Source organism: Orcinus orca, chromosome 11, assembly GCF_937001465.1.
Source record: "Orcinus orca chromosome 11, mOrcOrc1.1, whole genome shotgun sequence".
NCBI lineage: Eukaryota > Metazoa > Chordata > Mammalia > Artiodactyla > Delphinidae > Orcinus > Orcinus orca.
The window spans coordinates 40,102,559-40,173,253 of NC_064569.1; the positions used below are offsets into that span (position 1 = coordinate 40,102,559).

At 49.6% G+C, this 70,695-nt stretch overlaps 2 protein-coding genes across 4 annotated transcripts; both read right to left on the bottom strand.

Annotated features, from left to right (window-relative positions):
* Positions 1 to 920: 920 nt before the first annotated feature.
* Positions 921 to 11,263, bottom strand: BCDIN3D (BCDIN3 domain containing RNA methyltransferase). Its single transcript, XM_004274354.3, has 2 exons — positions 10,813 to 11,263; positions 921 to 7,564 (listed from the first exon to the last, which is right to left on the bottom strand). The coding sequence occupies exons 1-2, from the start codon at positions 11,227 to 11,229 to the stop codon at positions 6,920 to 6,922; spliced, it is 1,062 nt and encodes a 353-aa protein (XP_004274402.2). The 5' UTR covers positions 11,230 to 11,263; the 3' UTR covers positions 921 to 6,919.
* Positions 11,264 to 12,313: 1,050 nt separating this feature from the next.
* Positions 12,314 to 58,986, bottom strand: FAIM2 (Fas apoptotic inhibitory molecule 2). Of its 3 annotated transcripts, XM_033436356.2 has the most exons (13): positions 58,723 to 58,986; positions 55,212 to 55,407; positions 52,435 to 52,538; positions 51,953 to 52,017; positions 51,415 to 51,468; positions 45,275 to 45,325; positions 44,903 to 44,942; positions 44,375 to 44,412; positions 43,747 to 43,834; positions 43,359 to 43,454; positions 41,641 to 41,694; positions 17,178 to 17,281; positions 12,314 to 13,754 (listed from the first exon to the last, which is right to left on the bottom strand). In XM_033436356.2, exons 1-12 carry the CDS (start codon positions 58,735 to 58,737, stop codon positions 17,213 to 17,215), a joined length of 870 nt encoding a protein of 289 aa, XP_033292247.1. In that variant the 5' UTR covers positions 58,738 to 58,986; the 3' UTR covers positions 12,314 to 13,754; positions 17,178 to 17,212. The 3 variants fall into 3 exon arrangements, with proteins under 3 accessions (XP_033292247.1, XP_049550834.1, XP_004274401.1); XM_049694877.1 differs by lacking the exon at positions 12,314 to 13,754 and having other exon boundaries at positions 15,409 to 17,281; XM_004274353.4 differs by lacking the exons at positions 12,314 to 13,754; positions 17,178 to 17,281 and adding an exon at positions 25,642 to 29,229 and having other exon boundaries at positions 58,723 to 58,966.
* Between the last annotated feature and the right edge of the window lie 11,709 nt (positions 58,987 to 70,695).

A 70,695-nucleotide genomic window follows, 5' to 3' on the forward strand; every position in this document is an offset into this window, starting at 1 on the left:
CACATGCTACCATGTATAAGCCTCTCCTTTTCTCCTCAACTTTAACATAGTTGCTAAAAGAATCAAGTCTAACCTTTAGAAGTCCCGGTTTGTTTAACTGATTTTTCTTTACCCTCCACAGCAGCTAAAAGCATGCTGGGTATATGGAAGGAACTTGATAAATTACTTTTTGATTTGCCATAAATGTGTAGCATTAGCCACATGTGGCTAATAAGCATCTGAAATGTGGCCAGTCCAGAGTGAGATGAGCTGTAAGTATAAAATACACACTAGTTTTTGAAGATGGTATTAAAAAAATAATATACCTCATTAATAATTTTTATATTGACTGCATGTTGAAATGCTAATTTTTTAATATACTGGATTACATATCTATATATTTAAAGTATATCCAGGACCATTCTTCATTCTTGTCCCTCAGTAAGTCTCTTGTCATGTTTGGTGTTGGTTCCCAAATTAGGCTGTTTTGAGGATAGATAAAGATGATCTTTTCTTGAAGCCAAAGATATTCTTACCATCTCCAACGGCTCTCCTAGGCCATTACACAATCATTACCTTCTTGGTACCGAGACCTCATCGTTATAAGCACTATTTACACATCTTTTTTGAAACTAACAGCAACAGACTTCAAATACAACAGTTCCTCCCAACACGTCAGGTAACTGCTCAGCCAACAGAAATGTTGGAGGGAAGAGGTCAGGTTCAGATGCTGAAGGATCTCCCAAAGCTTTTACTGATCGAAGATTCCTCAGTTACCCATGTAGATGGAGCCCAGCCTATTCCTTTGGTCACTGTGGCTGTTTTCTGCCATCAGGAGTTATTTGAGACTGGTGCTGCTTGGCTTGTAGCCTAGTCTCATTGTAGTCAGAGTCCCTGTGTTAGTTTCCTGTTCCTGCTGTAACAAATCATCACAAACTTAGTGGTTTAAAACAACACAAATTTATTCTCTTACAGATCAGAAGTCTAAAATCAAGGTATTGGCAGGGCTGCATTCCTTCTGGAGGCTTCTGGAGAGAATCCATTTCCTTGCCTTTTCTAACTGCATTTCTTGGCTTGTAGCCCTTCCTTACATTACTCCAACCTCTTGCTTCTGTCATGACACCTACTGTGGTCAAATCTCCCTTTGCCCTCCTCTTATAAGGACACTTGTGATTACATTTAGGGCCAGCCGTGATAATCCAGATTAATCTCTTGATCTCAAAATCTTTAATCCTTAATCAAGATCCTTAATCTACACAACTGTACACATCTACAAAGTCCGTTTTGCTATCTAAGGTAGCGTTCACAGGTTCCAGGGATTAGGATGTGGACACTTTGGAGGACCAGTATTCAGCCTGCCCCCGAACCATATATATTTCTTTGCACTGCCTTGGTGAAGGGAGAGAGCACCAGCAGGGTCACAAGGTTTCAAAGTGTTCTTAAATTAAGATCTACAGAGAAGTAGGTAAATTCACGTCTATAATCAGTTATCACTCTGCGACCATCATAAACCTCATTTCCATTAGCAATGATCACTCTCTCCCTCCCACCACTGCTTCCTTTAAAATGCTCTGTAGGCTGAAGTTGAACTACTTATTACTCCCTCATCTTAAAAAACAAATTATTTGAAATAGTAAGATGCATGTTTTCTACAGAGATGAGATGTTTTTCTCATAAGTCTTTGATCTAACAGGCATGGTTGTGGTCTGTAGCATGCTTAGAATGTAACAGCACTTTAACAATCCATATTCTGCAAATTACCATCATATCCTTTAGCACATTTGGGCATAGGAAAAGGAAGGTCTTGTTATTTCAGTCGTACAGATGAGTAAACTGAGGCTCAGAAAGGTTAAATGAATTGAATAGGGTGGTCATACAATGAGTTACTGGCAGATCCTGGTTCCAAACCTGATGTTCTTTTCACTGCTCTGTTCCCAGGCCAAACTCAATCTCAGAAGGCTGAGGAGGAGCTAACCGATCTTGGGATTTTAATACATCCTAGAGTTGGCCTTGAAATCCCTACCTCCTGAGGATGAAACCCACTTTTTTTTTTTTTTTTTGCGGTACATGGGCCTCTCACTGCTGTGGCCTCTCCTGTCGCGGAGCACAGGCTCCGGACGCGCAGGCTCAGCGGCCATGGCTCACGGGCACAGCCGCTCCGCGCCATGTGGGATCTTCCCGGACCGGGGCATGAATCCTTGTCTCCTGCACCGACAGGCGGACTCTCAACCACTGCGCCACCAGGGAAGCCCGAAATCCACTTTTTTGAGGTCCTACCCAGAAGTCAAAGCTAGGGGCAGATTGGGAATTCAGGGGAAGGTCAGGGTTGCTGGCAAGTCAAGGGTACAGTAAGAGGGTAGTTAGCACTTATGGAGACGTAAGAGTCTATGTTTGCTGTATGTGCCTATTTAACTGGTAGGCAGCAGCAGGGGTGCTACTGGGTACTCAACCTAGAATTAGGCCTGATTTCTGCGAGGGGAATTCTAAGAACATCAGGGATAGCTAAGAGTGGCCTGGCTGGGTCTCTTATTCCCAGGTCTGAACACATAATTTGAGGAAGCACAGTAACTCCAAAGCCCATGCTCTTTTACACTGGCTCTCTGGAGTCTCTTCTCGGTCTTGATTTCCATGACATTTCAAGGGATAGTAGCCAAGGCCCAGTCTCGGCAGCCACACTGCCTAGGTAAGCCCAGCTCTGCCACTTACAAGGTACGTGACCTTGGGAGAGTCACTTAAGCTGTGTGTGCTTCAGTTCCAACATCTGCAAAATGAGGATGATAATAGTATCTACCCCAATAGGGTTAAGGATTTTAAAAGTTATGTTGGGGCTTCCCTGGTGGGGGGCTGCATTGGGTCTTCGTTGTTGCACACGGGCTTTCTCTAGTTGTGGCGAGCGGGGGCTACTCTTTGTTGCGGTGCGCGGGCTTCTCAATGCAGTGGCTTCTCTTGTGGAGCATGGGCTCTAGGCACATGGGCTTCAGTAGTTGTGGCGCGGGGGCTCAGTAGTTGTGGCTCACGGGCTCTAGAGCGCAGGCTCAGTAGTTGTGTCACAAGGGCTTAGTTGCTCCACAGCATGTGGGATCTTCCTGGACCAGGGCTTGAACCCTTGTCCCCTGCATTGACAGGCAGATTCTTAACCACTGTGCCCAGTATCCTGGGCAGTCTTTTGCCCAATCATATATCTCCCTTTTCTTCTCAGTACTTGAATTCGGGTGCATTTCTTTTTTGTTCACTCATATACTCATTCAACCAGTAATTCTCAGCTACCTGCCATGTGTCAGACATTGAGCTAGGCTTAGGTATACAAAACTAAGTTGGGCTTGAGGAGCTCAGTCTCCTGGTGGTGGGGAAGAGGCACAGAAACAATTATAATATGATGAGGTAAACACTGTGATAGAGGTCTCTACACAAAATCCTCACTAGAATATAGTAACAAATGCAAACTGCTATAGGAGTTGGGGAAGATTTTTGAGAAAATGTAATATCTGAGCCATTTTTAGGACAAACAGTTGAACCACATTGCAAAGTGGGAGAGGTGGGGGAGAGAGAAGGGAAGCAGGAGTTTGTGCTAAGAAGTTCAGTGTGGCTGATGTGTAGAGGAAAGGCATGAAGACTAGCACTGTACTATACAACTTTCTGCAACAATGGACATTTTCTATATCTGTGCTGTCCAATAAGGTAGTCACTAGTCACATGGGGCTACTGAACACCTGAAATGTGGCTAGTAGGACTGAGGAGCTGAATTTTAAATTTTATTTCATTTTCCTTAATTTAAATTTAAATAGCAAGCGGCTACCTTATTGAACAATATTGGTTTAGGCACTGGATAAAGGACAGGACTCTAGGCACTAGGAAACCACTGAAGGTTTTTAAGCATAATACTAGCATAGCTAAATATTTGAGAAAGGGAACACTAGCAGCAAGACAATGGATCGGAGGGTAGAGGACTTAACATAGAAACCTTTGGTAGGCATCAGCCACATGGATGAAATAAGTGGAACTTACATGTTATTGGTAGAATTCACTGGACTTTGTGACTATTTCAATGTGGGAAGTAAAAATGAGGAGAATTAACTGAAGTTTGTAGCTTGAGCAATGGGTGGATGCCAACAATTGAGATAGGATTAGGTTTGGAATGAGGGTAATGAGTTTGCTTTTGGGGTACATTGAATTTGAGGTGCCAAAGAACTATCTAGGGGAATATGACTACAAAACAGGAAAAATATTAATCTGGAATTGTGAAGGTGGGGCTTATAACTATTGGGGGTTATTAGCATATAGGTAGTTGTTAAAGGTATGGGAGTGGAGGAACTCACCCCAGGAAAAAAATGTAGAAGAGGACTGGATGGACCCTAAGGAACTCTAAGCATCAAAGTGTGGTCTGTTTCAACTTGCATCATAATCATATGGCATGCCTGTTAAAAAGATTCCTCATTGTGAATGTATTTAATGCCACAGAATATACATTTAAAAACAGTTAAGGGCTTCCCTGGGGGCGCAGTGGTTGAGAGGCCGCCTGCCGATGCAGGGGACACGGGTTTGTGCCCCAGTCCGGGAAGATCCCACATGCTGCGGAGCAGCTGGGCCCGTGAGCCATGGCCGCTGAGCCTGCGCGTCCAGAGCCTGTGCTCCGCAACGGGAGAGGCCACAACAGTGAGAGGCCCGCGTACCACAAACAAACAAAAACAGTTAAAATTGTACATTTTATGTTACATATATTTTTCCTCAATAAAAATTGCAAAAAACCCCAAATCAAACCAAACCAGAATCCTGAGCCCCATTTCTGACCTGAATCACAGTTTCTAGAGATGAATCCAGGACTCCCCAGGTAATGCTTATGCAAATTAAAATGTGAACCAATTGCTTAAGGTGTAGAGAGAAACTAAAAGATTGGAAGAGAATAATGGCAGAGAATGGCAGAGAATTAAAGGGAGCGTGATTCAATAAGGAAGGAGTCAATAGTGTTGAATGGTTTCATGGCCCAGGAGGAAGACTGAAAATAGGCCTCAAAATATGGCATTCAGGTGGCTACTGATGAATGGGAGATGAGGAAGCAGAGGTGGTGGCATGTATTCTTTCAAGGGCTTTGCTCATGTACGGTGGTGAAGAGATGGAGATTGCATAAGGCTGAGAGGGAGATAGGACACAGGAAAAGTTGGTGGTTTTGAAGGTGAGAGAGAACTGAGCATGTTGGTAGGTGGACAGGAACGTTCAATGAGGCCAAGGAGACACCAAGGGGATCCTTAATAAAATACAATTTGGGAGAGGTAGTAGAGGTTGGGATCTGGAACTTAGGCAGAGGTTATTTGGGTAAAAGCTCACTGGGTAAGTTTAGAAGTGAAAACAAGGGAAGATGAAGGGGTTCAAGACTGAGGGCAAGAAAAGACTTCCTGACACAGTAAACAAAAATGGCACTAGTTGGTGGTTAGGTCACCTGCTTAGATGAATGGAGAATGGAGCAGGAATAGAGTCAAGAGCCTGCCTGCAGAAGGGTAAAAGTCTGGAAGAGTCACTAGGATAAAAGTGATCAGGAGCAGCAATATAAAAAGACTGAGAAGTAGTATTAGAGCCTAATTGAGACTGGAAATGGCACCAACCATACAATTATCCTGCACAAAATAGAAAAACTGGTTTTCCTAAATGAAGGTTTTGGTTCCATCCTCCTATTATTTAGGAACTGCTCTGGCTTCTGCTCTCTCTGCATAAAGTTCAAATTCCTTAGTAGGAACTTTTACTAACTTCTTCAAAAAGTCCAACCTCTCTTTGGTGGTTCAGACTCTCTTGTTCCCTGTTCCTCCTTCTACAGCATCAACTCAGAAAACAATAGGATCTTAGAGATTGTGAAGCTCATCAATCCAATCTCCCTTCTTAGCTAGGTATGTTTTGTTTTTCCATCTTCTCTCCACCAAATCTTCTCTATCTTTCACTTTCCCTTGAAGTGGACTCATGGGTGTTTTAAAAATCAACACCTGCCACACATCAGTGACACCTATCCCACAGCACTGACGCTGTAGCCATCCAATTGTAGGCTGCATTTTGTGTAGGCTTCTCTGCACGTATTCCCACCCCCCATACCGGTGTATGCCCCCCACCTCCATACTGGTGTGCTTTGACAGAGGACACTGACAAAAAAAGTCCTGAATTAACTTACTCGCTGGCATGTTTTCTGTTTTGAGCTTGGGTGAGGTTCCTTTTCTTGAGTTGAAACCTCCATGGGTAGAGTGGTTAAAGGCAGAAATTTCTTTCCTACTCCAGATTCACAGGGTATTCTCAACCATACTCAAGTCACTTTTATTATATATAAAATATAATTGTATGTATTCTACACAATCCCACTTCATTCATTTCATTTGTACCGGTTGGATTTTGAGTTCATAATTTAATCTTTTAAACATCTTTTAAATGCTAGTCGATGCATCTTGGTTAGTACTGTATCTGTAACTGCTGTGCTCAGCCTGGGCATGTTGGAAACTTGACCTGCTCTGGAAAGATGTTCTTCCTACCAAAGCTTCTCCTTTAGCCAGGCCAATGACTTTTCATTCCAGATTGTATTGTGAGGTTTTGTCTCATAGACAGGATGAGTAAGTCTAGAAGAAGCCTGAAGGCAGATCAGATTTAAGGAGCCCAGGGAAGGGACATTCTAAGGCTAACCTGGTCTAAGTCTTCCTAAATAACCACCAAAAGCAGCCCCTTGCATATCCCAGAACCAGGGTCACTTTCTCTAGGTCATTCCAGATAGGACAGATCATTGCCTCACAGGTATATTCTCCTCAGGGATCATCCCCCCAAATGAGGAAGATGATGATTCTTTTAATTGCATGTCCTGGACATTTAAAAAGCTTCTGCCAAGTTTTAAAGCTGCCTAACTATCAGGAGTTAAGGAGAATGAACTTAATTCTTTGTATAAACCCCTTTCAATATCTCTATCCTCCCTCCCATCTCATTGTCTCCAGAATCTTATTCTGTTCCTTTCTTTCCCTTCTTCTATCAGTGATTCAGGGATCGGATGAGTCTCTGTGGCTTGTTTTGCCCTGAAGAGCAGAAGGCTTCGGTCCCAACTGGTGTTGCCGAAGCAGCATACTAATTCCATGCCATGGTCCTGGGTCAAGATCTGCACAATCTGATTAGCCATATCACCTCGGATAGCTAGGGAGCGGAAGTGGTCAAAATCATGGAGGCCCAGCTTCCGGAGACGCCTTGCAGCTGCCCGATAACACTTCCAGGGCTGTGGTTCCACAAGGAGGTAGCAGCACAGGGAAGAAAGGTGGGCCAGGAACTCCCAAAGGCCTTGGTCCCCATGGTTCAGATGAATCCACATGGTTATTGACATGCAGAAGCCAATATCAAAAACTGAGCATCCAAACTGGCTTAAGAAAGAGCTCAAGAGAACTTTCCGGGTCCTGTGATTCATGAAGTCCAGGGTGATAAAGGTCAAGCCATCAGGAAAAGGGCATTCTTTTTCAGCTCGTTCCACCAGGACTGGATCTATGTCGCAGCAGAGGAGATGGAGCTCTCTTGAGGCATCTGAGCAGGTCTCCCCATCATGTAGGGAAAGGAAATGTTTGTATAGAGCCACACTCAGATCCTAGAGGAATCCAAAAGAGCTTTGTCATTGCAGCTCTCAACCAGGGAATGGAAGAGAAACCTATATCTCTTATCCTCCCATTGAGACTGCCACTTATTCCTGGCTTTATAGGATGTAAGGTTGTTAAACTATAGCCTAAGCAGGTTGCCCCCCAAAAGTTTTCCACAAAGCAGGCTCTCAGTGCCCTCCAGGAGTCTCAGGCTGTAATGCATTATCTCCATACTTTCCTGACACTGATGGGCTGTGTGGTTGAAAGTTACAGCCCAATGGATGCAGCAAAGGAGTCCAGAGCAGTATTTTCCAGCTTAAGTAATACGCTGGTAAGCTCACTATCTTTTTCTTTTTTTGAGTATCTCAGACCCCAGGGAGGAGGAAAAGATTTCAGGGGCATAACCAGTGCTCCTTGCCAGGAAGGTGAGGAACAGAGCAAGCACCACCTTATAAAAATCTACTTCTCAGACCTGTGGTTGGGAAAGTCTGCATTCCAAAGTCTTCATTCAGCCTTCACTCTACAGCTTCAATTTTGCTACATGTGTTATGTTTCACCATCCCCTTCTGAGACTTATTCTGCTTTTGCATCCATTACCTGCTGACCTCCTTCTAGCCAAATCCAATGATTTGTGATTTTCACCATCTTAGCACATTTTTGACTATTAAACAAGTCACTATTTCCTTTCTCTAACTTTGACTTCTATAACCATTATAACTAACTCAAATTCATGTTCTGTTTTCTTAAGGCATTTTTCTATTCACTACCTCATTTGCTCTGCGCAACAATCCTGTGAGGAAAATATTTATGCCCTTTGTGCAGGTGAAGAAAGTGTGGCTGGAAACAATCCAGATGTCCAATAATAGTAGCATGGATTAAGACGGAATACCAGATAGCAATTAAAAAGGAAGGAATTCAGCTCAGTGCAGCAACATGGATGACTCACACAAATACATAATGCAGAGTAAAACAGCAAGACACAAAAGAAAATACATGGCAAGCATCCATTTATATGAAGTTAGAAAATGGACAAAATTAAACTACACTGTTTACGGATACAAAAATAGCAAGCTATAAAGAAAAGAAAGAAACAATAATAGTAAAAGTTGGGCTCTCTGGGTGGAGAGGGGCGTTTATGAGCAGGGAAAGGCATATGGGAGACTTCTTGGGGTGCTGACAATGTTTTATTCTTGATATAGACAGTAGTCATAAAGATGTCTGCTTTATAATAATTCATAAAGTGTGAATTTATGTTTTGTGCACTTTTCTCTATGTGTGGCATAGTTCACAAAAAACCTGTATTTTAAAAATTATGGTTCAGAGGCTAGTGACTTGTCCAATGTCACATGGTTACTACATGGCAGGATTTAGGCAACATTAAGTTCTTTCCTCCACACCAGGCTTCTCATACTTCAATAGGCATACACATCACCTAGGGATCTTATTAAAATAAAGATGTTGATTTAGTAGATCTGGGTTGGGGGCGGAGATCTGTATTTCTAATAAACTTCCAAGTCATGCTGATGCTGTAGCTCAAGGACCACATTTTGAGTAGGAAGATTATGCTGCTTAAAAATTTCTCCCCATCTTTCTATTTATTTCTCTGCTGTCTTCCTCCTCCTATCTGATCTTGGGTGTGCCCCATGTTTGACCAGTCATTTCATCACATCAGTCCCTCCTCTACCACATCTCTTAATCCTCTCCATCCTCAATTCCCCAATCCTAGAGACCCCTGGAAGCTTAAAAAAGAAAACACAGACTCAAGGGCTCAATCCCCAAGATCCTGATTCAGTAGGTCTAGAGTACAGCCTAGGAGTTCCTAAAATCTAAAATTCTAAAAACAATGCACCCCCCAAATTATCACACATCTATATTATGAAGCTGCTAAAAAAGACTGTAGTGACATGAGTGATCTCCAAATTATTAAATGAAAAGCAAGGTGCAAAAGAGTGTGCTATTATTTGTAAGGTGTATACTCAAGAAATTATAAACAGCAGTTCCCATTGTGTAGGAGAAGAGGATTTAGGGTCAGGAGTAGAGACTTGCTTTTTACTATATGCCCCTTTGTATTTTGAATTTTTTTTTTTTTTTGGTCTTATCAAGTGCAAGCATCTTTTCTTAAGTGCAAAATAAAAAACTCCCTAAAGGTACAGCCAGGTTTGGGAACCACTGCCCTAGTTAACTGCAACTATGTCCTGGCCCCCAAGGTACAAGTATACTACTTTCAACTTTAAAATCTCCTGTAGTTTCCTAATGCCTTTCATGAAATCCCAAGTCTTAAACCAAGTCTCTTTACCCCTTTGATCTGCTATATCAACACAGTAGAGAAATGTTTGCAAGAGACAGCCAGACACCCACCCATCTGCTCATTCCAGTTTTTTAGCCTGTGTCCAAATGTCTCCCTCCCATTTACCAGCCCTGTGCCTACAGCCCTCAACCCTCTACCAAATTCTCTTCTGCCTAAGGCCAGAAGCACGATAAAATCTCCTCATTCCCTCCCACTCCGGGTCTGGAATGGAGTGAGGGTACTAACTTTTTGAAGCATTTGTAATCATGGGGTCAGAATGCCTGCTCCTCTAGGATATCCTAGTGGCTACAAATAGGTGTCAGAGAGACATTTCGCTATTTTGCTTGTGGTTTGACTATAATCATTCTTACGCCTAAAAATACTTTGTGGTAAGAAAATGTGGCAATGCCTTCCTCCCACAGAATACTTTATTTTTCTTTCTCGATCTTCTTCCCTGTACTCAGCCAACTGATTGCTTTTAAAATAAATATCCACTTGGCTCCAGGGTCCATTCTGCACCGTTTCACACTAATCTTAATTCCAGGCATGATTCTGTCACCCTTGGCTCCCAGTAAACCAATCCCAACCCCACGCTCCCAAACTTGGGTCTCGGTAAGTCCCCTCTCCCCGAGCCAGGTTGCCAGCCACGCTGGACAGGAGGCAAGCGCTGGAAGCCCAGGCACAGTGGCCCTTCCCACCCGGCGTTCTGCCAGGAGGCCGCAAGCGCGGAGGCGGGGACGCAGGAATTCGGAACGTAGTTGAAAACGATTCCTCCCCAAGATTCCTAAAAGAGATGGTGCTGGGACCCTAGAGGTGAGGTAGCAGCAGCACGGGGTCGAACACTACGCCTTTAAACTCATTTTGGGAAAGTTGTGAGGGGTCTGGTGCCACGCCCTGGCCGGAACCCCAGGGGATGTGGAGGCTGCCAACCTCTCGGCTCGACCGACGTCCGATCCCTCCCCCGTGACTCACCCCGGAGTTACACCCCACGTCGAGCCCCAGGATCGGCCTTGTCTCTGGACTCTGAGGGAAGAGCCGGCGAAGCAGCTCTGGAGGCAGGAGGCGGAGCCGTTGCTCTGGAGGGTGGAAGCGGGAATAATGAGGGAAATTTCCGAATGGGGCGGCCCCGGGTTCCAGAACTCGCGGTTCCTCTTCCGCCGCGGTCTCTTCAACGCCCCCGGTGGCTTGCTTCATGGACGCCGCCATTAGTCTCAGTCTGGCCTCGGGGTCGCCTCGGAACCGGAAGTCGGGAACCTGCAGGCTCGGCGAGCGCGGTCCGGGCTCCAGCGCGCCTGCGCTGCATGGCAAAGGCGAGTGACTATAAAAGCGGCCTCCGCTGAGCCAGCGCAGAAGTTTGGGGTTTCCGTTGGCGTGAGGAACCCTCGCCATAACATGGGAGGTGGTTAGTAATATTATCCCGTTTTTCTGGTGAAACAAGCTCAGAGAGGTTGAGTGACTTGCTCAAGCTGACATAGTTTCAACTTGGGCTACCCAGAACAAGGAGTTTGTTGGGATTTGGAAGTCACTTTTGGTCCACCGTCCTTCCTTTACAAATGCATGTGAGATCCAGAGAGTAGGAATTACTTGTCCAGGGTCACACGCGAATCTGTGACGCTGGAACTTCACCCGGTTCATCCTGTGATGCCAGGAACTATGGGTCACTCGAGGTGCCAGAAGACCTAGATGGCCCTGCCTGCCACATGGGTCAGGTGGACAGGGGCAACCGTAGAGTGTGAGCTCTTGAGAGGCAAGGACTATGCCTTAAGAGCCGGTGCTTAAGAGTGCTTACCAGGCGCTAGACACCTTGCTAAGACCTTTACATGTATTTATTTAATTCGCACACCAACCCTGTGAGGGAAGAACAGTAACTAATATCCCTTTTATATAGATGAGGACATTGGGGCACAGCAAAGTTAGTAACTTGCCCAAGGTGTTGCAGTTAGAAATGATAGTACCAGGATTTGACCCAGGCACTTTGGCTCCAGAGGACGTACTTGCAGCCATTATGTTATTCTCAGCCTGAATCCCTTATACCTGCCATAATGCCTGACCCAAAGATGCTTAGTAAGTACATGCTGAATGAAAACTCAATATCTACAAATGGTATTGGGAAAACTGGTTATTCATATGCAAAAGAATGAAAGTAGGCCCTTACACAAAAATCAACTCAAAATGGATTAAATGTAAGACCTGAAACTGTATATCTGCTAGAAAAAAAACCATAGGGGAAAGGCTTCAAGACTGATCTTGGCAATGATTTCATGGATGTGATGCCAAAAGCACAGACAACAAAAGCAAAAATAGACAAGTGGGACTACATCAAACTAAAAAGCTTCTACACAGCAACAGAAACTACTGACAGTAAAAAGGCAACCTGTGGAATGGGTGAAAATATTTGCAAGCCATTTACTGATAAGGGATTAATTTCCAAAATATATAAGGAACTCCTACAACTCAAAAGCACAAAAACCAGTAACTTGATTTTTTTTTAATGGGCAAAGGACTTGAATAGACAGTTTTCCAAAGGAAGGCGTACAAATGACCAACAGGTATATGAAAAGATGTTCAGTGTCACTAATCATCAGGGAAATGCAAATCAAAACCACAATGAGATATCATCTCACACCTGTTAGGGTGGCTATTATGAAAACAAAAACAAAAGACAAGAGGTATTGGCAAGGATGTGGAGAAAGTGGAACGCTTATGCGTTGTTGGTGGAAATGTAAAATGGTGCAGCCTCTATGACAAACAGTATGGATGTTCCTCAAAAAATTAAAAATAGAACTACTACATGATCCAGCAATCCCATTTCTGGGTATTTATCCAAAGGAATTGAAATCAGGATCTCGGAGAGATATTAGTGCTCACATGTTCATTGTGACACTGTTCACAATAGTCAACATGTGGAAATGACTTAAATGTCCATCTGCAGATGAATAGATAAAAGAAATGTGGTATATACATAAGTAGAATATTATTCATCTTAAAAAAGAAGGAAACCCTACCATATGTGGCAAAATGGATGAACCTTGAGGACATTATGCTAAGTGAAATAAGCCAGTTACAGAAGGACAATTACTGCATGATTCCACTTATATAAGGTATCTAAAATAGTCAAACTCACAGAAGCAAAGACTAGAATGGTAGTTACCAGTGTCTGGGGTGAGGGGAAGGGGGACTTGCTAGTCAACTGGTATAAAGTTTCAGTTATGCAAGATGAATACATTCTAGAGATCTGCTGTACAACATTGTATCTATAGATAACAATACTATACTGTACACTTAAAAACTGGTTAAGGGCTTCCCTGGTGGCGCAGTGGTTGAGAGTCCACCTGCCGATGCAGGGGACACGGGTTCGTGCCCCGGTCCAGGAAGATCCCACATGCCGCGGAGCGGCTGGGCCCACAACGGGAGAGGCCACAACAGTGAGAGGCCCATGTACCGCAAAAAAACCAAAAAAAACAAAAAAAAACTGGTTAAGAGGGTAGATCTCATGTTAAGTATTCTTATTGCAATGAAATAAAATTTTTTAAAAAACCCAAACTCCATACAGGATGCAAGTAGGCAACTAAAGCCAGGTCTGATTTGGGAAAACTGAAAAGGAAGAAAGAAGGGAACTGAACTGAAAGAGACCTGGTGGAATGGAACTAGGCAAAATGTGGGCTGAGCCAGAGATAAGAAAAAAAACTGAGCTGGTAAGAAACTGCGCCGAGGTGGTAGGATGGGGCATGGCATCGGCCTAGGTAGCAGGTTCAAGTCAGCAGCCGGGATGGGCCAGAATATCTAGCAGGGTCAGCCAGGGGTCTGCAGAGTTGTGCTGACCTCTCCCCACCTGGCCAGCCATCTTCAAGGGGCCTCCAGCTTCATGAGGCCAGCGATTTGCTGGACTTCTTCCAAGGACTGAAGCATGACTCCTGCAGACAGTACCATCAGAAGTTAAAATAGGCCCTGTCCCTTTTCCTCTCAATTTTTACTTCATACTTTCATCTCTGTCTGATCTATCAGACAGAGAGGACATAAGTTAATGACCAAAAGTCACAGTGGGATTGAATTAACCACAATATTCTGCACAACTTCTAGAAAAAGGGGGGCAGGGGAGGGTGGGGGAACAGCAGCACCACCATTTCTCTCTCCAGTGTTTGACAGATTTTGGTGAGCTGAACTTACCCCGTTTTGTCACTAGATGATGCTAACACAAACACTTGGCAACCCTTAATTTCCAAAGAGCAGGAATCACCTTGCTTTTGTAGGCAGTTTTTTCTTTGCCTGTTTAAACACAGTATATATATATTTGCCAGTAAAGAGTTTAATTTCATCAAGGACATGGGCATGGTTTTTGAGCTCTCAAAACACTGTTCACCCGAAAAGAAATAGGCAATAGTCCTAGGTGGTGAATGGCAGGTTCCTCCTGACCCCGGGAGCCTCAAGAAGTAAAGATAGGAGTGGGCCTGGTAATGTTACTGGGGACCTGAAGTGCCTTAGAGGTGAGCCCATAAAGAGGCATTAGAGTTTGACTCAGTCCGGGGACTTTTTGAACCTGTGCCCATTTTTCAGAGCCTGATCAGCCCAAGTGACCTGACAGTGCTCAGCTGGAGCCTGGGGCCTGAGTAACCAGCCCCAACACCTCAAATAGCTGTAGTAGCACCTAAGAGCATGCTCTGCACTGCAGTTGGCTAGATTTTGTGAAGCCTGATGCTTATACAATTGTGTGGGTGGGCAGTGCTTTAAAGAAAAAAATTACAAACAAAGATAGGTATGAAAGTGAATATTTACAATGAGAAAATAAATCACAACAAATTACAATTTTTAAAAAGCTGACAAATGCCACAAACATCGCAAAAAATCCCATAATTGATGAATCAAATGCCAGTCACATTTGAATATTACTATTTTCTTACATTTTTTGTCTGCATACACTTTGATTGCTTCTTCACATGGTAATGATTTGAAAATACCATTTTACTAAGAGGACTAGAAAGATGATTCAGACTTATCAAATTTGCCTTTTTATTATTTAATCATTTAGAAAAGTTTCTTTCAGGTTCACAATTTGCTATTGGCAATGTCATGTAAATGTTTAGGTTTTTTATCAAATTGGGGAAAAACCTTGATCAAGTTTCTTTCATCTAGGAGCTATACAATCTCAGAGCATTTCAAATTTTCTTGTGCAGGGACTGTGCTCTTCAAATTGACTCGTTTACTAACCAATTTGTCTTTGAAAAACCTCATTATAAATGGTGAATTATGAGTTTTTTATTATTTGCATTGATATCAGTAATTTGTTGTCAAGTCATCAAAAGGTATAAAGATAGGAGTTTTGATAAGTTGTATTTTGAACAGTTCTTATCAAAAGAGAAAAGAATGCATATATAATGATATTTGCTGTGTTATTGAGTATATTGCTGACACAACAAAATTTGTTTTGACTGGATGTCAATAAGGACAGGATCCTCTGCTTATATTTTTGTACAGCTGACAAGTAGAAGAGTTTTCTTCAGACTAGCTTCTGGCCTCATACATTTCTTTTCTTTTCTTTTTTTTAAAGAAAATGTGTTTATTTTTTCAATATATATTCTTTTTTTAAAATTAATTTTTATTGGAGTATAGTTGATTTACAACGTTAGTTTCAGGTGTACAGCAAAGTGAATCAGTTATACAAATACATATATCCACTCTTTTTAGAGTCTATTCCCATATAGGTCATTACAGAGTACTGAGTAGAGTTCCCTGTGCTATACAGTAGGTTCTTATTAGTTATCTATTATATATATAGTAGTGTGTATATGTTAATCCCAATCTCCCAATTTATCCCTCCCCCGCCTTTCCCTCTTGGTAACCATAAATTTGTTTGTTTTCTACATCTGTGACTCTATTTCTGTTTTGTTTAGGTTCATTTGTACCATTTTTGTAGATTCCACGTATAAGCAATATATGATATTTGCCTTTCTCTGTCTGACTTCAGCTTCATATATTTTCAAAACTTGATTTTCTTCTACTCCCATACAATTCTGGTGCCAGGTGCAGAAGGACACATTTAGACCTTGATTTGAACCCTGGCCTTGCACCTTCAGGTCACAACTTCAGGTGAGTCAGCCCGGTGGGCAGATAAGAGATTCCTGGAGCTAGTCCTTCATCTGGGCGTCAGGTAATAGCTGTAATAGGTCAACTATGCATGGAAGTGACTGTAAACCATGTGAATAGATCCCAAACAGAGCGTATCCCCAAGTAAACTTCCCCTTAGCTGGATTCCAAGAATGCCTGTGGCCATTCCAGTGCCATCTAACACAAGGGGAAATGTGAAGGAGGGTAAGTCAAAGTGGAAACAGCAGTCTTTTTTTTTTTTTTTTTTTCCCCCAGTTCGCGGGCCTCTCACTGTTGTGGCCTCTCCCGTTGCGGAGCACAGGCTCCGGACACGCAGGCTCAGCGGCCATGGCTCACGGGCCCAGCCGCTCCGCGGCACGTGGGATCTTCCCGGACCGGGGCACGAACCCGCGTCCCCTGCATCGGCAGGCGGACTCTCAACCCCTGCGCCACCAGGGAAGCCCAGGAAACAGCAGTCTTAATCAACTGCAATTAAAATATCTTAACTTTTTCAAATTTTGTAAAATCAAATGACCTTGTAAACACTTAGAAAAATTTCTAAGGCCTTGGAAGGGTCCTGGGTATGAGAGAGGACCCTGAAGGTTGAGTTTCATTAGCTCCATGGTAAATCCATTTCTGTCCTGCACAGAACACGTATCCAAGCACAGTTAAAATGAAGAAGTATATGTAGAATTTGAAATAACCAAGTTAGGAACTATTCACATGCATAATGGCATCTATGGCCTCCCAAGGAACCTTGCGCAGCTGACATCCTGGCCCATGGTCCAGCTCATCCTACCCTCCCATCCTGTCCCTCTCTAATCACACCCCAGAGCCTCTGCTCAGTTCCTGCTCTCCCACCTCACTCACTACCTCCAGCTGGGGTTTGGGGGGGCCTCAGAACTGATGGTTAAGCAGGAATCTATGCATATTTTAAAATATTAAATCTCTTTTCTCCCAGAAACAATGTTCCAATAAGGGACTCATACCTGGACTTTTGGAACACAAACCATCTATAAATGGAGAATTTACTTTTTATTATGGTTGAGAAACACTGCAATTAATCCTTGTAGATTTTTAAACGACTTGGAAATAATATTCATACAATTTATAAATGTATGGATATGCAAACCTCTCATTTTCAGATGAGGAAACTGAGACCCAGGAGGTAAAGGCAATTTCTCCAAAGCTGGAACCGAATTAGTGAGGGTAGGTTAAGTGCTGTAACAAACAACCCCCAAATCTCAGTGGCTTACCACAATAAAGGTTTATTTCTCCCTCATGTCTCAATTCAATGTGAGTCAAGGGTAGGGTGGAAGGGGCCTCTGCTTCTCAGAGACTTCATGGACCCATCTAGAAGCTTTAAAAAACATATGGAAACATTAAAAAACATCTGGAAACATTTCACTGGAGGCAAATAAACACATGAAGAGTTGTGAAACATCACTAGCCATTAAGGAAATGCAAACTAAAGCCACCATGAGCTATCCCTATATATCTATTAGAACATATTGAAACATATTGAAAATAGAAAATAGAAACATATTGACAACACCAAATGCTTGAATTCTTGGATGCAGAGAAATTAGATCTGTCATGTATTGTCGGTGAGAATGTCAAATGGCACAGGCATTCTGGAAAATAGTTTGGCAGATTCTTAAAAACAAACAAACAACAACTGGAATTGGGAGGAGTGAGGATTAACTGTTCATGGATATAGAGTTTCTTTTGGGGGGACAAAATGTTCTAAAATTAGATTGTGGTGATGGTTTATTCATACCTTCTAAATATACAAAAAAAATATTAAATTGTACCCTTTATTTATTTATGTTTAAATATTTATTTATTTATTGGCTGCGTCGGGTCTTAGTTGTGGTGCGCCGGCTCCAGAGCATGTGGGCTCAGTAGTTGCGGCATGCGAGATCTTAGTTTCCCGACCAGGGATTGACTGGTGTCCCCTGCGTTGCAAGATGGACTCTTAACCACTGGACCACCAGGGAAGTCCCTAAATTGTACACTTTGAATAGGTGAATTATATGGTATGTGAATTATATCTCAATAAATCTGTTCTTAAAAAAATGAACATACACTTACCATATGACCCAGCAATCACACTCCTGGGTATTTATCTTAGAGAAATGAAAACTTATATCCACACAAAACCTTTATGAGACTGTTCATAGTGGCTTTATTTGTAGTAGCTAAAAATTGGAAAGAACCAATATGTCTTTCAGTAAGTGAATGGTTAAACAAACTGTGGTACATCTATAGCATGGACTATTACTCAGTGATAATACGGAATGAACTACTGATACCTGCAACAATTTGGATGGATGTTAAAGCATTATGCTGAGTGAAAAAAAATCTCAAAAAATACAAACTATATGGTTCCATTTATATAACATTTTCAAAATGAAAAAATCATAGAAAATGGAAAACAGATCAGTGGTTTGCTAGGGTTAGGGGGGTGGATGTGACCATAACATCGTGGCTTAATAGAGATGTTTGTGGTGGTGGAATGGTTCTGTATCTTGATTATTGCGGTGGCTACATGAATCTATGTGATAAAATGTCACAGAACTATTTACACACGTTGTACCAATGTTAATTTCCCAGTTTAAGTAGTGTGGTATAATTATATAAGATGTAATCATTGAGGGAAACAGTGAAGGGTACAGGGGACCTCACCATACCTTTTTGTGACTTCCTGTACATCTATAATTGTTTCAAAATAAACAGTTAAAAAAATAAGAGGAATTATTAGAGAATCAATATAGGAAGCAGTTACACCCTCACCCTCTCCACCACCCAATGTAGCCATCTATGCCCCCGCCTGCCTCTAACCCTGGCAGCAAAGTGGACAGGGTAAAATAGAGAATCTCTGGTCTGGGGGACACCAGCCCACTGGAGGAAAGGATAACCTGCTGCAGGCTTAAGTGAAAGTTTACACAGTGAATGTTGAAAACCCCAGATTTCTCGCCCTACCACTTTCCAGATAACTGGCAGCCAGGGTTACACCCTTCAAGTGGGAGGTCTGGAGGGCCTGCTTGGGGACATTTTTTTTTTTTTTAATTAATTTAGTTTTTGGCTGCGTTGGGTCTTTGTTGCTGCGTGTAGCTTTCTCTAGTTGTGGGGAGCGGGGGCTCCTCTTCATTGAGGTGCGCGGGCTTCTCATTGTGGTGGCTTCTTTTGTTGCAGAGCACGGGCTCTAGGAGCACGGGCTTCAGTAGTTGTGGTGCACGGGCTCAGTAGTTGTGGCTCGTGGGCTCTAGAGCACAGACTCAGTAGTTGTGGCACAAGGGCTTAGTTGCTCTGCAGCATGTGGGATCTTCCTTGACCAGGGCTGGAACCCTTGTCCCCTGCATTGACAGGCATTTCTTAACCACTGTGCCACCAGGGAAGCCCTGCTTGGGGAAACTTACAGACATCTGGGGTTTCTCTAGGGAAACGGCCCAACCAGAACTAGTGAAGCTCACAGAGACTACCCCACCACAAGCTCAGAGCTTTTTAGTGCCCCAGTCATTTTTTAAAAAATATTTATTTATTTATTTATCTATTTATTTGGCTATGTTGGGTCTTACTTGTGGCACATGGGATCTTCATTTAAGCATGCGGGACCTTTCACCGCGGTGCGCAGGCTTCTCTCTAGTTGTGGTGTGTGGGTTTTTCTCTCTCTAATTGTGGCGCACGGGCTCCAGAGCGCATGGGCTCTGTAGTTTGCATCTCATGGGCTCTCTTGTTGAGGCGCGTGAGCTCAGTAGCTGTGGTGTGCGGACTCAGTAGTTGTAGCGTGTGGGCTTAGTTGCCCCGTGGCATGTGGGATCCTAGTTCTCTGACCAGGGATCAAACCCCCATTCCCTGCATTGGAAGGCAGATTCTTTACCACTGGACCACCAGGGAAGTCCCCATTCTTTTTTAAATAGATTCCAAGTGTATGTGAAAGTAGAGAGAATGGTATGATTTCCATGTACCTGCTACTCAGCTCCAACAATTATCAAACATACAGCCAATCTTATTTCTTCCATACCTGTATACTTTCAATCTGTTGGTGCCCACCCTCTTTAAAAAATAAAACAAAACAAAAATAAAAACCTTACAGCTTATTTGTTGAAGAAATTAGATATTTCATCCTGTAGCATTTCCCATATTCTGGATTGTAGAAGTCATGTAATAATTTTCTCAACTTTTGTATTCTATATGAACTCTTGGTTAGCTCTAGAATCTTGTTCAGATTGAGATTTGATTTTTGGCAGGAAAACTACTAGGTGGGGATGTACTTCCTATTGTATCTCATCGGGGGGCCCACTCTTAAAGTAGAACAGATGACCCTAGATCATCAGACATTTGAGGAAAGTCTCTAACATGAAAAATAGAGTTCAAATAGCCTGGAAACAAGTAAGTCAGAGGAGCAAAAACCATGCAGGGAGAAGAAAAATATCCCCCAAATCCTAAAATACTAACATTCTCTATGAATTAAGAGAGATATTACAACCATGAAACAAGCTAGAAAAAGAACATTGAATCCAAGTGATGGTTATGTTTATCATAAAATTCTTTCAACTTTTCTATATGTTTGGAAACTTCTCACAGCAAAATATTGGGGAAAAAGAACATTTAAAGAACAAACAGAAGCGTTGGGAATTAAAAATGTGATAGCAGAAATGAAATACTCCATAGAGTAGCTGGAAGACAAAATTGAGGCAGTCTTCTACAAAGTGGAGCAAAAAAGGCAAAGATGGAAAATAGAAGACAAAAGATATAGTCTGGCTTAGGTGGTCTGATATCCAAATAATAAGAGTTCCAGAAAGAGAAAGCTGAGGGAACTATCAAACTATCTGTCAAAGAATTAGCAAATAAATCAAAGAACTAGCAAAGAAATAATTCAAGAAAATTGCCCAGAACTGAAAGGCCTATCAGTTGTATAATGGATAAAAGTAGTTTCCTTTCCATCTTCCCTCCCTTTCTCCTTTTTTCCTCTTATCATCCTTCTCTCCTTCCTTCCTTTTTTCTCTATTTATTTTATTTAACTTCCCTTTGCAGGATATTTTATTACACAATTATGTAATTTTTGGTATAGAAAAATTAGTAAATCCAGATAAAACAAATAATAAACAAATACAGGGACTTCCCTGGTGGTCCAGTGGTTAAGAATCCTCCTTCTAATGCAGGGGACGCAGGTTCAATCCCTGGTTGGGGAACTAAGATCCCACATGCTGCAGGGCAACTAAGCCTGCGCACTCTAGAGCCCACGCGCCACAACTAGAGAGAAGCCCATGTGCCGCAACAAAAGATCCTGCATGCCACAACGAAGATCCCCCGTGCTGCAACTAAGACCCGACACAGCCCAATAAATAAATGAATATTAAAAGAAAACAAATACAGTAAAGTGACAGGGCACAGAGATCTGTTGTGTCTCTATACATTGACAGTGAGCTAGTAGAAACAGAAATTGAGAAAACAATTTCATTTACAATTGCAACAAAAAGAATAAAATAGCTAGGAATAAACTTAACCTAGGAGATGAAAGACCTGTACGCTGAACACTGTAAGACGTTGAAAGAAGTTGAAGAAGACACAAACAAATGGAAAGGAATTCATGTTTATGGACTGGAAGAATTAGCATTGTTAAAATGTCCATATTGGGCTTCCCTGGTGGCACAGTGGTTGAGGGTCTGCCTGCCGATGGAGGGGACACGGGTTCGTGCCCTGGTCCGGGAGGATCCCACATGCCGCGGAGCGGCTGGGCCCGTGAGCCATGGCCGCTGAGCCTGCGCGTCTGGAGCCTCTGCTCTGCAACAGGAGAGGCCACAACAGTGAGAGGCCCGTGTACAGCAAAAAAAAAAAAAAAAAAAAGTCCATATTACCTAAAGCAATCTACCTATTCAGTGCAATCCCTATCAAAATCCCAAGGACATTTTCCACAGAAATAGAACAAAAAAAATTCTAAAATTTATATGGAACCACAAAAGGCCCTGAATAGCAAAAGCAATCTTGAGAAAAAAGAACAAAGCTGGAGGTAAAACACACCCTGATTTCAAACTATATTACAAAGCCACAGTAATGAAAACAGCATGGTATTGGCAGAAAAACAGATACATAGATCAATGTAAGAGAATTGAGAGCCCAGAAATAAACCCATGCATGGGTTTACGGACAATTAATTTATGACAAAGGAGCAAAGACCATACAATGGAGAAAGTATAATCTCTTCAACAAATGGGGTTGGGAAAACTGGGCAGCTTAAACATGAAACTAGACTACTACCTCACACCATACACAAAAATCAACTCAAAGTAGATTTAAAGACTTGAATGTAAAACCTGAAACCATAAAACTCTTAGAAGAAAACGTGTATGTTTTCTGTATTTGTCCCTGTATTTGTTTATTATTTGTTTTATCTAGATATACTAATTTTTCTATACCAAAAATTACATAAATTGTGTAAAAAGGCAGTATGTTCTTTGACATCAGTCTTAACAATATCTTCCTAGATATGTCTCCTCAGGCGAAGGAAACAAAAGCAAAAATAAACAAATGGGACTACATAAAACTAAAAACTTCTGCACCCTCAACAAAACAAAAAGACAACCTATCAAATGGGAGAAGATATTTGCAAATGATATATCCATTAAGGGGTTGATATCCAAAATATATAAAGAACTCTTACAACTCAGCAACAAAAAACCAAACAACCTGATTAAAAAACGGGCAGAGGAGCTAAATAGACATTTTTTCAAAGAAGACCTACAGATGGCCAACAGGCACATGAAAAGATGCTCAACATCACTAACTATTGGAGAAAAGCAAATCAAAACCACAATGGATATCACTTCATGCCTGTTAGAATAAATGACAAGGCAAGAAATAAGTGTTGGCAAGGAGGAGAAAAGGAAGCCCTTGGGCACTGTTGGTGGGAATGTAAATTGGTGCAGCCATCATGGAAAACAGTATGGAGATTCCTCAAAAAATTACAATTAAAAATAGAACTACCATATGAACCAGTGATTCCACTTCTGGGTATTAATGTGAAGAAAATAAAACACTAATTTGAAATGATATAGGCACCCCAATGTTCACTGCAGCATTATTTACATAGCCAAGGTATGATATGGAAACAATATAGGTGCCCATGGGTGGATGAATGGATAAAGATTCCCAGAGTGGAATACTACTCAGCTATAAAAGGATGAAATCTTGCCACTTGTGACAACATGGATGGATCTTGAGTGTGCTATGCTAAGTGAAATAAATCAGATGGAAAAAGAGAACTACCACATGACTTCACTCATATGTGGAATATAAAAAACAAGCAAACTCTTGGTGGGAATGTAAATTGATACCGCCACTATGGAGAACAGTATGGAGGTTCCTTAAAAAACTAAAAATAGAATTACCATATGACCCATCAATCCTGGGCATATACCCTGAGAAAACCGTAATTCGAAAAGAGTCATGTACCACAATGTTCATTGCAGCACTATTTACAATAGCCAGGACATGGAAGCAACCTAAGTGTCAATCGACAGATGAATGGATAAAGAAGATGTGGCACATATATACAATGTGTGGGCCTTGGTCATGCTTCCCAGAATCCACTTGTCAAAGCCCTCCTCTTCCTAGGACAGTTTATGCAGAAGTTGGGGATTGAGAAGCTTGAGAAGGAATACAATATTCCTTCTTGAGGTTTTCTCTCACTATCTGTTTCTTGTGATAAAAAGCCAAAACAAGCCAACTGACCCTTTCAGCGTTCTACCTGGAAATCATCTTAGCCAGATCCATCAGTTCATTAGGTATTTTTTTCTATTTTTCACATGAGTGTAGATTAAAGTTTTGCTAAACTTTCTACCATGACATAACAAGGGTCTGTGTCCCTCCGGGTTTCAATTCTATTTTCCTCAATTTCCTTTGAACCTTCATAGGCAGTCTCCTGGAAGCCCTTCAAGCTTTCCTTAACAGTCTCATTGAGACTTGTCAGGCATCTCCTACCACCTGGTCCCAACATCAATGCTGTGTGTTTGAGGTTTTGTTATGGCAGTGCCTCACTTCCAGGGAACAGATTCTGTTCCACTTATCTGTTGCTGCATAGCAAACTACTTCAAACTTAGTGTCATAACACAACAACAATTTTGTTGTCCTCACAGATTCTGTAGATTAGGATTTGAACAGGGGACATAGGGGATGGTTTGTCTCTGCTCTATGATGTCTTGGGCCTCAACTGGGAAGACTCAAATGTCTGGGGGCTGGAGTGAGAGAATCTACTTCCAAATTGGCTTCCTCCCTCACATGGCTGCCACTTGGTGAGCATGGCTGGAAGACCGGGCTCAGCCTGGTCTCTTGGCTAGAGCACCCACACATGCCTCCCTAGCATGGTGGAAAAAGGAGATAACAAAGGGGCACAGAGCACCTACTGTGTACAAAGCACTTCCATAGCCGGCAGAAGATAGGAGAGGGAGAAATCACCAGGAGTGTTGCAGAAGAGAAACCATAGCCAACAGCTCCGGACCATTTAGCTGAGAGTCCCAAGTGAATGTGCTTTAAAGTGGCCCCAGCAGGAAAGCAAGCGCTGAGGAGCTGTGGAGCTGTGGGAAGGGGAGGCCTCTGAGCGGGGTGGGGCCTCTGAATCGTTTTCTCAGCTTGCTTCCTGTCCACCGACGTTCAGGAGTCCAAAGCCCTCTTCGTTTTGAGACAGGGTGAGGTTCGCTCCTTTTGGCAGAGTTTTCCCAGAAAAGAAAGCAGAGACCCCAGGAGGGGTTGGGGCGGGTGGGCTGGGGAGAGAGGATCTTAGCTGTCTGTGTGTGGGGATGGGGGTAGGGGACAATCAGTGAGCGGGCAAACACAGGTTCGCTGAGAGTCGCCAGACGTGAGTGAAGAAGATGGCAGGTGTAAGCCAGGTCAGGTCAGCTCAGCCCTGAGTTCCTCAGAGGAACTTGCTAATGTAATCATCACCCCATGTGCCCTGTAATCCCACCCCCGGTCACTCACTCGTGTATAAACTTGGACAAGTCACTGCACCCTCTGCTCCGGAGATTCCTCTTAGGTAAAATAAAAGGGTTGGAGGCGGTTCATTCATTCATTCCTCCATTCATTCAAAGGCTGTGTATTGACGCCATTTGCCATAAGACCTATGAATTCAAGGGGGAACAAGACACAGTTCATGCCTTCAAGCAGCTCAGGTCTTATACTAGGAGACAGAAGCAGAGGTTAAAACGCAGCTAGAGTGGTACAGAGCAGGAGGGGTCCGAGGAGAGAGTGGCCAGGGCACCTGGGGGAAGGATTGAGAAAGGCTTCATAGGAGAGGCAACTCTAAAAGCCGCTGTTCTTGGGCATCCTTCTAGGTATAACACAGGCTTTCCTTCTAGGGAACCAGATTTTGGGTCAAAATAAGGAAGAATCTTCTAACAGAACTGCGCACAAAAGAACAGGCTTCCATGGAAGGCTTCCTGTTGGGAGGAGCCTCTGTCAGGGCTGTCACAGGTGCAAGGATACAAAGGGCCTCCGCCAAGGGTCTATATATATTGACAGGAGGGCCAGTGTGGAACGTGGAGATTTAATTCTCACTTAGCTACACTAGGAGCAGCAGCTCTGGCGTGAACCCCTCACACTGCCACACACACACACACACACACACACACACACACACACACACACACACACACACACACACACACACACTCCCTGAGCCATCCGAGGGGACGAGCAAAAGGCAGGCAAAGGAGAAGATTCGGGTGTCATTATTACTTTTATTCTTATCTCCTGTCAGTCATGGATCAGGAAGGTGAGGCCAGGGAAAGGAACAGCACAGATCCCAGGAAACTTGGAGGAGCTGAGGCCTGAAGGGCTTGTTTCTGGGGGTGTGTCTCTGCCCTCGGACACTCGAGAGAAAGCTCTGGGCCTGGGTGGCACAGGGGTGTTTCCAACAGACAGGTAAACAGTGTCTGAGATACGACAGTGGCTGGACTAAAGGGAACAGCAGGAGGCTGAGGCAGAGAGTGGTCTGGGATGATCCGAGAAGAGCAGGGAATAAAGGCCAGTGGCCAGATCCGGCCCGCAAACCTCAGGCCGCACATCTTTCTGCTTCTCGCCTGCAGAACCAGGCCCTGCTTTTCCTCAGGCAGCCACTGAGGGGCAGCAAAGTGCTTGAGTGAAATCCCAGGTGGGCCAGGGAGGGGAGAGGTGGAGCCTTTTGGAACAAGGGTGTCTGTCTGATCCTGATGCCCCCAGGAGCAAGATGAGGATGGCAGAGCCAAGATTCCAGGGGCTTCCCCAGGCGATACAGGAGCCACACCTGAGCCTGGGAATCGGTGCTAGAGGCCAGGGACCTGTGTGTACCTCCCTGGCCCACCATCTACAATCCCCAGGAGAGGATCTTTTGCTCTGTTTTCCCCTCAGTAAGAGACCTCTGACCTGCATCACAGATGGTCAGATTCTCGGCTGCCTGCAGTTTTATAAAATCCAACCCACCCCTTCCTGGGCAGGGAAGCAGGCTCCTCTCCTCCTCGGCAGCCTGTGCCACCTGCCCAGCTCCGGTTTCTCTGCTTCTTGAAATCCTGCATTCCTGTTCCCCACCCTTCCTCCTTCCAAGGCCCATCCAGGTGTCCCTGGGGTGCCTCATGGCTTCAGTGCAGGTGGAACACAGGAGCCTCAGCCCTGGCTCTGCTGCCAGCTCAGCATGTCCTGGACCCCTCTCAGGACCCAGAATAAGGGACTCCGCAGCATACTCTGCTGTGCGATGGCCCTGAGTTGCCCTGTCACATTGTCTATTGCTGAGTGCTTGCCTTCCCCTTCACGCTTTTGGAGCTCAGCCTTGGAAAAGCTGCGTAAACCCCAAATTCTGCATAAACTGTCCTAGGAAGAGGAGGGCTTTGACAAGTGGATTCTGGGAAGCATGACCAAGGCCCAGGCTGAGAATTATAGGGCAAGGGGTGGGGGAAGTAACCCCTCTAGCACTGGAACTGGAGATTAGGAGAGGAATCGAGGGGACCTCGGAGGAGAGGTGGCAACTGGATAAGGAAGTCAGTGCAAATAAATGTTCTGGTGCCTGTCTCTGCGGCACTCTGGCCACGGTCTTCCATCTTGCTGACAGGAAAACTGAATCACAGTCAGTAAGAAACACTTGCTTAATACCATGAGCCCGTTGGCAATGAGGCTGGAAATCAGACACCAGAATCCTGCTTCCCAGCTTGTGTTTAGAAGGTGGAAACTACAGAGTACAAAATCTGGTGGTGGTAACTGGGGTGGGGTGGGGAGGGAAGGCCAGGGGTGGTAATGAGGACAACGAATCCCCCGAGCTGTCAGGGCCTGACCATCCAGTCTCATTCCAGCCCCCATCCAGTCTGTTAGCCTCTCCATCACCTCAGCTTTCCTCTCTGCAATGGGGATGCACTGAGTACTACCCTCGTAGGGTTGCCGTATGGATTAATTTAGACCAGCACGCAGGGCGCATCCCACCTGTGCTCCCAGTTGCCTTTATCTCACACACCAACACCGCCATCCATTCTTGGTTCCCTCTCTCCTCATACCCGAGATGGAACAAAACTTCAAATGCTTCTGCAATATTTCTTACAAGTTGGAAATAGGAAGGGCGGAGAGGGAGGGATCAGGAGCACCTAGATAGCATACCTAGTTATCCCCCCACCCGCAGGGGCAAACAGAGCCACCGGCATGTGGGGAGAGAGGCAACCCTGGAGGGAGAGGCCAAGGAAGGGTCCAGGTATCCACTCTGAACCTCCCTGACTCCACACAGTAACTTTCCACTGGCCCAGTTAGCCGCTAGCAAGGGCAGGCTGCACGCTTCCCCCAGGTGTGGCCCCCTGGTCCACTCCCCAGCAGACTTGCAGGGGGCTGGGTGGCTGACGCACACCCTGCGTGAGATCTCAGCCGCCCAGAGGCTGATAAGGAGACCCGACCCCATCACATGGGGACCAGCTGGAGGGACTTGCCCTGGTTGTTAACATCAGCTGGACGCCTTCCAAATTGGAGAGATGAGGAGATAAGGAGTGAAACGGCGACATGGGCACTGCCAATGGAGGCCTCAGGAGGCCTGACTGGGGATAAGCCAGCAACTGGCAGAGGATGGGGGGAGGCTTTAGGAAGTGAGATGGACAGAAAGACCATGGGGAAGGGCTGGAGGCAGGGCCGGACTCCCTCCTGATGGGGCTGGCTCAGTTGCTAGATAAGCCTCCCTTCCCTAGAACGCCCGGTCCTCCAGGGCCCAAGCCCTCACTCAGCCTCAGGTCCGTGGGAGCAGCCTGGGAGTTTAAGAGAAGAGGAGAGCAGATGTTGCTTTCAGTCCTGCCACGCCTCCCAGGAGGATGCAGGTCTGGGTGAGTTAGCGGTGCTGCAGAGCCCAGGCCTCCCAGTTGGTTGGCTGCCTGCTCCCACCTCCCATGGAGCCTCAGGACAGGTCCCCACTCAGTAGCAGGGCCCCTGCCCCCACCTCCTGCCCCAACAGCTCTGTCATGACCCAGGAGGGTAAACCAAGGCAAGCACAGATGGTACTGGCTTCCTGCCCCTCTCTCTGCTGCAGGGCTCTGGTGCCTAGAACAAGCCACTGGTCCCAGAGCTGAGAGAAGATAGGCAGCCTGGAACAGCCATCCTGTTCACCCACTATCCCCATCCCCCCACTGCAGAGCACCCACATCTTGTCTCCCAGTTGTCCTCTCCACCCCTTTCTTACCGAATGTCAAAACCTAACCTGGAAGGAGGGAGAGGAGGCAGGGGGTGGGCACAGGACAGTGTGCCCCATAGTCCTACAGCTGTGGCAACTTCAGGAGGAATCATGGTGGGGCTGCAGGCCTCGGCCAGGCTTCCTGGGATCTTTTTCCCACCTCTGAAATCCTGCTGGGCTTCTCCCACTCATCCCTTGGGTCCTCAAACCCAGAGGAACCTCCAGCTTCGACAGTCTCAGTTTGGGAGATATAACTGGGGGGAAGGGGCGGCACAGGGGATGGTGTGACCTGGGTACCGCAGGGCCCCTGATGGCATGGGTACAAGCTGCAGAGGGTGAGGATGAGGGCTGGCTGAGGGAAGTGAGCAGGCTGGCCAAAGGCTGGGCTGGCAACTAGCTTTATATCTGGGCTGGCAGGAGCACGGGGTGGGGGGGTCAGAGGACCAGCAAGGGGGCATTCTCTGAAGGAAGTGGGGGGTGGGAAGGGCTCCTCATTCCCGGTTGGTGCCAAAAAGCTGCAGGAAGAAGGTGAAGATATAGATGATGTCTAGGTAAATGTTGAGGGCTCCAAAAATATACTCCTCAGGGCTCAGCGAGTGGCGTCGGCTACCCATCAGCAACTGGGTGTCAAATGCCAGGAACTGAGGGAAGGGGGAAGAGAGAGAGAGAGGTCAGAAGGTCTGGTCACTGTGACACTGGCCAAGGGAGCCCAGTGTCCCAGCCCAGGCCCACCCCCAATTTTGTTATCACGGGCGACCTGGCTGCTCAGTGACCCTCCTGTGACAGCCCGGAATATGGCACTTTCCCAACACCTTCCATCCCTAATTCAACACTTATTTACTGAGCACCTACTATGTGCCAGCCACCAATGCAGGAAAGAACAAGACAGACAAGATCCCCGACTTCGTAGAGCTTAGAGTCTAGCGGGAAAGTAACTGTTAGTATGGTGAGTAACAAAGAGAAACACAAAGTGCCACAGGGGGCTGATAACGGGAATCTGACCAATGTGAGTGTGTCAGCGGTCAGGGAAGGCTTCCTGGAGGAGGGGACCTTCAAGCGGAGGCATAGTCTTCTTGCATTCCCTCAGGGCCCTACTCAGAGGATGAACGAATGCTCCATGTAACAGTGAGCAGGGAGCAGGCACTTGTTAGGTGCTTTACAGACATTAGCCTACTTTGTCCTAATAACGTCCCTATTGAGTAGGGATTCTACCTTTCTTAGAGGAAACCAAGGCCCAGAGATGTTCAGTACTTAACCAAGGTTACAGGGCTGGGAAGTGGCAAAGCCAGGATCTGCACCCAAGCAGGCTGGCTCCAGAGCCCCCTCATTTAGCCATTCTGCTCTGCAGCTTATGGGCAGCACCCAGGGTTAATGTGTTTCCTACCAGGAAACAGGCTCCCCCGAGAGCCCCAGTGACTTGCTCAGAGCTGCAGAGACAACGAGGAACACCATGCTTTCGGGGGCTCATCACTTAGTGGGGGACACTTACAGATGATTACAATAAAACCTGGTAAATGCCATAATTAGGGCTGACTGGGCAGGAGGAAGGTGGCCCGGGAGAGGTGACACTTTCCCTGGGGCTTGAAGTATGAGTAGGAGTTTGCTAGACTAAGCAGGCCTGGGGAAGCCCTGGAGGTGAGGGCGGTGGTGTGCAGAATGAGGAATTCATTGTGGCAGGAGCAGTGGGGCAAAGGGATGGATGGACAGAGGCTGGAGCCCAGGGGCCAGAGGCTCCAACAGGGAGCAGCTCCAGCATGTGGGACATCAAGGCATCTCACCCTTGAGGGTGGGGAGGTGGGCATGATTACAAGTATGGGCTTGAAAGTCAGACCGACTTGGATTCCAGTCTCAGCTCTGCTACTCACTAGCTCTGGGATCCTGGGCCAGGTTATTTAGTCGTTGTGAGCCCGTGAGTCCACCTCGGCAGAAGGGAGGTGAGTGTGCTTGCCTCCTGAGGATGTTGTGAGAGTGAGATAATGCGTGCAAGGTGCCTGGCAAGGTGCCTGACACACGGTAAGCACTTAATGAATGGTGGCTGTTAGTGGAGTTTTATTGTTATATCTGCAGAAGGAGAGGCGCCCCCTTGAGAACTTGTGTGCGCTGCTGCTGAGACTCAGGTCTCCTGCCACTCAGCAAGGAGGCAGAAATGTCACTAGGGAAGCTGTGTAGCCTTAACAGCAGGCAAATGGAGAACCAGAGCCAGGGCTGAGGGGGCCCTGCTCAGGGCATGAGAACACAGGACCGGAGCCGGAACGCCTGGGTTTGGGCTTCTATAGCTTGGAGCCATCACCCACGTGACTTCAGTGTCCTCACCTGCAAAATGGGACAGTAATGACAACCACACCAGGGTGTGGTTTTGAGGGTAAAGGTATCACAGCATATGTGTCATCAACTATAGTTATTCTTTAGTGTCGTTTTACTCCACTCTACTCTGTTCCTTCTCAGTGTGATTTGGATTGCCAGGTAAAGTTTCCTTCTGTAGCAAGAACAGGCTGACTGTAGCAAGAGGGGCTGACTCAATGCTACCGGCTGCTTCGCAGTCACGGCTGCCAGCATAAGTTAATAAACTGCTGATCTGGCTTACCAATCAGTCACTTGCTTGGTTGATTTCCCAGAGCCCGGTCACCCCTGGGTGAGCTAATGAAATTGAATCTCTCAACTAGAAGGCTTGGACCTGACCCGGTCTGGGGGTGGCCTCTCCAAGGAGCCTCCTAGAACAGCCAGCTGGCTTTTCTCTTGGAGAAAAGAGGAATGAAATGGTTTCTGCCCCTGTCCTTGGCCAATGGCCATGGACGCTTATCTACATGGGCTATCTGCGAGAGCCTGCCACAAATTTCAACCCCACTGCCCAGGAACACCCATCACTGCAACCTCATGCCTGTGAGCCAGCTGAAGGCTTCCCATTCATTTATTCCCAGCAGCATTTGTTGAGCATCTACTATGTTGTAGGGAACATGAAAGCAAAAGACATGATCAGAGATTACATTACGAGCATGCACTCACATAGGGGAAAGTAACTTGATAATCTCCCTGGGTGACGAGCGCTGTTCCCTAACATGTTGGCTGAGAGCAGATATCTTGGTCATAGTTAACATTGTAGTTGGCAGCTAAGATCTCAGTTGAGAGCCAACAACCAGATTGACCACTGACACCTAAAAGGACAGCAGGGGACTTCCCTGGTGGCACAGTGGTTAAGAATCTGCCTGCCAATGCAGGGGACACGGGTTCGAGCCCTGGTCTGGGAAGATCCCACATGCCAAGGAGCAACTAAGTCCGTGCGCCACAACTACTGAGCCCGCGCGCCTACAGCCCGTGCTCCGCAACAAGAGAAGCCACCATGATGAGAGGCCCGTGCACCGCAACCAAGAGTAGCCGCCGGTCGCCGCAACTAGAGAAAGCCCGCGCGCAGCAATGAAGACCCAATGTAGCCAAAAATAAATAAGTAAAATAAATAAATTTAAAAAAGAATTCCCCAATCCTGCCAAAGTCATAAAAAAAAAAAAAAGAGGACAGCAGGTGCTTGAGTTGCGAGGCAACTGGATACAAGACCCTGAAGGAGGGGCATGTGGGTCAGGGGCAAGAGGCAGGAGCTGGGCGAGGATGCTACTAACTTACATCTGAACCATCTTTTCACACGCTAGTCCTTTATCTCACTTGCCCAATTCACTCTAGGAGGTGGATATTCACCCTTATTATTTTAAATATGAGGAAAGGAGTCTCAGAGCAGGTGAGTGACTTGCTGATGGTCATTTATCTAGCTGGAACCATATTACCTGTCTCCTACATTCCAACAGAGAAGGGGGGAGGGTGGGCTTGAAGGGAGGGAGGAAGCACTCACAGAGGGCAGAGGAGACAAAGGCAAACTTTCCTGGTTCACCTTATTGGCCAGGGCTGCACCTGGTCAGGGTCCCACGGCCATACGCTCGGCCTGACCCTGCCTCGTCCAGGCTTATGTCTGCTGTCCTCCCAGAGATGAGGCTGAGAGGCTCTGGGGGAGCCATGCCATGGAAAGGGTGGCTCAGAGCCACCAACAAACAGGCACTGAATACAAAAAGCTGGGGTTGCAATGTGTTGAATCAGCATAAAAAATATACGTGGACCATGTCCATGCTACAGAAATGCCAGCATAAGGGCTCAAAGCAGCACACCCAAGGCTGTTCATGGCAGCTTAGGTTCTAACAGTGAAACCCTGGAAACAAACCCAACCTCTATCAACCAGGGGATTGTTAAGTAAACTGTGGGCAGCAGTGCTGAAGCAGAAACATCTCTGATATACACTCTTATGAGAAAAGCACAACTTGCAGAAAAATCCAAATCACATGAGCCCCTTTATGTAACAAAAAAACCTCACAAAACTATATGTTATAGGGGCCTACATAGCATATATCTATAAAATGCATATAGAGAGGTCTGGAAGGAGAGACAACTGACCACAGCTGTTACACAGCCAAATGACATTTGCTTTATCTATATCATTTAAGATTTAAAAAAATGAAATATATGAATAAGTGTATTCATACATTATATTAGAAAAAACTAAGAGAAGGGTTAAAGTAACACAAAAGAAGAGTTTGTGAACGCTTTCATTTAACTGTCCCCATAATCCCCTGGGACAGGTATTGCATGATCATCTCCATCATGGAGCTGAGACTGAGGCCCAGAGAGTATAAATGACTCACCCACTTCACACAGCCGAGAGGACAGACAATCCCATTCTGTTTCCACCATGTGACTGGCACTGCTTTGGGGTGTGGGGGGTGTGTGTGTGTGTGTGTGTCTGTGCGACGCGCAGGTTCAGCGGCCATGGCTCACGGGCCCAGCCGCTCTGCGGCATGTGGGATCTTCCCGGACCGGGGCACGAACCCGTGTCCCCTGCATCGGCAGGCAGACCTTCAACCACTGCGCCACCAGGGAAGCCCTAAGCGTGGGCTTTGAGGATTCCAGAGAAAAGAGACTACCAGCTTTAAGCCCTTGTGCCCTCAGTTGGGTGCAGGACAAGGAGAGGGGAGCTGAGTGGAGACTCGTCTGGGGCCCATAGAAGATACTTCTCTTGTCTTCAGCAACCTGGGTGTCAAAAGTTGAAATGGCACAGACGACCTCTGCATGCAGCCCTGGGTCCTGGGGAGCACTCCCATGTGGGTCACCACCACCAAAGGAACAGGGTCTGGCAGCCGTGTGAGCCAGAAAGTCTGGCCCAAGATAAAAGGGGAGCAGTGTGAAAAGGTATGTGAAAGAGGAAGGGCATGCGTGTGATACAGTGCTTAAGAGCACGGACTGGGAAGTCGCATAGACCTGGGTTCAAAGCTTGCCTATGACCTTAGGCAACTGACTACTACTAACAGGTAATATTATTGATCACGGATGACACGCCAGGCACTTTCTGACTGCTTTGCACATATTAATTCACTGAAAAGTCACAACCTACAAGGCGGGTACTATTATTATCTGCATTTTACGGATAAGGAAACAGAAGCACAGAGAGGTAACATGACTTGATCAGTCCACACAGCTCGAATGTGGCAGAGAATGGATTTGAACCCAGCTACTGTGCTCCAAAATCTGGTGTTCTGAATTATAAGGTTAACATTTACAATAAGGGTGAAAGCTACCATGGTAGTTGAGAGACTACCCTGTTCCAGGTGCTAGCCTGTTTTCTTTTTTCTGTTCATATATTATCTTATAAAGCATTACCACATCCTTGTGAGATAGTTAATATTAGCCTCATTTTAAGATGTGGCACAGAGAGATCAAGTAACTTGCCCAAAGGTCACAGTGGTAAGATGAGCTAGGCCTTGACTGTGGTTTGGGTGGGGTGCACGTGGCCACCAGAAGAGCCCCCCTGGCCCTCCTGATAGCACCTTTCCCGGCTCTGCCCCGTATGCCTGTGTAGGTGCTCCCCTGCCCTGCTCCCTACAGGGACTCTGAATCACCCCTCCCTCAGTCTACCAGCACTGGGGCTGGGGGCCTTCTTTCACCTTCTCCAGGTCAGGGTGTTGGTTTGAAAGGCTTGGTTTGAGCAGGGCATTGGTTTCGGAGGATTAGTGTCTCAGGAACTGAGACTGAGGTGAGGTCCAGGAGGGGGACACGAGTGCACTTTCCCCCCGAAGGAGCAAGTACTGGTCAATCCACCCTCCCTCCTGCCACCCTCAGAGGAATCCACTCAATCTCGAGTGGGTTCAGATGAGGCCTCGGGTGGGCATCAGGGCTGTTGTGGTGGCAGAGGGTGGGCGGCAGGACAGAGAAGGTTCTCACTGGATATTTCAGGCTCATGTAAACCACTGAGGCAAAAGAGTCTCTAAACTCTGAATGAAATAAAGATGAGTCTAAAATAAAGTGATACCCCTGCCTTGGGTTTGTGTAGCCGTTTTTACTTTTCAAAGTGTTTCTCTAACTTTGAAGAAGGCAGGGCATCTATCACAGCCCCCGCTAGAAAAGCAGGGTAAGGGGTGGGGTGGGGGCAGACTGGAGTCTCTTCCCCAAATCCCTCACATGCCGTGGGAAGAGTCACAGGACACACAGATTCCCTGTTGGGGCTGAATGGAAGTAACGGCCCAAAGCCTAGCCTCAGGGTGACAGAGGCTGAGAAGGCCTCTCTGGGCCCTCCTGCTGTGGGGGGACCTCTCTAGGCCTCTATCTTCCCATCTGTGAAATGGACAGGGAGACAGAGTAGAAAGAATGCTGGGCTGAGAGTCAGGAAAATGGGGCTTTCATCCAGCTTGGCGGCCAACAGTGCATGCATGTGTGGGGTGTGTGTGTGTGTGTGTGTGTGGTGTGTATATGGTGTGCATGTGTATATGTGTGTGTGTTGTGTGTGTGTGTGGTATGTATGCATGTGTGGTGTGTATATGTGTGTGGTGTGTGTGTATGTAGTGTATATGTGATGTGTATATGGTGTGCACGTGTATACGTGTGTGTATGTGTGGTGTGTGTGTATGATGTGTGTATGGTGTGTGTGTGGTGTGTGTGTGGTGTGTGTATGGTATCTTGTGTGGTGTGTGTGTGTGTGGTGTGTATATGTGATGTATGGCATGTGTGTGTGGTGTATGTGTGACGTGTGTATGGTATGCATGTGTGTGGTGTGTGTGAGTGTGTAGTATATGTGTGTGTGTGGTGTGTGTGTATGGTGTCTGTGTGTGGTGTGTCTGTGTGTGTGGTGTGTCTGTGTGTGTATGTGTGACGTGTGTATGGTATGTATGTGTGTGTAGTATGTATGTGTGTGGTGTGTACGTGTGTGGAGTGTATGTATGACGTGTGTATGGTATGTATGTGTGTGTGGTGTGTGTGTGTGGTGTGTATGTGTGACGTGTGTATGGTATGTATGTGTGTGTGTAGTATGTATGTGTGTGTTGTGTGTACATGTGTGTGGTGTGTACATGTGTGTGGTGTGTGTGTCTGGGTGTGCTCCCTCTGGGTCTCAGCGCAGGGAGGTCCCTGTCACTCTGAGGGCTCACAGTCTCAGTGTTCCTTTTCTTCTAGGAACTGAGAGCAGACGGTTGTGTGTGTCCCCTCAATGGTCAGAAGTCAATACCCAGCACTGGAGGCCCAGCACCTCTACAAACAAAGCACCTTCCTATCCAGGCTTCACTCATCCGAACACCACAGGCCCTGACGCATCCAGTACTGACCACACAGGCTTTCCGTGCCACCCCATCCCTGACTCTGGGACACTGCAGTGGCCTCCTAACTAACCATCTCTCAGCCTCTCTCCTATTCATTAATCTGGCTTCTCACTAATCTTCCTTAAAGCATAGAGACTGATGTTTCCTGAGGTCCTCAAACTGGCCAGATGGGGCAGGCAGGAGAGAGTTCTGTTCCCACTGGGCCCATCACCTAATTTCTAAAGTCCTATTCCTGGTTTCTTCCCCAGGTATCCAGGCTTGGCTTCCTGATTTAATTGGCTGGGAGGCTTAGCTTCCCCAAAGAAAGACCAACTCCGAGGCAGAGCAACCTGCCCAGAGTCATGCAGGCAAAGAGGCTCAGTCCCTGCAGGAAAGCAGCTGGCCAGGCCCTGGGCGCCACCTGTGCTCCCTCACTCGCTCGCGCTCTCTCTCTCTCTCTCCCTCTCCCTGCCTCAACCCTCCTGCTCTGTCCAAACCCCTCCACCTTGCCTCATCACCCAGCCCAGCCCTCATGTTCCTCTGACTCACTTTCCATGGGCTCCTACAGAAAAGCACTCCAGGAGAGGGCACTAGACGGGAGAGGAGGATGGGGCCAGCCTGAGGCCAGTACCTTTCGGCTGACTCACCCACTTCCGTTGGCATCTGAGTCTAGTGCCTAGAGGGGGGTTACGTGGTAGGGTGAGGGAGAAAACCCAAGCTTCTTGAGAACGTGCCAAGGCCAGTCGGGGTGAGGCCGAGGAGGGGCCCGTTCCTGCAGGCAGGACCACGGCCCTAAGAGGACTTGGCTCCCCACCTCCCCAGTCTCAGACTAGTCCATCTGGGTGGCCCTGCTCTCAAAGATGGCAGGGTCCTTCAGGGGAGGGGCTGAGGTCTCTAGGAGACAATCTTTTGCTGCTCACAGCCCTTCCAAGGCCCAGGCTGCTGGGGGTTGGGGTGGGTCTCACTGGGATCTGGGCCCTCCTCTGACACTTCTCTTCCCCCTTTTCTCACACATCCTCCTCAAGGCAGCAAGGAGGATAGGGATCGCTGAGTGACATTCTTGCCTAGCTGCAGTGCGGGAATGGCCCCTCATGGTGCTGAGAATTCTCCATCGGCTAGGGTAGGAGATGCCGGGATGGGCAGATGGAGAGACCAGGGGTGCTGGGCACTGATTCTGGGGATGGGTTGAAGCTACAGGACCACAGATTCTAAAGGACAGAAGTGATGCTGGAAGCAGGATCAGATTGAGGTCAAGGACCTTCTGACTTGAGCTCAACAGGGAGGAATGGGAACCTTAGTTCTCATAGGGCTGGGCCTCTGTGGGTCTCTATCCATCTGACACTGAGACGAGGGAGGGGAATGAGTCTAGCAGCCCCTCCTCAACTCTCCCCACGCCATCGGACCCAGGGGACGGGCTGCAGGTCGTCCCTCCTTTGAGCCAGGTGGCAGAGGGCAGGAGATGGGACTGGGGCATTGACACCACGTGCTCCCAACCATTGTTTACATAACCTGCAGGATGAGCCCCAAACTGTCAGAGCATTGCTCTCCTAATGAGACATTAACAGGTAATTAGGCGCAGTGGTTCCTCCCCACCCCCCCGCCCCCCGCCGTGACTCACAGAAAACTGACGCTTAAGTCAGCTATGCACCCATGCTTTCTTTGCCTCACTCTGACAGCGCCTCAGCCGGACCTGGCCTCTCAGGCGTCTGTTCATTCTGCAAACATCCAGGGGTGCCTGCTGTGCACCACGCACTGTTCTAGGCACCACGGATGCAGCGATGAGCAAGCCAGACCCAAATCCCTGCCTTCAAGGAACTTAAATTCTGCTGGACGGAGACAAACAATAAATAAACCAGAAAAATATGTAGTATGTCAGAGGATGAGACGTGCTATGGAGAAACGGGGGTGTAGGGAGCAACGTGTGTGCGTGCCTGCATGTGCGCGTGTACACACTCAGCACAAGAGATTGTAAATAAAGCAAACACTTGAAGGAGGGGAGAGAGGGAGCTGTGAGCAGATGGGAAGGAACAGACAGAGGCAACCTCGGGTGCAGGGGCCCCGGGCTGGGAGTGAGCCTGCCGTCCTGAGGAGCAGCAAGGATGCCAGCGTGGCTGCCGCAGAGTGGGCGACGGGAGGCTGTGAGGTCAGGGAGGGCCTGCAGGCAGTGGAGAGCGATTGCTGGAGGCCAAGCGGAGGAATGACCTGACCTCATCAATGTTTAACAGGATCACTCTAGCTGCTGTGGTGTGGGACACAGACTGTCAGGGCAGCACCCGTGGGAGGCCATTTCAAGAATCCAGGTGGAAGGTGATGGCGACATGGACCAGGAAGTAGCCGTGAAGGTGGAGAGAAGCAATCAGATTCTAGATAGAAGGTAAGGCCAACCGGATTTGCTGCTGGGCCAGTTGTGGGGCGTGGGGAGAGTGAGGAGTCGAGGTGTCATCAAGGCATTTGGCCTGAGTGACTGAAAGGATGGAGCTGCCACTTACAGCAACAAGGAAGGCTGTGGGAGGAGCAGGGGTTCAGGGGAAGAGCAGGAGCTCAACTCTGTGCACATTAAGTTTGAGGTGCCCATTAGATTTCCAAGTGTGGACACGGAGTAGGCAATTGGCAAGTCTAGTGTGGGATTCCCAGCTAGCGATGTAAAATGTAGGGTCATCATCATAAAAGATGGTATTCAAAGTCTTGAGACAGTCTGAGATCCCCTAGGGAGTAAGTGTGGACGGTCCATGGCCCCAGAGTCCTCCAGTGCGACCCGGGAAGCAGGAGGAAAACCAGGAGAGCTGATGTCTGGATACCAAGTGAAGAAGATGCTTCTAGGGGGAGGGAATGAGCAATTGTATCAAATGCTGCTGAGAGTCGAGCAAGATAAGGACTGAGAAATGACAGCTGGATTCAGTCACAGGGAGGCCATTGTGGACCTCGGAGAGAGCGATTTTAAGAGGGTAAGAGAGAATGGGAGAAGGACTGAGTAGAAAGAAGGGAGGAAGGGAGGAGAGGAATTGGAGAGACTGTAGATTCCATTTTAAGGAGCTTTGCTCTAATTAGGGGGGCTAGAGGGAGATATGGGTTAAGAGTGTTTTGTGTGTTGTTGTTTTCTCAGTTGGGAGAAATTACAGCCTGTTTCTACGCAGATGGAAATAATCCAGTAGTGAGGGCAACACTGATGGTGCGAGAGAGGGAGGGGGAACATTGCTGGAGAGATCACCCCAGCCTCTCCCCACTTCAAGCCAATAGAAGTTGTCCTCTTTGAGGGGGACGATGGGGGTTCTGGCAATGGCACCAGGCTGGGCACAGGACACCTGCGTCCTGTCCTAAATCTGCCCCTTACTGGAGGTGGGACCCTGTGCCAGCCTCTTAACACCCGGGACTTCGGATGTGGAAAGCGGGTCTTCACATGTAGAAAGCAGGTCTAACAGCAGCACCACCTCCCTCCCTGGGTTGTGATGGAGATCCAGTGAGGTAATAGGTGTGAAAGTGCTTTGTAAAATGTAAAGGGTGGAACAGATGGTTGGGATTATTTTTATTATTCTAATAATGCAAGGGGATATTAAACGAATTTAAAAGATTACTGTTCATCCAACCCAACTTGTACACACAGCCTCCCCGCATAGCTGACACACGTGCTGTGTCCTGATCGGCGCGAAGCCAAGTAAACTCCCTGACCCTCCATCAGCGCTCGCCCTCCTCCCACTCTGCCCGGCACGGACCCCTCTTCTTCCATTTGTCCCTGGCAAACGCTGTCCTCTGAGGCCTCCCCAGTCTCCCTCCCCTCAGTCTGACCCTCCTTCCTTTCCTCCTAGCCGACACCCCCCCACCCCAACCTTTTCATCAAACTTTGTCTTTAGCAGGTACTGTGTGCAGGCAAGAGTGCTGATCAGGAGCCAGAGAAGTTAGTGTCGCAGGATGACCAACCATCCTGGTTCGCCCAACCTTGGAGTTGCTAGGGGGTTCCCCCAAGAAGTGAGACTTTCAGTGCTAAAACTGGGAAAGTTCTGGGTAAACTGGGATAAGTTGGTCACCCTAGTCTTGACCAAGGCCAATCACACTTAGTTGATTTACCATTATCTTGCAGGGAAACCTTAGAAAAATCACTTAACTTCTTTGGGGTTAAGTTTTCTCATCTCTAAAATGAGAGGCTTGAAGTTTCACTAGACCCCTTTTTCAGTCCTGTCCAGCCCTCAGCTTCTGAGCCTGGAGGCCAGTTACTCCATAGGTATTTACTGAGTGCCACTATGTGCCATGCACTGTGCCCTTCCTGCTGACCGTGGCATCCTGGGCGCATAGCACACACCTCACACTTTGTAGGTGCTCAATAAAGACCTGTGGAAATGAATGAATGAATCTACCACACCTCCATTCCTGGCTCGATCCCTATCCACACCCCCACAGTCTCTGCTCATAGTTCTGACCCCCTATTTTCCCCCCATATCTGCTCCCCCACTCTGTCAGCCATAAGCCTCTGGACCCTGTGATTAAGCCCAGAACTCTGACCAGACTGAGTTGAGCTGAAAACACCAGTGAGGGAGAGGAGGGTCTGGTCACTGCTCCCACTGGCAGTGGACGTTTACCTTGGATGCCACCCCACCGCATAAGAAGATGTCACCAACACAGGCTTGCCCTGGTGCACCATCACATTCAGGTGCTGGGAGCCCACTAAGCAAAGGACCTGTGTTGGGCTGCTCTAGGCAGACATCTGCCCCTGGTCACCTGCATCTCCTGGGCATCTGCCTCCAGCCACCCCACTCCCTTCCCCACCTAGCCTCAGACCCTGAGTGGGGCTCTGGAGCCATCTGTGCGGATCCGCAGTCTAACCCTCCACTTCCAGGAGGCTGTCTGCTGTCTGCAAGTCATTTAAAGCCTCTGAGCTTCAGGCCCCTCATCTTAATCTGAGAACAGCAGAACCTAGTTTATAGAGTTATGGTGAGGATTCAGTACGTGTGCAGAGCTTGCTGTGGGAGAAGCAAGTGCTCAAAAAATACCAGCTATCATTGTTATCATAACCATAATCATCAGCATTAACACTCTCAGTCTGGTGAGGACGGCCAAGGACAAGCTCAATCTAAGTGCATCTGTCACAGGGTACCTGGAATCTCCCTTCCTCCAAGAAGCCTTCCCAGATTACTCCCAGCAGAGCAAGGACTAACTTAGTCCATGCGGCTGGGACACCCTCACTCTCCCACCCCAACAAGCAGCACTGAACCTCCCCAGGAGTCAGGGGTACCTCTTCCCAGCTCTGTCTAAAGCATCAATCCTGTTGTTACGACCTTCCTTGCCCCTCTGCCCAGGTCAGCTGGTCTGTATTAGAGACCTGACAGCACTGAGCCCCTCTGCGCCCACTGGTACTTCACAAGGGTTCAGAGAAGAGGACTATGAGGAAGATGGGGATGGTGGAGGGACCTGAGGAGATGGTGGGAGGCTGAGAAGGCAGGGCCCCCGGGAGGCCACACTCACCAACGTAAACACGCCTGCTCCCAGCACGGCATACACTGCATGGAGCCAGGGCACCTGCAGGGCAGACAAAAAGTGGGTTCAAGGATGGCGAGATGGGCAGTGCGGCAGAGGGGCAGGGAGAAGGGATCAGTCCAGGAATGGAGGGTGTGGCACAGACCTCCCCAGTGGGGGCCCTCTCTCACCCCCCCAACCCTGCCCCAGACTGAGAGGTCCTTAATCCCCTGCGTGCTCACGGTGGGTGGGGGAGCCCCAGGGTAACAGTGATCCTGGAGGGCTGGCAGGCGAGGTCCAGACGGGCCAGCACTTCTTTCCTCCACACACAGCCCCAGGCTCAGGCTGGCCCAGGGTGACTCATCCTATGGGGTCCCTGCCATCCTCCCAGCCTGGGTCTGGCCTGAGGCTGTGCCCTTCTCCCAGTGTGGACTCATCCCTGTGCCGTCTGTCCCCATGTCGGGAGCTTCCTGGCTCTGCCTGTGTGGGTAAAGGGGCTCAGGTAGAAGGGGACAAAGACTTAGGTCCAGGGGTTGGGGGGGCATCTGGCATCCCTGCCAGCTGTGCTTGCTGGGATCCCCTGCAGAGGCTGGAACAGCACCCCTTCCCAACCTCTGCTCCCCCCAGGCCTCAGGGGCACCCAGCTGAGTGCGGAAACCTTGCAAGAGGTGCCAAACGAGCCGTGCCCTCTGAAGAGCCTTCCCGCAGAAGACTCCTGGAAACACAGGCATTCCATCAGCCTGACCCGGGTCGATAAAGGGTTCTTGGAAGCTCTGGGGCCCCTTCCTGTACCCCTCCCCCCGATCCTAGATACACAGAGGGCCCCCAGGCCAGCTCCGGCTCCTCCCTTCGTCAACAGGATCCTGGGAAGAGCCAAGGAAATGCCAGAACCAATCCTGACGTTCTGGACTGGGAGGCAATAACCTGGGGCTGGGCAGGATGGGGTAGGGAGGGGGAGTGAGGAATACTGCTCTCAGCCTGGCAGCAAAGGGGCAGTGGGGGACCCCCGTACTAGAGGTAGCTAAGAGGAGGTAGCGGCAGGTACAAGCCCTGAGCCCTCAGCATGGGTCCAACAGCTGCTCTCTTGGGTTCCCAGGGTTCAAACCCCCTCCTGTGATGCCCTAAGTCCGCCCCTTCTCCACCTGCAGCAGCCTGAGTTCCTGGAATGGGTCACTGAGCCCTGAGCAGTCTTAGTGGGATTTCCCAGGCAGGCCGGACACTTCTTAAAGAGCTGAGATTCAGCTGTCGCCATGGACACCCTCATGGGGCAGGGGTATGCTCGGAGCCCCACTGTCCCATTTCCCGCCTGCCTGGACAGCCAGATCCTGCCTCTCTGCACTTGACTGATCCCCCAAGAGGCCCAGGAAGCCCTTCCTCAGGGCCCCTCTGGGTCTGGTGGCCCCATGGAGCTCCGGAGCCCCCTCCCCGGCCTAGGGTTTAAATGATCTGAGCCCTCCCCCTCAGCCTCACCTCCCCCCTAGTGGAGAAGATGGGAAAGGTGAAGCGGATGTGGCTTGTGGAGTGGGCAGGTGCCCAGACCTGTCAAGAAAAGCCTCGCTTCATTGTTTGCTTACACTGCCAAGCAGCCCGGGGCAGGACAGGATGGCAGGCTGTGAGCCCTTGGCTCGCGGCCTTCCCTGGAGGGTGTAGGAGGAAACGGCGCCCTCGGGCCGGCAGTCCCACCCCCGCCATCCCCATGGGGCCGGCTGGGAGACCTGGAGACTCACATATTGGAAGGGCAGGAGGATGGCCAGGATGAGTCCACTGAAGAAGAGAGTCATGAGCAGCACGAAGAGCACACCTTGGCAGGACGTGAAGTCAAACTGCAGGGGTAGGACGGGCGTCAGCTGCCGGGGCCCTCAGGCCTGCACAGAGCGGCCCGGCATTCCTGGGGGCCCCGGCTGGGCAGTGTGCTGGCCAGAAGGCTGAGGCCGAGGCAGCAGGCCACCTTCCCGTGCTCACCCCAGAACCCGCTGTTCCTCCCCCTCCCATCCCAGGCGGCCCCCCCAGACACTACGCATGCCTTTTACCTCCCCCAGCTGGGGAATCCGAGCTTGCAGCCCACCGCCCCCGCCCCCCACCAACCTTCCCCAGCCCGAAGGCCCCAGGGCTGACCTTGGTCTGGAAGCTAAAGACGGTGACCGAGAGGCAGACGAGGGCCGTGATGCCCAGGCACAGCAGCACAGATGTGGTGTTGTAGTAGCTGCAGGACGGGCAGGCCAGGGGGTCGGCTTCAGGGCAGGGCTTCTGGTCTCCCCTTGCCCTCCTCCCAGGTCCTCCCCTTCTGCCAGGACCTGATCCCCCGACCTCTGGCTCCCAGCCTCTCCCCTTTCCCAGGATCCCCCTTCTCTCTGCCTCCTCATTCTTTCTACTGGGACCCACCCTCCCCAACATGCTCACACTCAGAATCCTGTTAGAAGGATCTCGAAGAGGTGGGAATGGGGGTGGGGAGGGGTTGTGCTGGTGCCTGGAGGTGGCTTATAGGGAACTGTGTGATCATGAACCTGGGGTCTTTTCAGCTGCAGCTTGAGAGGTGTCACCTTGCTCTCCTCCGTCTCCCACCCCCACCCACCAGCCTGGCCAGGTCCTGGAGGCCGAGTGTGGGAGGAGCACGCTCCAAGCCCACGTCTCCTGCCTGCCTGAACGCCCCCCCCCAACCCCGTCCAAACGCTCCCTGGAAGGACTGTGCTTGGGGCAGCTCCCCTCAGGGTGTGGCCAGCCCCCTTCCGCCTGGCCCCTTTACCTGGACAACATCCCAGTGAGGTAGGCCATGGACAGGGTCTGAAAGGAGAAGCAGGATGAGGGAATGCTGGGGGCCCAGACACCTTCAAGGGCCAGCCTGGGTCTCCACCCCTTGTGTGTACCCCTCAACTCTGAGTCTGCTTTGCTCACACACACATTTACCTCCAGGATTTCTCCCGGTGAAGGAGGTCCCAGCCGTCCCTTTCTTTTTTCTGCAGCCCTGCTCGTCCCCCTTTCTAAGATTCACACCCTCCCCCCACCCCCAGCTCTTGTTATCCATAGCTCTAGGAGTCCCCATACAAACCTCTTAAAAACAAAATCACAATGGAAAGAGGGAGTGGATGGAGTGGGGAGAGAAAGGCTATTTGGAAAGAGAGGGTGGGGTGTCTTTGCAGAAGAAGTGGGGCGAAAATACCCCTGCCATCCCCAGTGACCTCACATCAGCTACCTCCAACTCCTAGCCCTCGAAGCTCACCCTTCAGCTCTCCTCCCCCCATCCCCACTCAGCATCTGTCCCCACATCACTTACAAAGATGGTCAGGAGGATCAGGTTCCAGGGGAAATGCCTCCTGTAAGGCAAGCCACCGAGTTCAGAGGAGAGAGGGGGCGTGCCTGCAGCACAGGCTGGGTCATGCTGTCCGAGGGCTCTCCCACAAACTCACCCCCACGCCTCGGAGCTTCTTCCTTCAGCCACATCCCCACGTGCCCCCATCTGTGCCTTCACCCTCCCCCCGCCCCGAGGTGCCAAGTAAAGGAGGGAGGGGCAGGCCTGCTTGATGGAGCCCAGAGAAGGATGGGGCCGTCTCAGGGGTGCACTGGCGGCAAGCAGGACTGGGGCCAGGACTTCCAAGGTCCTGCTCACGTTCCCACAGCCATGCTGCTCCTCAAGCCGTCATCATACCTTGGTCCAGAACAGCAGGCCAGGGTCAGGTAGGTCGCGAAGAAGACGGCGCTGTGAGAGACAGACGGATGCGAGAGCTGGCCGCCCCTGAAGGCCCTCCGCCCAGGCCCCTGCTCGTCCCACTCTCTGCCACCCCTGCCCACAGGGCACCAAGCAGGCTGCCACGGGCCAGGGGCAGGGGTTGGTTAAGCGCACGATCATCTCAGAACCTTGCAATGGGCAGGGTGATGGTGTAATTCCAAAAGAAAGGAAGGGGAGTAAGATGAGCCTGCTTCTAGAAATACTGAATCTGGGGTGCCGTGTGGTAGCTGACCACCCAGTGCAAAGTGGTTCCCCCCAGACAATATCTTATTACTTATATATGTTTTGAAAAGCTCATATACAGTGTTCTCCATATGCCAGGCAGAGGGCTACATGCTTTATGAGGATTAGCTAATATAACCCTCCTATCTTCTCTAGGAAGCACGTTCTTCACTTTATAACTGAGGCACAGTGAGGCCAGGTGAGCTGTCCAAGGTCATACAGCTACCACACGGCAGAGGCAGGGTTAGAACACAGGCTTCCTCCTCCAGAGTCCTAGCTTATAACCACTACCCCATACTGCCTCCTTTAGGCCTTTCCCTGGCTCTGTCACTACCTACAATGATCTTGTCTGTCCTGCCAGCACCTGGCACAGCAAGAAGTACCTGTGGCATGAATTTCTGGATCAGGTGGCCGTATCCATTGGGAGACTGGCAGGAAGCTCAGGTGGAACCCAGAGACAGGGGTCGAGGATTAAGGATTTTCTGGAGAGCAGTGGAGGTGGAGGCCAGTCCAGGAGGTGGGACATGAGGGCTGAAGACCCAAGGCTGGGGCATGCTCATGTCTACCTAGATTGGTGCCTACACCAATGCATGGTCTCCAGCTCTCAGTGTGCCCTCAACACACGGCACCTGTCATCCTTCCCATCTCCCTCCTCGGTTCTCTCACGCATCCCCTACAGCAACAACGCCAACCATCCTCCTTCATCTGCAAACCTCCCAGGCTGCCTCACTCTCCCACCTGGTCTGGCCTGATGTGTCCCAGAAAGATTCGAGATGAGGTGGGGGGCTCCACTGGCTCCCTGCCTGCCGCCTGCAAACATCGCGTCATGCATCTATGTGTCCTTCCTCCTGTCCCTCCTCCCATCCCAGGTGAATCCCCCCAAGCCTCTGGGTCCCACACCCTCAACTGCCCTGCCATCGACTGCTACATCTTCTCCCTCACAAACCTCCTCAGCTGTTCTCCATCTTTAACCAACATCTTTCCCGGCTCCAGCTACTGCCACTTTACCCACCCTCACAGTCAAGCTTCTTCAGAAAGTTGTCTCCACTCACGGCACCTTCTCCAACTCACAATCACTCCTCAACTTAACAAACCAGCCCCTGTCCCACTTAATGAGAGCTGGCTTTGCCACATCACTATGACTTTGTTGAGTCCAACTGACACTTGTCCATCCTTATCTGACCTGGACATGCTGACACCTGATCTCTCTCGTTGTTTCCCTGGTCCCACAATGACACAGCCTTGGGTCCCCTCCTACCTCCCTGGTCACTCCTTCTCCATCTCCTTCAGCACAGGGTCTCCCTTCATGATCCTCCTGGGTGGGCTCACTCATTCCTAGGACTCCCTTTATCAGGCAGATGCTTATGACTCACACACCATATTTCTGATCTAGAATTTCCTTCTCAACCTCAGACCTGAATACCCAACTGCCTGCTGGGCAAACACGGCTGTTATGCAGCAGGTTAGAGCCGAACCTGCCCTCTTCCTTGCTCCTTCTCCTGCATCCCCTGTTGCAGAGGATGTCATGCAGCCTCCGAGTCACCCAACCAGTGACCTCGGTCAGCCTTGACTCTCACCCTGCCATGCCCAGCTAATCACTTGGACCTGCTGATCCTCTACCCAGGCAGTTCTCAAATCTGTCCCCTTCTCGCCATCCCCACGACCACCCTTTTAGGTCGGGTCATCTCTGTCTATCGGGTCCTTCTGCCTCCAGTCCTGCCTTCCACTCTCAAAGCTATAGGCAGATCCCATCATGTGACTCTCCTGTTTAAAATTCCAAAGACCTGGTGATGCCCTGCCTGATCCGCCCCCCCCCCACCTCTGCAGCCCATCCCACACCGCACTCCGCCCCTCCATCTACCCTCATGGCCCTCTGCACCCTCACAGCGTGCCCACCACTCTCTGCCTCTACTGGAAAGGACCGACTGGCGAGGATGCCTGGGGCTGAGGTTGGAGGGGCTTCCTCTGTGCACCACGGGCATAACTCAACCAAAGCCTGCACCCCACACCCCACGGGTCTGCTCATCTGATCCCCACCCAGATGTAGCACGCTGGAACAACCTATTGTCCAACCCGGGGCCTGGCACGGCTTAGGCAATCTTTATGTATTTCTGGGTGAAATGTGAAAGCACAGGGAAGGTAGGGGTTGAGACGAGCCTATTGCATTTGGTAAACAGGAGCCCTCCATCCTCACCCTCTCCTATTCTTCAGTGGTTCTCAAATGAGGCATCACTGCTGTCACAGTGATGGAGGGGTTCTCAGTGCCAGGGCCAGGGCTGCAGGCCATCCTGTTCCGTGAGGAACAGTGGAGTCGTCCTGCCCCAGTTGTTAAGAAATACCCCAGCATCTGCTCTCTTTCGGTCTCCCTTGAGTCACCAGTCACTTCGACAACAATAATAATAATAATACCCTTGTCTATGTGTATCCTGGTTGTGGGGTTTGTCTCCCCGGCCAGACTGGAAGCTTCCTGAGGGCAGGGCCCAGCCTCCTTTTCTCTCTGGTCCAGAGCTCCTCAACCCTCAAGACGAGTGGTCGGGAGGAAGGGCAGAGGGACGGATGACCTGGAGCGTATGGGGCAGTTTGGGAGCCTGACCCTCATTTCACATCCCAGCTCTGCCACCACCATCGTGTGACCTTGAACAGCTACTTAATTGCAGAGCTCCAGCCTCCTGCTTTGTAAAACGGGAATGCTGGTACCAACTCACTGGGCTGTAGCAAGGACTGAATGAGAGCATGCAGTCCAGCCTTGAGCACAGAGCCTGGCACTGGGTAGGGACCTGAAGATGGGAGTTGTTATTATTATAACTAGAACCTGGCTAACTGACAGCTTCCTGGAGAGGCTCGGACCCACCTCCCCCAAGTCTGGTCTCACACTTTTCCTCCTCTGTCCGGTCCCCCCACCTCCACCCCACAGCCCTCACTCCTCCCCTGCACGGTAGGGAGGCCCGCAGTTCCCGCTGCCAAGGCTCAGAGGGAGCAATCAGACAATAAGGCGAGAGCCCACTGAGGGAGATGATTGGGGCCTGGAGAAAGAGTGGGCGGGGGGAGGGGGTGGTGCTGGAAGGCTGCCATCCCAGGGAGCGAAGAATAAATCACAGAAGAAGTGAAAGACAGACTTGCTTGTCAGAGCCTGGGCCTCAGGGCCTGAGCTAGAGCCGTGGTCTGTTTACAGAATGTCAAGACCAAGGCACGAGGCTCAGGTGGAGGCCAGGGTCCAAACCCAGTGTCCTCCCCCAACTTATGATGCTCCAGGACCAGTCCCAGGCTGTGGGGAGGCAGCAGAGCATGGAGGGGAAGTGCACGAGCTTCTCAATCAGAAAGACAGGGTTCAATCCTGGCTCTGCTGCTTAGGAAGAAACATCTTCTCTCTGAGCCTCAATTTTCTCATGTATAAAATGGGAATAATAGGGCTTCCCTGGTGGCGCAGTGGTTGAGAATCTGCCTGCTAATGCAAGGGACACGGGTTCGAGTCCTGGTCTGGGAGGAACCCACACGCCGCGGAGCAACTAGGCCCGTGAGCCACAACTACTGAGCCTGCGCGACTGGAGCCTGTGCTCTGCAACAAGAGAGGCCGCGATAGTGAGAGGCCCGCACACCGGGATGAAGAGTGGCACCCGCTTGCCACAACTAGAGAAAGCCCTCGCACAGAAACGAAGACCCAACACAGCAAAAATAAAATAAATTAATTAATAAACTCCTACCCCCAACATCTTCTTTAAAAAAAAAAAAATGGGGATAATAACTGTATCTGCCTCGTAGGGCTGTTGTTAAGGATCAAATGAAGAATATCTGCAAATCACATGGCACAGTGCTACATACATAGAAAAAGACCTGTTTTATTCTTACTGCTATTAAGGGCTTGGTATTTGGAGGACGTGAGACCCACTAGGTGTCAGACCTGCTAGGTCTCAGACCCAGAGGCAGACTCAGGACTGGATAGTGATGTGGGGAGGGGGCGGGATGGGGCAGAGCAACAGGCTGGCTTTCTAGAGAACAGGGCAGCATCTTGGTGGTGAATTCCCAAGCACCTTTAAGGCTTGGCGACGCTCCATGGAAAGCACACGGTCCATGCCCACTTCCGACTTCTCTCCACACCCACCCACCCCTGAGTCTGGGACAGCATCTGTTTTCTGCCTGGAGATGCTGAGGAGGAAGGACCTCTCACCATTCAGAGGTCAAATTCTCACACCATTCTCAGTGGGGTGGACTCTGCCCTCAATTCTAGAGCCTGCTTATTCTTGGACTGTCCCCCTGCCACCATCTGCTTAGGGCACAGAGTCCCAAAGACCCTCCCGCAGGAGGCCTGACGAGGGGCCTGGGGACCGCATTCCCGAGGTGGCAGGGCGCAGAGGCTGCCAGGCGGTGCTGATGTGCCGGGAGCCATGCCAACCCGCCACGGGGGCTGGCCGGGGTGGCAGTTCCTGGGGCCTCATCAGTTTTAGCCTACAGTGCCCCCCATCCCCCCAAATGCCCGCCTCCCTGCCTGGTCTGCAGACAGGCCCTCTGTCCTGTGCCCTAAGAAAGGCTCTGGGTGTGAATGTCTCCTCCCCTGGGATCCCCAACTTGGCTGAGCTCCTCCTCCACTCCTCCGGGGAGCCCCAGAGGCCAGGATGTCTCCTTCCTGTCAGGCTTTGGCTGGCTTTTGTTAACTTGAGGCCCACTCTGGGACTGTTCTGGGCTCGGGTGGTCCAGGAGGCTCTGGGCTGAGCCTACGTTCCCACCAGACCCCCATCCAGGAACAGGCCTGGGACAGCTGTAGTGTGCAAGCTCCTTGGGTGGACATTCAGAGCCTCCACCCCGGAAGGCCTCGCTTCTCTCTGGGATGTCCCGATTCCCCTCACGGAGGCTTGCGGTGCTCCGCCAGCCTGGTCCCTAATTTACCCAATGTACCACGTGCGCTCCCACTCCCAAGCGTTTACTTAAGTCACCCCAGTCCCCAGGCCCCTTGGCTCATCCTTTGAGGCGCACCCGCTGACATGGACTGAGGGCTCCCCCTCCTCTGAATGCTGCTCTTTCACAGGCTGCCTTGTATGCCCACCACCTTCCCCTGCAGAGGCCTCCTCTCCACCAGCTCCAGTTCTGGCCTGGGCTCACAGTAGGTGCTGAAGGAGACTTTGCTGACAGGAGTTCTGCTTTGAACAGGGTGGTCTGGCCTGGAAGTATCCAGAATGACTCCTTAATTGCCCACATAGGAGGGTCAGAATAACCTCTAAAGTTCCCTGCCATGCTCCTTAAAGAGTAGAGTATATAAGCAGAAGCCAACTGCTCGAGGGGAAGGGAGTCTGCCAAGTAGAGGGGTTAAGAGTACAAGCCTCAACCTGAAGCTTGGGTTTGAATCCCAGCTCTACCACGGCCTACCTGTGTGACCTTGGGCAAATTACTCAACCTCTCTGAGACTTAGTTTTCTGAGGAGTGAATGCAACACTGCATATCAAGCACGTAGAACAATGCCCAGCCCTTATTAGGCACTTTATAAGTGGTATCTCTTATGATTAATAATTCACAAGCATTAATAACAACTACGTTAATATTGAGTAGCAACATCATCATTAGTGTGGGCCAAGGTGTCCCAGCCCCCCTTCTCCTCCAGGCCAAGGTCTGGGTCTCCCTAGCCATGACCCCACTTCCACCCTTCCCTCCTTGAGCAGGCACCAGAACCAACGCCCATCTCCTCCCCTCCCCCTCAGCTCTACACACCCCAGAAGGCCCCTTCTGGCCATGCTCTTATGAGGCGGTTCCTATGGGATGGGGAGAGGTCATGGGCTGGGATTCTGTCAGCGGAGATTTCCCACCTTGGCTGTGAAGGGTGTTCTGGGAAGGGGCCTGGGTATACTTACTAGGATGCCCAGTACCAGCCTGGGTTGGCCTGGACATAGTCCTTAACGGGGTCACTGCAGAGAAGGGAGGGAGAGAGAATCAGAATTTACCCTCTGTCTCCATTTCTAGTTCAACCTCTGCACCTGCCCCCGCCACCCCCCCCCACCCCCCCACCCCCCGCCCCACCCGCCAGTTCACAGGACTCAGAGAGGAAGAAAGGAGAGACCACACCCCTGGTGGGGGAGGGAGCTCCAGCCACAGTCTCCCTGTCTCAGGCTGAGACTTGGGTGCGCCCAGGTGTAGGGCTGCTGCATCTGAGAGGAACGACTGCTTCACAGACACCTGCAGGCCCAGAAAGCACGGGGCCACCCCCTGCTGGACGGAGGACCCCTCCCTGTGCACGGTCTAAGGTTTTTCCCAGCATGAGGTGGGCCGCTGCCCTGCACCAGCATCTTCAGGCAGACGGTTCTAAGAACAGTCTGACTCTGGACCCTCCTCCCCAGGCCGAGACCTGGCGCCACCACCCGTGGAACGTGCGGCTCCACACAGCCAACTCACCAGAAGGTAAAGAGAGCCACGACACCCAAGGTCACCAGCAGCTGGATCAGCAGAATGGTATAGACCTGGGGGTGGGAGGGGGTTCCGCTCAGCTTGGGGGGCCCTGTTGGGGGCCAGAGAGGCTCAGGCCCCCAGCAAGGCTTAGGGAGACCCCAACTTCCCGGCGACTCCATCTACCCTCCAGACCCGCATCCTGGGCCTTCCACCCTCCTTCTTAGGGGCCATCGGAATGAATCCAGGACAAGGCGAAAGGACAGCAAAGACGCTCCAGAGCCCACACCCATGGCATCTGGAGAGAAGAGACCACGTGTTCAGCCGCAGCAGGGGGCAGTGGGCACCCCAACTTCCCAGGAGGTGCCGTCAGTTGGCATCACAAGGATGGGGAGAGGGATGGCCTCTGGGCAGGAGACTGGGCCAGCGGCTTCTCGAGAGGCTCCCCCCACCCAGCTTCCCAGTCTGGGAGAGTTGGGGGAGACAGTTACCTTTCTGATGAAGACTCTGCGAACGTTCTGGTCGTCCCAACTGAAGGTGGTGAAGAGCTCATGGTCTCCAGTGGGGAAACCACTCTCATAGCTAGAGCTGCTGCCTGGATGGGCAGGGGGAGGGCCGTGAGCGCTCCCACACACATAAACACCACCCGCAATGGCTCAGAGCTACCTTTTGTCAGACTGGCTTTCTGGACCAGGCAACGCCCTTCTCTCCAGCCCCATTCTCAAACCTCCTCCTGCCCCACCCCATCCCATCCCACAGAGATCCCAGATCTCTCCCAGGTTGCCCCTCACCTTTCCTGTTCTGAGTGTGAGAAGGAACTGTCATCTCCCCTTCCCACCCCAAGCGGGAGCTCCCTGGGGCCCAAGCTCTGCCATACAAATGTGGCCCTTCCCTCTTGTGCCCCCCCATCCCCCTTCCTGGACATTCTGGCTCCCTTGTGGCTGAGAATCAGAGAAGGACAGCCACTCCCCCGGGGCTACCTCACACATCCCAGAGTCAAAGGTCCTACCCCGGCTTGCTCTGAGGTCCCGGGGCTGGGAACTGGGGACTCGTAGGTGGGGTGGACCTGCTGGTGCTCCAGCTGGGAACCAGAGCTGGGGGAGGCTGGAGGGGAAACAGAGCCAGGACAAGGGCAAGAAGTGGCACGTGGGTGTGGGTGAAGCTTGGGGGCCTGGTCCCAGAACTCAGGCTTTTGGAAGAGCATGGGCTCTGTAAGCAAACACGTGGATCCCTCCCCAAGACTGACTAGCTGTGCGGCCTTAAGCAAGTCACCAGCCTTCTTTGTCTCTTCCGTGATATGGGTTAGTGATACCCACCTCACAGGGATGAAACGGATAAAAGTGAAAGCTCGTGCCTGATGCTGACGACACCACCCTCTCTCTTTCATCCCTCGTCTGGGTCATTCCTAAGGCCTCAGATGTGTCCACTCTGCTCTCCACCATCCCTGCAAGTTCTCCATGACCTTCCCCTCCACAGCAAGAGCCTGTCTTGGCCTTTCAAATCTGCCCTCGGCACTGTCCCGCTTTTAATTCTTTGATGGCTCCTCACTGCCTTTTACTCAAGTTCAAGTTCCTTAACAAAGCCGCCTCAGCCTCCCAAGAGTCCTCCAGCCCCACTGCACACTACTCCCTTCTACTTTTCTCCAGCCTGACTATATTTTTTTCAGCAATGTGCTCTCTTGCCTCTGGGCCCCTGCACATTCTTTCTTTCAGCCTTGGACACTCATTTTCCTACCTCTTCACCAAGCTAATACATGCCATCCTTCAGGACTCCCCTCATGGATACCCCTTCCTCCAGGAAGTCTTCCCTGACTGTCAGGCGGGTTAGCTGAACTGCCAAGGCCTCCATCACTGCCTTTCACTGCCTTTCATGTGGTAATCATCCATTTACTTGTCTACACTGTCAGCTCTGTGAGGGAAGGGCTTGCAAATCAATGCATCCCCAGAAATTAGCTCAGTGCCAGACACGGTGCCTGGTGCACGCTTAGTAAATGTTTGTCACGTGCTGACTGAAATGAGCTGCCTTCCTCTGCCCTGACAGTTCGTTGGAAAACATTCCTTAAGGCAGCCAGTCCTGGCAACCAGGATATGGGAAATGAGGAAGGGGGAGGGAGGTGGACCCACTGCCGACCTGGGGCTTGGAGACCCTCAACCTCTTATCCTTCACTCCTTCATGTTCTGTCCACGTCCCCCACCAAAGCCCAAATGGCCAGGCCACAGAGGGGGAGAAAAGGAGAGAAAAAGCAGTCCTGTGGGTGTCAGCGGCAGGAGGAAGGGCTCCCATGAACACCAGACCTCCAAAGGCCCTCCAGTAGATGACGGTGGGGTGGGTCTGCTTGGGTCTGGGCTGAAGGGCTCTGTGGTGGGAGGTGTGGACCATGGTGGCCGCTCCTCCTGAGTAGAGACGTCTGAGGCATTGTCCCCAGGATCCCTTCTAGAATTCTGCTGGGGGTGGGGGTGGGGTGACAAGGTGGGGGAGGGGGCCGAGGGGGCCGAGGAAGACTTCCTTGCAGCTTGCGGGAGCTGTACCTTCCCAGCCCTGAGGCAAAGCTCCCACAGGCTGCCACACCGAACAGAGGGCCCCCTACCAGCCCGATTCTTAGTCTGCAAGGAGCTGGCGTCAGCCCGGGTGGGTCGGCCGAGGAATTGTGCCTGGCCCTGAGGGATGCTAAGGCTGGCATCCACACACCTTCCCCACATCCTGCTCTCCTGCCCCCAGTTAAGGCCTGGGGGAGGGTAGAGAGACGAGGAGAGTGATGAGTGAAGTGGATCCTCAGGCCCCCGCCCTAAACAACCCTGGGGCCTCCACGGGGACTGGTTTCAGATCAGCCAGCATGTCAGCAAACTGCACCCACACTCACAGGGAGCCAGCCCCAGCTGAGGCCACAGTTAGCTGTAGCCTCGTACTGCTCCTTCCTGTGTCCACTCTGACCTCCCTCACTCCCTCTCTGCATCCCTTTCTTCTAGGACAGCCCCTGGTTTTTCTCCCCCATCTGTCCCCTCTTTTTGCCCTAGCTTGGTGACTTGAAAAAGCCCCTCTTCCCCATCCAAGGGAATTATGACTGCAGAAACTGTATCAGTCCTTCTTCATGGAGGTCTCCTTGACCTACCCTCAGAACAGTCCTCCAAATCCCAAACCTTTGACATCAGAGCCTCATACAACAACCATACAGTGCGTCTATTTCTGGGCAACTTCTTCCTATGCAGGTTTTCCATCTGGGCCCACCACTCCCCCTGATGCTCCAGCCTCCAGGAACTGAGAGACTTACTAGGGTCCACATAGGCCCAGCTGGGGTGGAGAGGCACAGCCGAGGGGGCTGGCGGGAAGACTCCTGCCTTCAGCCCCTCCCCAGAGGTGGCCTCCTCATAGGAGGGCGGGGCCGAAGGCACTGCTGGAGCCTCCTTCTTCTCACCATTCGCCTGCTGCTGCCCCTCTGTCCCGGGGGCCTTGTTAGCCACAGAGAGCTGTGGAGTAGAGGCAGAGAGAGACAGTCACCAGGGAGAGGGCACCTTCTAAGTCCTCTTCCCCAGCCCCTCAATTTCTGGAACTTCCATGGGTACTTTCTCACCTGCACTAGGAACGGCAGTGGTGCAGACAAGAACCTCCCTATTTTATGTGGGGTATATATACGGTGGAATATTATTCAGCCTTAAAAAAGGAGGAATTCCTGTCATTTGCAACAACATGGGTGAACCTGGAGGACATCATGCTAAGTGAAATAAGCCAGACACAGAAAGACAAACACTGCAGCATCTCACTTATATGTGGAATCTAAAATTGTCGAAATCGTAGAAGCACAGAGTAGAATGGTGGTTGCCAGGGTCTGGGGGGTGGGGGGAATGGGGAGATACTGGTCAAAGGGCACAAAGTTTCAGTTATGCACGATGAAAAAGTTCTGGAGATCTAATTGCAGCCTGGTGACTATAGTTAACAATACTGTATTGTGTACTTGAAATTTGCTGAGAGGGTAGATCATAAGTGTTCTTGCCACACACACACACACAGAAGGTAACTATGTGAAGTGATGGATGTGTTAACTAGGTTGATTGTGGTAATCATTCCGCAAGTTATATGTATGTCAAAATATCACACACCTTAGATATATACAATTTCTATTTGTCAATTATACCCCAATAAATCTGGAAAAAAAAGAATCTCCCTATTTTACAGATGGGAGAACTGAGCTCCAGGGGGGTCAGGGCTGGCCAGGGGCACACACTGGAGCTGGGATAAGAACTGAGGAAGGAGAAAATTCTTAGGAGAGCCCACCATTGGTGGTCACCGTCCCCCGGGGCAGGGACTGGCGCTATATGGTTCCACCATTTCTCTGGGGTCCAGGGAAGGGCCTGGCACAGAGTAGTAGGCCCTTAAAAGTATTACTGAATGAAAGGTCCTCTCATTGAATCTCCCTGCTACCTTGCTCGTTGTATTTTGATCCCTGTTTTTAAATGAAGGAACTGAGGATCAGAGAGGAAGAATGACTCAGAGCCACACATGGCCCACTGGGCTGCAGAGCCCAGGTACCGTCCACTGGGGCTGGCCTCCTTCTGCTGGGCTGGAGATGACCAAGGAGGGTGGGGATGGGAGAGCAGGGAAACAGAAAGGGGAGAGGAGAGGGAAAAAAGGGAAGAGGGGGACTTCCCTGGCAGTCCAGTGAAGACTCCATGCTTCTACAGCAGGGGCATGGGTTCAATCCCTGGTCAGGGAACTAAGATCCCGCATGCTGTGGGCAGTGCAGACAAAGAAAAAAAAAAAGAGGAAGAGGAATGGGGGCTGCAGTGCAGACAAAGAAAAAAAAAAAAAAGAGGAAGAGGAATGGGGGCTGCAGGGGAGCGGAGGGGCAAGAGGCCCCTGGCTAAGAGTCCATTTTGGCCTCATGCTGTTGGAACCTCAGCCTCTCCCTCAAACCAGAACAGAATCTGACTGTCACTGATGGAAGGGAAAGCACCTCCTCATTCAGCCACTTCTTTCATCTTACAGATGAGGAAACTGAGGCCCAGTGGGAAATATCCCATGGCGGGTTGAAAAGTCAAGTCTATTTACACTCAGATATGGCCCTGGTTCCACAATGTGCAAGTTTAGCTTTGGTGAGAAAATAGGGGCTGGGAGGGCCCGAATGATGCCGCCAGGGAAGGGAAGACTGGGGATGCGGGGATGGTATGAAAACTGAAACGTCACCAAAAGGACTGAACCTCAAAAAACAAACGGGATTTAGGTCTGGTTCCAAAAAGAATGAGTTAAACCTGCAGGGCCACTGAGGAAGGCTGCAAAGTTCCTTCTCTGCGAGCAGCATCTAGCTGAGGCAGCCCAGAGATGAACAAGCACCGGAACGTTTCTTCTTCCATCCAGCCCTGAGGATGACTGAACTGGAGGGGTCTTTTCCATCATCAGAAAGCCTGGGAGCAAGCTGGGGGTGAGGGGCCGAGGAGGCAGGGGCCATACATTCACCTCAGGACAGGAAGCAGCGTCAGCAAAGTGACTGGTGGAGGTGGAGGTGGGAAATGGAGGGAGAGAATCCGCAGAGCGGGGAGCTCTTCATTTTCACCATGGTGAACCCCACCCCTGCGTCCTTAGGGAAGGGCCTCAAAACCCAGGCCTGTGGGAGTAGGGCCCGGGCTCATCCCTCCCACTCCCCAGCCCCCTTCATCACCCAGATCAGAAGGGTCATGCCCAGGAGAATCCATTTCAGCCCACCGGAACCAAGGTTCTCTGAGCCCAGACCCAGGGCTTGTGCCTGGGAAAAGGATTATCACCTCTGACCTCAGCCCGGTCCAGATTCGTCCTCCTCACCAACAACCACCCTGCTGACCCTAGGCCCTGGACCCCCAACGTCCAGCATTACCAAGTGAAGTCTGTCCAAATGGCACGAGGTGGTATCACCCAATGACATCATTTTGAGGCCTGATGAGCTTAAAAAACAGTGAAAGGAGGGTCTGAGAGCCCAGGAAAGATGCCATTGGCTCTGAGGCTCATCTCTGAGAAAAGAAGGGGAGTGGAAGCGAGGCCCTTCTTCTGTTTTCTCTGCCCAATCCTTAGCACCCCCAAGCAGAGGGCCAGAGGACCCTCCTTCTTTGCCCCAGGCCCTGGTGGTTGTGTAATTCCACAGGCTATTGGTGTTACATAACCCTACTAGGCCAGCCAAGTCTCTGCCCCAGCCCCTCCCCTACACTTCAGGCCTAAAACAGGAATAAAAAGAGAAGATGTTTTATCCGATCCCATTCAGTCCTATGTCTGGCCAAAGCGAAAACAAAAATTAGAACATCCTGAAGCAGGGTTGCCATAGGAACCCCCCAACCACAGGGGCTGTATCCAGATATGGAATAATGACAGGGAGTTTGGTGGTGGTGGTGGGGGTTCTGTGGAGGGTGTAAAAGATGAATATATGGTTGGGGTTGGGATTGGACAGAGTGGGGGTGCCCTATAGGGACTGCCCCTCAGGGCTCACCCTGGGGATGCGTGCACACACACACACACACACACACCAGACGCCTAAGCTGACTCCTTAAGGGGACATGGGCGTCTGTGAAGGCTCCTGTGATGCCAAAGCAATTGATGGAATGTAGATGGGAGGAGAGATGAACCTGGTGGGCAGGAAGAGGCCACAACCCATTCCTTGAAACAGGCCTTGTGGGCCTCTGACTTCGGCAAGGACCACGGAGGACCTTCGCATAAGAGCCGAGGGAGGATGCTCACAGTGGTCCTGAGAGTTTGCTTAGGATGACAGGGAGATGGGGGAACCAGAGGATGGAGGATGATGCAGGTTGGGGAGATGCCGATACCTTTCCCTGTGTCATGGTGCCGTCTCTCCGGGAAGGGGTCCCTGAGGCACGGGCGGCCGCTTGGGTCACCGCAGCCTGCCTGCGTCTCTTCCTTCCTCCGCGTGGGTTCTAGCAACATCCACTGCAGCCGGGCCAGGAGGACCGGAGCGTACCATCCAGACGCGGGGAGGGGGGCGGGAGATGGGGGGAGGAGGGGGCCAGGGCGGGCCTGTAGGCTGCGGCGGAGGCCTCTGCGGATTTGCAAGCGGAAGTGGAGGAGGCGGCGCACAGCCCTTTCCTCCCGCCCCCTCCTTCCTGGTATCCTCACCGCTCAGGGACCAGGCAGCTCTGCGCTGCGCAACTGCCCAAGTGGACGGGTCCAAGCGGGCGGGAGGAGGGGCCGGGAGTCCGTGACACCCGACCAGCTGATGCTGCCTGCCTGTAACTGGAGCTGGGTGTCAGGGCCGTATCTCTCCACCATCTTTGCCGCTGACAGGCTCCGTTGTACCTCTGCCTGTTTCCTCTCCCTCTTTGGATGCGGCCCTGCTTTCTCCATCACCACCTCTCCTCTCATCATCTCTATTGCGTCCTTCACGCTGGAGTGGGAAAAGTGTCCGATGTCTTGTCTACCCTACCGGCTTCCAAAAGGCCCCCTGGGCCCTGAGTTCCTGTGGGCCTTTGGGCAAGCCATGTGGGCACCTCTCCTTGCCTCCCTTTTCTCACCTGTGAAATGGGAGCAAGAGGCCCCTCCCTCCCTTGTCACAGAGACATGGGGCTGGGAGGATGCAGCTTGTATTTTTTTCAACCCTGCTGGCACATTTTACCAGATATTTCTGGAGAGGCCTCTAGGTCTGTCTCAAAACCTCTCCAACCCCCTACACTGCTCCCTTTTTGCCTCCATTCCCAGCCTCCACCACCCCTGTATCTGTCATCCTCCCCATTCCAGAGCCTGTCCCACCCCCTTTCCCAGTCTTATCCTTGGGACTCGGCCATCACCGGGCCTTGTTTTCTGCAGTTGCTGCAGTGTTGCCGTGGGATTTGCAATTTCAAGAGCTGGGCTCGAGTCCCAACTTAGTCACCCACTGGCCGTGTGACTTTGACAAAGCCTTAACCTCTCTGAGCTGCAGCATCTCCTATGGAAAGGAGGATAACAGCGGAGCTCTGTCCATCCTAGATTTACTGTGAGACACAGGGGTTATGATGGTGGAAGCACACTGAAGACCACAAAGGGTTGTGAGTATTTGAGTTATTATTATTTGAGGAATCTCCTGGAGCTGCCCCAGGGTGAGGACACAGAGATCTACCTAAAAGAAGGATCTGAACCTTGTAGGATGGGATGAGAAACCAAGATCTGGTGCAGGTGGGGGTGGCCCCCTACCTTCTGCTTCCCTGTCATCTCCCAGGTGGACCCACCTAATTGCCGGTGAGATAGCAGGGTTCTGGACCAGCAGGTAAATTGCTGAAGTCTTTTTATCACCTCTACTCACCTGGTATCTCCCACTCCATAACCACCAACTTCCAACACACTTGCTTAAACTTGGGCCTCCCTGTGCAGGTGCTCTGTCAGTCCCCACACACTCAAGCCCTTCCCCACCCCATCACTTTCCTCCCCAAGCCCTTCTCTTTGACCCCTTCCTCCCACAAGCTGCTCCCTGGCCCTGGCACTGCTGCTGAGGCTCTGCCCAGCATTCCGGGTTCTGGCCTTCCCCTCCCTCTCTGCGTCTGTGTTCTGGAGCGTTTTCCTTCTCCTGCTTGGCAGCTCAAGTGCCGTCTCCTCCAGGAAGCCTCCTTGGTCCCTAGTGTGGGTTAGATGTGCTCTTCTGTACTTTCATAGTGCCCTGACATAGCACCTGTCACGTGGCACTGTGGAGTTTGTCTGTTTCCCCGTTAGACTCTAAGAGATCCTGTCTGTAGCAGTTTTTGTGCTGGCAGGACTGAGGACAGTGCCAGGCATGTGGAATGAATGAATCCTATTACTGTTACCCAGACGTGCAGTGTTACACAGAGCCTGAATTTATGTAGGCCTTGGCGTTTTCCTGTGTTTGTGACTCTCGCTTACTCCTCTCCCCATTCCCTCTGCTCCAGCCACGCGGGCTTCTTGGCTGTTCCTAGACTGGGCCAAGCATAGCTCAAGGCCTTTGCACTTGCTGGTCCTCTGCCTGAGATATCTACACGTCGCTGCATGGCTCACTCCCCCACTTACCTCACTGCTCTGCTCAGACTTCACCTTATTGGGGGCTGGGGGGGGCCTTCCTGATCCTATACAAGTAGCAGTGCCACCAATGTAACCCCACCCAGCTCACGGGACAGTCCCTTTTTCCTGACTCAGCTTTATTTTTTTCCATGGCAATTGTCACCTCTGACCTATAATTTTTTTTTAACATCTTTATTGGAGTATAATTGCTTTACAATGGTGTGTTAGTTTCTGCTTTATAACAGACTGAATCACCTATACATATACATATATCCCCATATCTCTTCCCTCTTGCGTCTCCCTCCCTCCCACCCTCCCTATCCCACCCCTCTAGGAAGTCACAAAGCACCGAGCTGATCTCCCTGTGCTATGCAGCTGCTTCCCACTAGCTCTCTATTTTACATTTGGTAGTGTATATATCTGACATATAATTTTTGTTTAGTTTTTTGGTCTCTCTCTCTCGCCCCACTGACTATATGAGAGGATGCATTTTTGCACTACACCCTTGGGTTAAAATGGTGCCTGGCGTGGATGTAGTGGGTGCTTGGTAAATGTTTGGCTGAGCAAAGGGCAACATTATATACAATCCTTATATTCCTCAGACATTTTGACATTGTCAGTGCTATGATGTTTCTCAGATGTTGGACTCTATGACCTTGACATCACTTATATGTCCCGTTATGTGGTCTTGAGACAGCACCCAGATGTTGGAATGTCTGTCTATCACTTTGCTGGCCTCTGGAGGCAGTGAGGTCTGGTGATCAAGAGCACGGACTTAAGAGTCAGGTAGCCTCAGTTCTGATTCCAGCTTCTCTACTTGAAGGCTGTATGACTCCGGACAAGTTAGTTCCCCTCTCAGAGCCTCAGTTTCCTCATTTATAAAATGGGGGATAGTGATAATACTGACTTCACAAGGCTGCAGAGAGGTTTAAATGGTAATATATGTGAAGGGCTTCACACAGTGACCAGCACAAAATAAGCTCTCAGCGTAAGTGAGCTATTAGCCTTAGGGGTTCCACAAATGTTGTTTAATGAAATAATTAATTTCCACCCTCATAAAGCAGCTTGGCTCCACTGTTATTCATTCGTCACGTGTGTCGTGCCTATCTCTGTGCGACACACTGTGGTAGATGCTCTGGTGGTTCAAAGAGGAATCAGACCTGCAGACTTTCCTCAGGGAAGAACGATCCATCACACATTCAGAACTCACCCCCGTGCAGTGCCGGGGTCGGAACCGGTGCCGTCAGGGAGGTTAGAAGACAGGGTGCCTGAGGGGAGCCAGGAACAGTGAGGGACTCCCCAGGGGCGTTGGGAGCTTGTTGGGGTCACATCCTTGAATCCTTAGCCCAGGATTCTGTTAGCATGAAGTAGGGAAATGGGGCCGGGGGAGAAGGGGCCGGTTTCAAGGTTTTTTGAGCAGGGCATGCTCCAGAAAGACCACACTGCTGGAGTCAGTTTTGTCATTAAAGCATTTTCTTTTTTTTTTTTTTTTTTTGCGGTACGCGGGCCTCTCCCTGTTGTGGCCTCTCCCGTTGCGGAGCACAGGCTCTGGACGCGCAGGCTCAGCGGCCATGGCTCACAGGCCCAGCCGCTCCGCGGCATGTGGGATCTTCCCGGACCGGGGCACGAACCCGCGTCCCCTGCATCGGCAGGCGGACTCTCAACCACTGCGCCACCAGGGAAGCCCTGAAGCATTTTCTTAATCGAGAAGGGCAGAAGGATGCATCTGTGAGCAACACATGGGAGGGACTGAATGAGGAAGAGACTGGAGGTGCAGCGACAAGCAAGGAGACTTCGGGAGAGGTCCTGTGAGGGGTGCTCAGAGCCCAGACTTGAGAGCAGGCTGCCTGGGCTCAAGTCCAGCCACTGGGTAAAATGCTTCACTTCTCTGTGCTTCAGTTTCCTCTTCTGTGAAATGAAAGTTATGCGTTAGTATTGGTAAAGCACTCAGAACAGGACTAGGCATATAACAAGTGCTCCATATGTGTTTGGTGATTTTAAAGTGAGACAGACAATCCAGGGGCAGAAAAGATGGAGAGAGGCAATCGGCTTGGGGCAGGATTGACAGGACTTGAGAAGAGGCTGGACATAGATAAGGGGTGAAGGGACACCAGAAGAGATGGGGGCTTGGGGGCTGAGTCTCTGGGCGAATGGTGCCATTATGAGAAGGAGGAAGGTGCTGATGTGCTCAGATGGGGTCAGGTTGAGTTTGTGGTGCCCGTGTGACATCCAGGTGGAGGAGTCCCGTAGGCAGTCGGCAAGAGGCCCAGGCAGGGCCTTACACAGCTCAGGGGGCAGCATGCACTGGATTCTAGGGGAACACCACTGCCCCTTCTGCCCAGGAGCCCAGCACTGGGGCCTCACGGAGTCGAGCAATGTGGGTGCCGGGGACTGAGAGGCCACTGGCCATTATTAGAATGTGGGCAGTGGCTGAATCACAGAGTATGTGAGGACATCCCTGGAGAGCGAGGCCAAGGAGGGAAGGGGGGTCGAGCCGGCCTGGAGCAGCACCTGGGGGATGGGGGAGATGGAAGGAAGTTCTCTCCTGCCTCCAGAATCCCCATCACCGTCTTCAACCACCAAGCTGAGGTGGGAGTGGAGAGATTCGGAGACCATGCCTGAGTGTCTTCAGGGCTGCTCCTCGGGCAGGGGAGCATGTGGGCTCCAGCTCACACTGTGGCGGCCCATCCCGATCTTTGTTCTGCTGTGATTGCCAGCTAGCTCCGTTTGGGGCAGGTGCCAGGGGAGGAAGCCGATGGTGTGGACAGAGGCATCACTTCTCATTTTACAGCCATAGAAGCAAAAGGCTAAAGAGGGTGAGTGACTAACCCAAAGTTACATGACATGTTGGGGGCCAAGCCAAGGTAAGAGCAATGAACGTACCCCAGCAGGGGACCATCAGCCCAAGAGTGATTCAGTGGCAGCACTTAGACTGCGTGAAGGGGAGGAGTTGGGCGTTCCCAGGCTTCCTAGGTGGGCAGAATCAGAGCTAGCCAGTCACCTCTCCCCAGATCCTCCCCCGTGTCCCCCTTACACTCAAGCCTGCACACCCAGCTTGCAGCAGCGCCTGCGCCCGAGGGTGAAGAGAGAACCGCAGAGGCAGGGTCTAGAGCCCGGTGGCTCGCAGATTTCAGGCTGGGCTGCAAGAGGTGGTGGTCCGGGCCAGCTCTGGCATATCAGTGCACCCCCTGTGTATACCTGGGCCTCAGCCGTGGTTGCCTCCCACAGATTTCGAAGCCTGTCACTGCCCTGCAGGTCCCTGGCCCCCTACCCCTCTAATTGCTATCCTTACAGGCCCTTTCTACCTCCCCTCCCCCCTTCCCATCCCCTCCCCAGCCCTACAGCAAAGAGCCCGACATCCTGTCCTGGCCAGTCGTAACCTGGTTGCACAACCCCTCTGTGCTGGGGTGTCCATTCCTGCCTTCCCCTCCCCTCACCCCAGGACACACTGCCTCCCCAGATATGGTCTCCGAAGCTCAGGGACATGAAATCTTTGGCAAGCACCAACACCCTGAATCACCCTTCTTCCCAGCTGCAAGGGTGGCTTATGGAGTGAAACCGCATTCTTGCTGCTCTCGGCAGTGTTGAGTGCCTTGAGAAGTCATTCCTTCCCCTGAGTCTTGGTGTGGGCGCCTGCCCTCCCTGATTCCTGGGATGGTCACAGGTTGTACAATCACTTGTTGTGTTCTGTGTACTGCGCGTGTGCATTTCTGCTTCTCCACCAGATGGAAGCTCCTTAAAGGTAGGACTGTGTTATCTCGATCCTTTCAGCACCCACCCCGTCTCTTCCACCTGCTAGAGTTCAGTGGTGAAGAATACAGGTTTTGGATCCAGGTCCATCTGGGCACAAATTCTGACCTTGCCACTTATCACATGAGTGACCTTAGGCAAGTCATTAAACCTCTCAGAGCTTAGTAATGGACATCCATTAATTAATTCACTCATCCAACCAATATTTACTGAGGGCCTACTACATCTCAAGCACTCATGTATATATAGCAGCGAACACAAAAGATGCAATTCTCAGCCCTGCGGGGTTTACTTCTTAGTGGGGAATATTAGCGCTTATCTCATAGGGCGTTTGTGAGGACTCGATGAGCCGCCATATGGAAAAGCCTTAATTAGCACAGTGCCTGACACAGTAGGCATGACACACAGGAGCTGTTGTTGTGAACATGCATTCAGGACGATTTACCGAGAACTTACTGTGAGCCAGCTCCATGCTGGGTGTCAGGGAGACATAGGTGCAGAACACCCATCCATGCCCTCGAGGAACTCATAGTCTAACACACCTACTATGTAACAATGGGCAACATCTCCATCATTGTTCAGAAGCCTGTAACCAACACCAGCTTATATTGCATACCACAAAGAAAGTTCTAGAATGTCAGGTATAGCAGAGACTGCTGTTTGTCCCCCAATATCCTTCAGACAAAGCCATGCATGACTGATTGTTATCAACACTATGGTTTGGGGAGGTTCAGAAAGAGGTGTGGTTATATTTGGTTGGGAGATCAGAAGGGATTGGAAGAGGTGGCTTTTCAACTGCATCTGGAACAAAAAAGTAAAATTTAATAGACAGAGACCGTGGTGGCAGAAATAGGAGGGGAGGCCCTTCAGCAGAGGAGAATGGCACACAAAGGCATGGAGAAAGGAAAATGTGAGGCACCAATTTTGTGCTAATCCCAAGATGGCCTAGCCTAGGGTGAGGTTGGAGGCTGATCTAGGGAAGGCAGCTGTATTCATTCACAGGCACAGAGACAACTGCCCTAGAGGTGGGGTTTGACGGACCCCCATCCCAGCCTGCCCTTGGCCAAGAGGACACAAGGCTTAAGATTCCACCATTAGAAATTCATTTCTTTTGGTAAGCATTCAGCCTCCAGGAGGTTGCTAGCAGGAAGCAAATCTTCCCCCACAAGAATAACATGGAAAGATGGTTCTGGGCCATGAGAGGAATGGTGGGGAAAAGAGACCTAGGAACAGTGGAGAACAGGGTGATGTGACTGCGGGAATAATAATAATAATAGCTAACTCTTATTGAGCACGTAAATGCTAGGCACTGAGCTAAGTGTGCTACACGGATTGTTTCATTTAGTCCTTGACAACAGAAGTAGCTCCTCTTTTTTTTTTTTTTTTTTTTTTTTTTTGCGGTAGGCGGGCCTCTCACTGTTGCAGCCTCCCCCGCCGCGGAGCACAGGCTCCGGACGCGCAGGCCCAGCTGCCATGGCTCACGGGCCCAGCTGCTCCGCGGCACGTGGGATCCTCCCAGACCGGTGCACGAACCCGAGTACCCTGCACCGGCAGGCAGACTCCCAACCACCGCGCCACCAGGGAAGCCCAGAAGTAGCTCCTCTTATCTCCATTTTACAGATGAGGAAACTGAGACTTGGAGAGGTGAAGTGACTTGCCCAAGGTCTCCCACAGCTGGCAGTCAGCAGCCAGACCCCAGAGACCAGCTCTCAGCCACATGGGGTCCTGCCTCAGATACTGGTTTTCTAACCAGTTAGATGGGGTTAGTGGCAGCTCCTCCACTGAGCCAAAAGTAAAACTCCCTGAGTGGTGTGACATGCTGTAGGTCTTCACATGTGCCCTGTCCCTTCCCTTTCTCCTGAGTGGAAAGCTCTGTTTCATGAGCCAGGAGTCTCGTAAATATTTCAGTGGTGTCTGTGTGGTCGAGGCTGTGCAGCCTGTTCTCTGCAGCACTTGTGATAGTGAGGTCTGGGAGATGTCCCAGGCCTGCTGCAAGTATTTGATCAGCCTCAGTTAGAAAAAGGAAAAAAAAAAAAGACCTTTTCCTGGAACAGCTGACAGAGATGATAGTCACTAGGACAAGACAGATCTGCAGACTTTTTCTGGAAAGAGTCCAGAGCATGAGCCGGCCCAGGGTCCTATTTCCCAAGCAGGGTCCCATTTCCCAGGCTGTCCGGCTGCCAAGCCTGACAGCCATCCGTGGGCCCCTCCTTCCAACCCGGACACTGTGCCGAGGGCTCTGTCACACTTGGGGGAAGGGCTGCAGCGAGCCCAGAAAAGAAAACAAGGGGCACAGGTGGTGCCCCTACAGCAGGGGTGGAAGCTAGAATTGAGGGCAAGTTGACCTGGGTCAGTGCCTCCGGAGCACTTTGACTTCTTTTTTTTAAAAAAAAACAAAAACCAAAAAACTTTGTTGTGGTAAGAACACTTAACATGAGATCTACCTTCTTAACCAATTTTTAAGGGCACAATCCAGTGTTGTTAGCTGCAGGCACAATATTATATAGGGGATGTCTAGAACTTATTCATCTTGCATAACTGAAACTTGGTACTCATTAAATAGCAACTCTCCACTGCCCCCTTCCCCCAGCTCCTGGCAGCCACCATTCGACTCTGCTTCTATGAGTTTGACTTTTAGATACCTCACAAAAGGGAATTATGCAGCATTTCTCCCTCTGCAATTGGCTTATTTCATTTAACATAATGTCCTCAAGTTTCATCCATGTTGTCACATATAGCAGAATTTCCTTCTTTTTAAGGTCAAATAATGCTTTACTATATATACATCACATTTTCTCTATCCATTTACGCATGGATGGACATTTAGGTTGTTTCCACAACTTGGCTACTGTGAATAATGCTGTAATGAACGTGGGAGTCTAAATATCTCTTTGAGATCCTAATTTCAATTCTTTTGGATAAACACCCAGAAGTGGGATTGCTGGATCATATGGTAGTTCTAGTTTTAATTTTCTGAGGAATTGCCTTACTGTTTCCATAGTGGCTGCACCATTTTACATTCCTCCCAACAGTGTACAAGGGTTCCAGGGTCTCAACATCCTAACCAACATTTGTTATCAGGTTTTTTTTTTTTAAAAATAATAGCCCTCCTGACAGGTGTGATGTGGTATCTCATTGTATTTTTGATTTGCATTTCCCTGATGATTAGTGATATTGAGTATATTTTCATATGCTTTTTGGCCATTTGTATGTCTTCTCTGGAGAAATGTCTATTCAATTCCTTTGCCTATTTTTAAAAATGTTTTATTAAAGTATAGTTGATTTACAATGTTGTGTTATTTTCTGCTGTACAGCAAAGTGAATCAGTTATACATATACATATATCTACTATTTTTTAGATTCTTTTCCCATATAGGTCATTACAGAGTATTGAGTAGAGTTCCCTATGCTATATGGTAGGTTCTTATTAGTTATCTATTTTATATATAGTAGTGTGTATATGTCAATCCCAATCTCGCAATTTATCCCTCCCCCCCTTTCCCCCCTACCTTTGCCTTTTTTTTTTTTTTTTTTTTTTTGAGGTACGCGGGCCTCTCACTGCTGTGGCCTCTCCGTTGCAGAGCACAGGCTCTGGACGTGCAGGCTCAGCGGCCACGGCTCACGAGCCCAGCCGCTCCACGGCATGTGGGATCTTCCCAGACCGGGGCACGAAACCGTGTCCCCTGCATCGACAGGCGGACTCTCAACCACTGCGCCACCAGGGAAGCCCAGCAAACCACTTTTGAATCACTTTTGACCCATTGATAATACCTCCCACTGCCCCGGGTTCACAGAATTCTCCCAGGAATAATCAGAAAACTGACAAAATAGGATTTTCTCTCTACCATTTAATGTGAATTAATGTTTATCTTTATTCTTTTAAGTAATACATGTTCTTCATAGAAAAATAATTTTTAAACAGAAAACACAAGACTAAGAAAGTCAAGCTAGGTTTCCCTGGTGGCGCAGTGGTTGAGAGTCTGCCTGCCAGTGCAGGGGACGCGGGTTCGTGCCCCGGTCCGGGAGGATCCCATGTGCCGCGGAGCGGCTGGGCCCGTGAGCCATGGCCGCTGAGCCTGCGTGTCCGGAGCCTGTGCTCCGCAACGGGAGAGGCCACAACAGTGAGAGGCCCGCGTACAGAAAAAAAAAAAAAGTCAAGCTAATTCCACCAATAACATTTTAGCCTATCCATCTCCACTCATATATAAAGAGGGGGGTTATGAGTAACTTTTTTTTTTTTAACAAAATCAAGTTCTTATTGTGATTTTTTTTTTTTTTTTTCTGCTTAAGGTACTTGGAACGTCTTTCCATGTGACATTCTCTCCCACAGCTGCAGGGACGCAAGTGCTGGACGCGTCCATTTTCTCTCCACTGTAAATAATACTGCCATCCTCATTCGTTACTTACTGTGCACACACACTGTGCACACTTACAGGTTTACAGTAAATGAAATGAACACATTTTCAGTATTTGGTGGGTTGGTGACCATTAATGGAGACTACTTCTTGCCCAGATTCTTACATGGCCTGCTAACTGGGGCCAGCCTGGTCTCCCCAGAACTCTTCATGATTCCTCCTTGTCCTACATGCGGTCTAACCTGGCATTCAGGCCCTCTGAAGGTCTGTGCCAGTCACCCTGGACACTGGCTACACTAACCCCACGCTTTCCCACCTTCTTTGCTGACGGCTCCCCCAGCCTGTGACAGCCTCCAGGTGAGAGTTTGGGGGACATTTTTTTCTTCTTTTTAAAAATATTTGTTTCCACACTTAACTATGACAAGCATGAACTACTTTTTACATTGACATATAATTCATATAACATAAAATTCACCCTTTAAAAAAAGTGTACAATTCAGTGGCTTTTAGTATATTCACAAGGCTGTACCACCATCACCACCATCTAATTCTAGAACGCTTTCATCACCCCCAAAAGAAGTCCCATACACATTAGCAGTCACTCCCCATTCTCCCTCTCCCTGGGCCCTGGCAACCACTAATCTATATACTTATTATCTCTGTGGATTTGCCTATTCAGGAAATTTCATATATGGGGATCATAAAATAGGTGGTCTTTTGTGATTGCCTTTACTTCACTTAGCATAATGACTTCAAGGTTCATCCATATTGTAGCATGTGTCAGAATTTCCTTCCTTTTTAAGGCTGCATGAAATTTCACTGTGTGGATATACCACACTGTGTTTATCAATTCCTCTGTTGATGGACACGTTGGTTGTTTCCACCTTTTGGCTATTGTGAATAATGCTGCTATGAACGTTGGTGTACAATCACCTGTTTGAGTCCTTGATTTCAATTCTTTTAGGTATGGAGTGGAATTGCTGGATTGTATAGTAATTCTATGTTTAACGTTTTGAAGAACCACCACACCGTTTTCTACAACAATCTGTAGTCCCACCGGCTACGTATGAGGATTTCAATTTCTTCACATCACTCTCAACACTTGTTATCGTCTGTGTTTTTTATTGTAGTCATCTCAGTGGGTGTGAAGTAGCATCTTACTGTAGTTTTAATTTGCATGTTCCTAATAACTAATGATGTCGAGCACCTTTTCAATTGCTTTTGGCCATTTTCTATATATTTGTAGAGAAGTACCTATTCTCTCTCTCTCTCTCCATATTTTTAGAGAACTATCTATTCAAGTCCTCTTCCCATTTTAAATTGGGTTATTTGTCTTTTTATTGTTGAGTCCCAAGTATTCTTTACATATTTTGGATACCAGACTCTTATCAGATACATGATTTGCAAATATTGTCCTCCATTATATCAGTTGTGTTTTCAGTTTCTTGATAGCATCCTTTGCAGCACAAAGGTTTTAATTTTGATGGCATCCAATTGATTATTATTTTTCCGTTGCTTGTGCGTTGTGTGTCACATCTAAGAAACCATCACTCAATCCAACATCAAAGAGACTTATCGCTATGTTTTCTTCTGATGGTTTTATAGTTTAACTGTTACATTTAGGTCTTTGATCATTTTGACTTAATTTTAGTATAGGGCTCCAAATTCATTCTTTTGCATGTAGATATCCTGTTG

Bases quoted from the DNA above. Each gene is read 5' to 3' on its own strand.
- BCDIN3D (XM_004274354.3), bottom strand. From the start codon at position 11,229: ATGGCGAGGGTTCCTCACGCCAACGGAAACCCCAAACTTCTGCGCTGG. The intron at 7,565-10,812 runs GTGAGTCACGGG...GGATTCCTCTAG, and splicing joins ACGTGGGGTGTAACTCCGGG to GATCTGAGTGTGGCTCTATA.
- FAIM2 (XM_004274353.4), bottom strand. The intron at 45,326-51,414 runs GTAAGTATACCC...TGTCTCTCACAG, and splicing joins GGCTGGTACTGGGCATCCTA to CGCCGTCTTCTTCGCGACCT. The intron at 29,230-41,640 runs GTGAGTGTGGCC...CCCTTCCCTCAG, and splicing joins GAGCAGGCGTGTTTACGTTG to TTCCTGGCATTTGACACCCA.